The following is a 72,089-nucleotide window of genomic DNA, read 5'->3' on the forward strand; positions in this document are numbered from 1 at the left end:
CATAGTAGTAGGGATTAGAGTGGTCAAAGATTCCACCTTTTGGCGTTTCGAATCATGCCTAGACTCAGCATCTATGGTGGTCTTTTTTGCCCAATGGCCATAGTCTCCACACTCTTTCCTTGGGCCAATTCCTTATTAATAAAGTACTGTATCTAGGCCACAAAATTGTTTACATCAGTGCTGGTTGGGATGCTTGGAGTGAGAGTGGTTGCTTCACTAGTGGGCACTAAGAGGAGCGGGATGAGATGGATGGGAGCCTTGCCCTTGCCTTTGACGACCACAAGCGGTATGACTTCGGGTACATGAGTGCTTGAGCCAGGTCCCTCATCCCTGGGCAGACTTAAAGCCCCTAGGTCATCGAGTCAGCTTTGTTGTTGTATGGACCGCCGAGTTGCTTCGGCTGTTTCTTCCTCCTCCTTTCTCCTCAACTTTGCCTCCTTTTTTGCAACTCTTTTATCTCTCTCTTCCTCTATTTTCCTTGATTCTTCTGCCAACTTTTCAGCTTTTTCCTTCTCTTTCTTCTTCCTCTCTTCAACTTCTTTTTCCAACTCCTTCTTGGCTTTTTTGGCTTTCTCTTTCAACGTCTTTGCCTCTTTCTTTTTCTTCTTCTCCCTCTCTTCAGCCTCTCTTAGGATTCCCTTTTGGCTCTCTCTAGATCTTCTTTTTCCTTTTTCCTGCCCTCATCCTGTTTCTTCTTTTGAGCTATCTTTTTAATGGGCTTCTTTGGTTTTTTCCTTCTGGATTGAGCCTCCTGATCCTCCTCTATCTGTCTCAATTTCTATCTTGTCGCTTGATGGATCTTTCTCCTTGTGGATTGGTGACCTATTTGGAGTCTCATCCTCTCCTTCTTCTCCTTGTTGAGCTTCTTTTACAGCCTCATAGACGATGGCCGTTAGCATACTTCCATATCCGATGAAAGAGGCTTTCGAGGAAGGTTTCTTTCTCTCGGTACTTTTAGAGGCTGGGGACTCTCCGCCTGTCGATCTGCAGCTCAATGCTAATGCTTTGGCTGCTTGGTCTATAGTCTTGCACACATAGCCATTCCAGTCTACCTCATCCAAGGTGTGGGCTGCCACATTCTCCAGCACAGGCACACTGATTTGGTGCATGAGGGAGTTATAGCGCTGGTTGGAGAAAAGTGAGTGCACCATTTTTGCCTCCATGCGGGCCTCAGAATTAGGGATATCCTATATATTGATGTCTTTGTTTGTCAAAACATCCTCCCTCTTCATCTTTAGCATAGCATACACATCTCTCTTATGTTTCTTCTCTACCTTAGGTTCCAACCCTAGTGCCTTCTCCACCAAGGCGTGGTTCAATGGCACCTACACCTGTTTAGCCTTCTCCCCTCTTCCCACAATCACCATTTTGCATTCTTGATCGGGGTTGTACATTCTCAAAAATTCCATACACTTTGTGTGGTCAGGCTCCTACACAAACTTCTCTAGGTACTTTGAGAGGTTACAATGTTCCACCACTCTCCTTGCAGCCTCCTCCTTGGCTACCACCTTCTCGAGGTTGTGGATACTATGGAATTTTAGCTGATTATAAGCACAGTTTTCTAATTTGATGTCGTACTGTGTCCTCTCCTCCTTCGTGAAAGGGAGTCGGTGAGCATGATCTTGCTGCAATAACTTCCGTTCTTGTCATGAACCATGATTGCCATTAGTGCTTTCAAAACAATTATTTGCTGAAAAGAAAGACTTCATGTTTGTTGAATGAAAACATTTAAGCTCCAAAATAAACTTTCCTTTCATACTTTTCACCCTTTATTTCAAAACTTTTTGTGACATTTTTCCTCAATCACAAGTTAACATGTTTCTTTTCTTTCTACGTTGTTTAAGTGTAGACTGAGGTTTTCACGGTGGTGCATTTTTTCTTATGTGTTTATGCATTTTCTTGATTTTGATTGGTTCTAATTTGACTCACCTTACCCCCTCCCCTTTCGGATTTGAGAAGAATCATTCCTAGGATTGAAGGTTAGTGGGCCAAGGGCATTTAGCGTATGGGTCGAGCATTTACTTTCGCATGAGCCAAGCATAGAAGTTTGGATTGTACTCCAACTGAGCTTCGCGGTCCAGATCGAAGGATTGGCTGCCTACGTGTGTGACATAAGTAAGGACATCCTTTAGGAATTCGCCGAAATCGACATGGCTGGCAATATGTAACTCTTCCTCGATCAGGAGGCGATCAAGGTAAGGGTGTTTTTTTATGTGCTCTTCCATGGGTCGGCCACAAATAGTTGTTAACACCCTATATGAGGTTGGAGCAACATAAGTTGGGCCATCCTTTGATGTCTTGATTGAGTGTCGTTGCTCAACATTGGTCATTATTTGGCATCCTTTGAGTTCCCATTGCAATTGAAGAGTGTACTAGTCTTATAAGAACGGGGATTCAATTTTAGCAAGTTGTTTCAACACCTCGATTTCTTGGTCAGTGTGATAGCACAAGTAGCTTGCTTATCATATGATGTATTGAGAAGCTATTTGATGGCTTGCTCTCTAGATATCTCAGTGCTGAGAAACTCTGCAGCTGAGTGGGGTGCTTTAACGAATGTGAATTTGAATGTGTCCCATGAACAAGGCATCGTACGAACTTCGATTGTTGTTAAAGGCTCTTGCAACAGGTCCAAGTCCAAGTGGTCATAGCTCAGAGCCAGTGACATGAATGTGGCATCTAAGCATCTAAGCAAGCAATCGCGTCTTCGACTAGATCTGCGGGTCAGTGTCAAGAATGATTTTCGCTCATAGGAGGTTCTAAGGCCTGCGGCGGCGGGTGGTTAGGGTTTGACAGAACTAGAGATTTTGGCAGAGCAAATGGTTGCAGTTTTGGTTGTTCTTAAGATTGCGGTTGGGCCCCTTGCACAACGGGCTAGGACTGGACTTCTTGTGGATGCGGCTTCTTGAGTCTTGGTAGAGTTACGTGGTACTATTTTGGGAGTAGCAGGTTGAGATTTGGGCCGATAGACTTGGTCAATCTTCATGGGAATAATTAGTTGTGAGTTTATGGGCTTGGTGTCTTGAGGATTATACAAGTTTAGGCCTTGACACGTTCTATGGTTGGGTATGGCTAAGCATGAGAGCGGCGTTGTTGAGATATCGAGCTCCACTCGTGATATGCCAGGGTGACCGTTGTGCATTTATGTCACCGACTTGTTAGTTGCAGATGCGGTTGGTACACCGCCCATGAATAATAGTTAGATGATAGCTATCCTTATCTACTCTAGTTCGTGGCTCAGTTAGTATGCTACCTTAGTTAGTTGAGTTTGGTTTGAGACCCATATATAGGGTTCTTCTATTTCTTTGTATAAGAGTTCTTTTGGCTTACACAACTAAGAAGAGGAAAATTGTTTTCAACCTCCACCTCGGTGTGTATTCCCCCATTGTGCAAGCAAGAAAGCTACAAGTGAGACTCCTTCCTTCTCTCCCACAATCTTGACATGGTATCAGAGCCTTGTTCGTGGTAAGGAGCTCAAGAAAGCAAGCCAAGTTCGCGGTGTTCTGGTAAGAAGACCAATGTTGCTTTCATTTTTCTGGTGTGGGAGCAAGTCTCTGCAGGTAGCACAACTGGAAAGTGCAGGAGTGCATTGTCTCAGGTTGAGACACTCTTCGCGGTGAAGCAAGAGGGCAGTATATGCTGCGGGAGATGAGGCTTTAGCCCCGGTGACCCTGTTTTTTTGATTTGAGGCCATTTCGGGGCCTGTTTTGGAGGGGAAGTTTTTTGCACGCACTCAGGAAAAGGCTATGTTTTATGCTATGCGACCACTGTTCTACAGGTCGATGAAAAGTTACCACAGAAATTGCATCGTATGCTTGTGTGCAGAGACATTGGGAGTTACAAAATCATCCTTGGTTCCTGTTTATGCAAAATCGTCACTAGGAAGTGACTGTGTAGTCAAATACCACTTTCGCCAGTTTTGCAGATTTGTCCTTGTGAGGGTGAAGCTGTGTTTTTTGCAGTGACAGAATTTTTTTGCTGTGTTCTGTAATGGCGTCTGATTCTCTTTCACAGATTGTCACTGAAAAGCTTGAAAAGAACAACTTCCAAGCATGGAAGTTTAGAATGACGAATTTCCTTATGGAAAAAGGATATTGGAAATTTGTTGCAAGAAATGAAGAAGAACCAGTTCTTCCTGATGTTCCCAATCAACAGCAAATGCATGCATTTAAAACATGGCATGAGAGAGCCAGGAAAGTTATGTATTGGCTGTCTATCAGCATTTCAGACTCTATGATTGTGCATATTCAGGATGCAAGTACGCCAAAGGAGGCATGGGATACTTTGTCAAAAATGTATAGCACAAATACGCAAGCCAGGAAAATGCAGCTCAAGCAAGAGTTGCACAATGTGCAAAGAGAAAGTATGAGCATCAATGACTACCACATGAAGGTGAACAAGATTGCAGATGCACTTGCTTCCATTGGGTCGCCAGTGGAAGATGATGGTTTAGTCTCAGTGACCTTGAATGGTCTAGGAAAGATTATGCACAATTCCGAACATCCATTTCCGTCCGTGAAAGATTTCCTGATTTTGAGGAGTTGATTGCTCTTCTAATTTCTGAGGAGCAGAGAAATGGTGGTGCATCTTCTTCAGAAGGAACTTCAAAAGAAGATGTCTTCTACTCAAATGCTGGAAGAGGTAGAGGCAGAGGTAGAGGAGGCCGATTTGGAGGCCGTGGTAGAAATCAGAATATGCAGCAAACTGAAGAAAACCAGTCCTATGGAGGAGGACGTGGTAACTCTAGAGGCAGGGGAAGCCAAAGAGGTTGTGGTGGATGGAAAAGAGGCCAAAATGCAAACAGTAATGTTGAATGCTACTACTGTGGTAAAATGGGTCATATGGCTAAAGACTGCTATAAAAAGCAGAATGACATCATGAATGGAAAACTGCAACAAGGAAATTATGCATCTTCTAGTAGACAAGGTGATGACAGAAATGAGCATTTGTTTATGGTGCAACACATGAACAATTCTGTGACAAGTGCAGAAGAAAGCAACGAAGTGTGGTATGTTGACTCAGGTGCATCAAACCACATGACAGGTCATGCAGAATGGATGGAGGATGCAAGGAAAATGGAAAAACCAGGATTTGTGGAGACTGGTGATGATACTGCACATCTTATTGTGCAAATTGGAAAAAATCCTTTGTCTATGCAAGATGGGAAAAAGAAATACCTGTCCGATGTATTTCATGTCCCAAATATCACCAAGAATCTGGTTTCTGTTGGTCAAATGGTTGAGCAGGGCTTGCAGGTCAGATTTAATCCTCATGGATGCTTTGTTAAGGATATGAAAAATAAAGGTCGCTTGATAGCAAAAGGAAAGAAGAAGGGTAGAATGTTTACGTTGGATGCAGACATGCCTGAATTGAGTGTAGCAATGTTTGCACATGGGACCGGTGTTGTTGCAAATATTGATATCTGGCATAAACGCATTGGTCATGTTAATGTACAGCGACTTAAATCAATGCAGGCCCAAAATATTGTTGCAGGATTGCCTAAATTCAAGGTTGCAGAAATGCATAAGGTATGTGAAGCCTGCCAATTTGGAAAACAGGCAAGGAAACCATTTCCTAGACATGTTCAAGAGAGTAAGAAGCCATTGGAATTAATCCACTCTGATGTGTGGACTACTAAAGCTGCATCTCTTGGAGGCTGTCATTATTTTGTCACTTTTATTGATGACTATAGTAGAAAAGTTTGGGTGTATTTTATGAAAAAGAAAAGTGAAGTTTTTGGGCATTTCAAAACTCTTAAAGCTATGGTTGAAAAAGAAACAGGCCTGCAAATAAAATGCCTAAGGTCAGATGGAGGGGAAGAGTACCTCTCAAATGAGTTTGCAAGGTTCCTGCAGGAGCATGGCATAAAGCAGCAATATTCATGCAGACATACCCCACAACAAAATGGAATTGCAGAAAGGAAAAACATGCATATTGGAGAGGTATCTCGTGCCATGCTCAACGAAAAAGACTTGCCAGATTTTTACTGGGCTGAAGCAGTTGCTACAGCAGTCTACATAACGAACAGGACTCCCACTGCAGCAATACATGGGATGACTCCAGAGGAGAGGTATACTGGTAGGAAACCAGATATTTCTCATTTGAAAATTTTTGGTTGCATTGCCTATGTTCATGTGCCAGATGAGTTGAGATCCAAGTTGGATCCAAAAGCTGAGAAGTGCATCTTTATTGGTTACTCTTTGCAGCAGAAAGGGTATAGATGCTATAACCCTTCTACTTGTAAGTTTACAGTGAGCAGAGATGTTGTTTTTGATGAGATGAGTAGCTGGTATAAACCAATAAATGTGATTGATGATGTAGATGCACAAAATGGTAATGTTGCACAGAATTCACAGCAGCAGTCCCAAAATATTAGTGGACCTGGAGCGTCCTCTATCAGTGGTTCACATTCTTCGCCATGGACAGGCAGATTGAGATCAGGAGAATCTTCTCAAAGCAATGTAGATAGTGGTATGCACATATCACGAAAAGGAAAAGAGAATGTAGATCAGCCCATGTTTGATGTGAATGCAGGTCACTCTTATGTGGATGGTGAATCTAGTGGCTCAGAACAGAGCATTGATGATGAGTTGGGTATTCCTTCTATTGTTACACCTAGAGTAAGGAAGACCAGGGATGTTTTGAGAGCACCTGGGAGTGAATATACTTTGCGCAGGTCTACCAGAGCTAGGTATCCTGTGGATAGGCTGAAATATGATGGATTTACAGCCATTCACTATGCCTATATGGTCAAAGTGATATAGGAACCAGAATCCACTTCTTTTGAGCAAGCCATGGGAAAAGAAAAATGGGAGAAAGCCATGGATGAAGAAATGGATGCCTTGGAAGCAAATGCTACATGGGAATTGGTACCTTTGCCTAAAGGTAAGAATGCAATTGGCTGTAAGTGGGTTTATAAGGTGAAGCATAATGCAGATGGTTCTGTGAACAGATACAAGGCAAGAGTAGTAGTCAAGGGGTATGCACAAACATATGGCATTGATTATGAAGAAACATTCAGTCCGGTTGCAAGGATGGCAACCGTAAGAGCAGTCATTGCTATGGCTGCATCAAAGGGATGGTCTTTACATCAGATGGATGTAAAGAATGCCTTCTTGCATGGTGATTTGCAAGAAGAGGTCTATATGGAGCAGCTACCAGGTTATGTGCATGCTGTTCATCCTGAGTTTGTTTGCAGGTTGAAGAAAGCCTTGTATGGCTTGAAGCAAGCACCTAGAGCATGGTCTGGCAAGATAGGACACTATCTTGTCACTATTGGCTTTCAGATTTCCAAGGCAGATTTCTCAGTTTATGTGAGAAAAACAGAGAAAGGTATTATGCTACTTGTCATTTATGTTGATGATTTGATTATGACAGGTGACAGTGATGAAGATATCCTTCATGTGAAAATGCTATTGAAGCAAAAGTTTGAGATGAAGGATTTGGGAGAGCTGTGTTATTTCTTGGGCATTGAGGTGATTAGATCACCAAGTGGGATACAGCTCTTGCAGAGGCAGTATGGATTGGACATGTTGTCCAAATATGGGATGACAGGCTGTAAGCCTATTTCAATTCCTTTGGACCAGAATGTGAAGCTGAGCGCAGATGCAGGTGAGCTTCTGGAAGACCCTACTATGTACAGACACATAGTAGGAAGTTTGATTTATATGACTATTACCAGGCCAGATTTGAGCTATGTTGTTGGATTGGTAAGTCAGTTTATGAAGGCTCCAAGGAAACCACATTTGGATGCGGCTAGACGCATACTCATATATGTGAAGTCCACATTGCAGTATGGACTATTTTATGAGACTAGGGTTCAGATACAGTTGCATGGATACACTGATGCTGATTGGGCTAGTAGTATTTCTGATAGACGATCTACCAGTGGATATGTGTTCTCTTTTGGGAGTGCTGCAGTCACTTGGAGCAGCAAGAAATAGCCTACAGTTGCCTTGTCGAGCACAGAGGCTGAGTACAGGGGTGCAGCAATGGCTGCATGTGAGGTAGCTTGGTTGCATAAGCTACTTTATGATATGCATCAGCCTACAGATGGGCCAGTTGTCATTTATTGTGACAACATGAGTAGTATACACTTGGCAAATAACCCAGTCTATCATGCTAGAACAAAGCACATTGAGGTGCATTATCACTATGTGCGGGAGAGGGTTTTACTAGGTCTTATTGATCTAGTTTATGTCAGCACAGAGGATCAGGTAGCTAACATATTTATGAAGGCATTGGGTACAAAGAAGCTGCGCAAGTTCAGAGACCTGCTTGGTGTGCAGGAATTGGGATTGAGCTCGAGGGGGAGTGTTGAGATATCGAGCTCCACTCGTGATATGCCAGGGTGACCGTTGTGCATTTATGTCACCGACTTGTTAGTTGCAGATACGGTTGGTACACCGCCCATGAATAATAGCTAGATGACAGCTATCCTTATCTACTCTAGTTCGTGGCTCAGTTAGTATGCCACCTTAGCTAGTTGAGTTTGGTTTGAGACCCATATATAGGGTTCTTCTATTTCTTTGTATAAGAGTTCTTTTGGCTTACACAACTAAGAAGAGGAAAACTGTTTTCAGCCTCCACCTCTGTGTGTATTCCCCCATTGTGCAAGCAAGAAAGCTACAAGTGAGACTCATTCCTTCTCTCCCACAATCTTGACAGGCGTATGATCAGTGCCTTTGGTTGTTTTAGCTTTAGGGATCCATATCCAAACATTACCCTCATAATAGTCTTGCACTTGCAATAGGGTCTTAGGACCGTACATCGCTATATGTAGCTTTGTCTTGGCCTCCTAGGTTTTGAGGTTGTGTTCTTAGCCTTGCGAAGGCATGGCCTTAGCAGGTTGCTGGCATAGAGGCTTGGCAGGTTGTAACAAGTTACAACCCCCCTCCTTAGACTTGGCTACAGGTATTTCTACCGATGGCTTTGTGAATCTCGTAGGAGTCTTGCAACCCTTCCTGAAGGCTGCTACTATGTGGACATTGCCAATGGCTAGGTGGATACACTGTAACTCATAATCAACATTGTAATGAGCTTGCTTTTTAAAGGTTCAACCTAGCAGCGACTCCATGCATGCATCTTTAGTGTTTGGCAACACATAAAAGATCATTGGTATGCTCTCAGACTTGATAGAAATTGCGGCCATGTACTTCCCTAGGAGTGCATATGATCGGCCCCCATATGGGCTTAGTTTGGCAGTAGTGGGTTGTAATTGTGTTTTGCCAATGTGGGTCCAATGATCATGGCTTAAGACATTGAAGTCTGCTCCCTCATCTATCAAGGCATTGAAAGTGCATGCCTGCTTGGCAGTGACCGTGATGCGAAGGTAAGCAGGTTCTACGGCTTCCTCATTTTCATTGTCAATCTTCATGATTGTGGCTACTCGTACCTTGACAGGGGGTTCTAACATTGGTGGTTCATGCAGAGCATGCATGGGAGGGTAGTACTTTTTGATGCAACTACCATTGAAGAACCCTATTCCCTCGCCTTCTAGAGTCTCGCGTTCGACATTACCAGTTCGGCTGATGGCATGAACCTTGAAAGGCCCTAGACTTTTAAACTTCATTTTCTGTTTATGCCCCTTAACGGAGTACAAGAGAACTAGGTCTCCATGTTCAAAGTCGTGCTACTTGACATGCTTGTCAAACCAACCTTTGCCTCGTGATTTCTCGCATATGAGTGCATGGGTAGCTAGAAGTCCAGTTTTCAAGAGGTGTTCGAGTTCAACTAGACATTCTGTCCATGCTTCCTTCCCTTCTCATCATTCGTGAAGTGCGATCCTCAGGCTAGGAACAAAGAACTCTACAGGTAGAATTGCTTCAGCTCCATAGGTTAGCCTAAAAGGTGTCTGGCCTATAGCCGCTTTATAGGCTATGCGGTAATCCCACAAGGCTGCCATCAACTTGTTATCCCAGTCACTGTGCGAAGCAGAGACTACCTTGGTCAGGATGTTTACTAGAATTTTATTTGTGGATTCCGCTTGGCTGTTTTCCTAAGGGTAGTATGGCGAGGATTTTTTATGAATAATTAGAACTTCATTAATGAAGTGTGTGCCCTGGTCACTAACCAGTTCAATGGGGCAGCCGAATCGTAAGATTACCTACTCCCATAGAAACTTGGCAATCATTCTAGCATCATTCTTTCTTGTAGCTCTTGCTTCTGCCCATTTTGTTAGATAGTCAGTGCCTACAATGATGTACTTGGCTTGCGAGTATTGTGCCGCAGGACTAATGGGTTCTATTAAGTCAATTCTCCATTTTTCGGAGGGTTGTCATGCAATTATTGGGGTTAGCTCCATCTGATCCTTGCGAATTGGGACCTTTGTCTGCTGACACTCATCACAGTGCTTAAGGAATTGTGCTGCATTGCGAAAAAGTATGGGCCACCACAGTTGAGACTGCAGCACCTTGCGGGCCATCGTATCTCTACTAAAGTGTCCCCCAATGATTCTTTTGTGCACCTATGAGAGCGCATCGTGCATCTCATGCTTGCATACGCATCTACGCAACAATCCGTCTTGCCCTAGCCTATATAGCTAGCCTGATATCAACTGATAGGGTTGGATCTTGAGGGATAAGTTGCCTAAGTCGGGCTTTCTCTATCAGTCGTTCATGTAGTCCATGCTCAAGCACTTGGACTATGTTATCTGCCCAATATGGCATCAAGTTGGCTCAAAAGAAGTCTCTCACTGGATAGGCTAAACAAGTGCGTGTTTGGCAACTCATCGGCGATGCCTTGTCCAGCGACCTCTCCCGTGAGGATGCGTGACATGTGGCCGGCCATGTAGTGCTGCTTTCCTTTTCATACAACCACAGAGAAGTAAAACTCTAAAAGCAGAAGGAGCCATCAAGCTATGAGTCTTGTAGCACAAGGTTTGTTTACTAAATATAGCAAGGCTTGATGGTCCACAAAGAAAGTGAAAGGCGTGGCTAATAATTAATGCTGAAATTTCTTCACAGTAAATACCATGGCTAGATCTTCTCTTTTTGTCGTCGAGTAGTTTATCTCGGTCTCAATGATTTTTCTGCTACTAGCAAAGCTCATTGGATAGTCAAGATTGTGTTCGCTAGGTTGGCACAACATTGCCCCCACATCGAATTTTGAAGCATCAATATGCACGTGGAAGGTAATGGTCCAATCTGGGGGCTTGTAGAATCGGTGTTGTGGTCAGATACTTTTTTAATTCTTCATATGCACATTGGCATTCTTCAATCCATTCGAATATAATCAACAATTTGTACAAAGGTCTAGCAAACAATGCATAATTCAGCACAAATTGCCGACAATACCCCGTATGACCTAAGAAGCATTGAACTCCCTTATAGTTGGTTGGGGGTGGAAGATCAATAATGACCCTAACTTTCAAAAAGTTCATGGCAATGCCGTTCTTTGACACCACGTGCCCTAGTATGCATACGTACTTTACCCAGAACTGGCACTTTAAGGGATTCAGAGAGAGACGGTATATGCGACACCGTTCAAAAACTGCTCTGAGTTTGTCTATGTGTTCTCTCTAGGTCAAGTGAACACACAAGTCGTCTATGAAGACTTCTAACTCTTTCCTGAGCATGTCTTCAAATATAGTGCACATAAGGCATTGAAAGGTGGCTGGAGCATTAGTCAACCCGAAGGGCATGACTATGTAGGCAAAGACATCCCACTCAGTGGTGAATGCAGTCTTATGCCTATCGTCAGGATGCACCTGCGCCTGATTGTATCCAGAGAAGCCATCTAGAAAACTATAGGCCTCTTTGCCCGCCACTCTCTCGATCATGTGCTTGGTGTACGGCAACGGGTATTTGTCCCTCTTAGTGGCAACATTCACCTTCTTGTACGCACACTCTAATTTTTCTGTTTTTCTTCATTACAATGACTATGGGTGACACGCAGTCTGCATGCTCAATTTTGTAGATGAATCCCACTCTCATCAGCTTGTCAATCTCTTCCTTGACTGCATGAGCGTGTTTTGGATTCATAGGGTACGGTCACTGTGCTTAACTGGCGTTGCATCTGGTATCATGGGTATGTTATGAGTTACTACACTCGGATCTACCCCCTTAAGCTCTTCAAAAGGACCAAGTGAATACATCTATATACTCTCACAAGAGAGCAATGAGACTTGTCTCCTCTTCCTTCGTCGTCATTGGCAATAAAGATAGGTCAGGGTATCTCCCCTTCCTGGGCGGTTCACCCCCTTGACTTTGGCAGGTCCCTCAATGGGTTCACTTGCTTGCCCTTGATGTTTGGCACCCAGTAGGATCACTACCCTATCACCCTTCTTGAACTTCGTAAATGTCTTAGGAGGTCATGTGGTTTTCGTTGTTCGCTTTCTCGTGCATCCTTAGGCTATTTTTCCCTTTCTTCCTTTAACCATCTATGTCTCAGGTGGACGGGTAGGTCCCCCTTGGTACATCTAGTCTGGGAAGGCCTAGGTATTTCTGGGTCGCTCTCTGAACTCACTTCTGACTCGGAATCAAACTCCCCATCTTCGCTAGAAGAGGTAGTCTCTCCCGGTGGTCGCAGAGAGGGTGGCTCTGTTCTAAGCACTGGCATGGTACCTGGTTGGGTTAGGCCTACTTGTTCAGAGTCTATGGCTCCTATAGGTTCCAACCAAGTGCGGTCACAATCCACATGCATGACCCCTCACTCTATCCTGAAGGTCTTCTTTCTTTGTGGCTTGGAGTGTGCTCGTATCTGTTCTATCTCTCGTCCTTTAGTGTCATATGCTATGGTATCTATCACACCCTCACTCTCATCACTAAAGGAGCAGCAGTCTTCGTATTCGTCATTGGAAGCATCTTCGTTAAACTGCTCATCATCTCCTAGGTATTGGTATGTCTCGTGTCTTTGATTGGGGACTAGGGCCTAATTGTACATGAGGTTTAGGTCATGCACCCTGGTCCATTGCCACCTTGTTTCATCTAAGAGATCTTGGAGTGGCTTGAAATTTGATACTTGATTGCCAGCTAGCTTGCCGGTCAAATACTCTAAAATCTCCTGGAGTTCCCTCTTGTTGTTTGGAACTTGGAAAGTGACATTGTGGGTCTTCTACGAAGATTTCCTGCCATCATGCAGACCAATACCGAGGGTATACCCTTGGACTTGCCGATCATTTTAATGGCATGTTCGTACTCCTCATCGTCCGAGAACGGTAGGTCGATGGTAGCAAGGATATGCATCCAATTTCGCTCGTCTTCAAGACATGGCATATACTTAGACAGGGGCCCGTAGGATTTGTTGATTTGAGCATCACCCTTAAGCATTACAAAAATGGCATCGAGGTTGATTGGTGTAGTCTTCCGTGAGTCCATTTCTACCCTTACGGCTTCTATTGTATTTCCTAGGAAGATGAGACCATTCCCCCAATCTTCGATCACTCTAGCATTGCACATCCATGGTCGAACCAATAGGATATCGTAGTCCACTCCCTTCATGACTATAAAGTTAACTGAGAATTGGACGTCTGTGATTTTCACTGGCCAGCTTTTTAGCACCCCGAATGACTTCACCTTCTTTCCATTAGCTAATGTGACATTGAACCTAGCAGTCTCAACAGGTGGGCTGCCCCAAGTTTAGAGCACCGTGTGGCTCAGTATACTAACTCCTGGCCATGTGTCTACAATCCCTTTCCTTTTTGTGTCGCCTAGGGCTAAGACCGATAAGACCACATGCATAAGCATTAGCGTGCAAGGACTTAGGCACGGAGTGCAAAGTCAAACTTGGTATCTGGGTTTCTGCATCATGTTCTTGTAGATTTGCAACAGCTTACTCTCGTGATTCTTCAACCCACTGCTTCAAGTCTTGCCATAGAATCGGATCCTACCTAAGTGTATCTCCCTGGCCTAGCATCACAAGGGTGGTCACTATAGTGGTGAGGAGGTCATTGGCTACTCGTCTTTCTCTTATTTCGGATTGTCCTGGACAATGGCCGTATTTGAATTGCTAGCCCATAGCATTAAGGCTTTGCCTAAGCACTGCTTGTGGTGCAGTCGCATCTCTCGATTTTGGTCAAGGGGGTGAGACTAGTGTGCTTATGCTGGAGAGATCCTCGATCTCGTCCTCTAAGATGGGCTCAGCATCTTTTAGGTGTTCTTGGGCCTCCTTTACCCACTCCTTCACCTTCTTGATGGCCTCTACTTGGTGCTTCGGGTTAGTGGGATATCAACGAAGAGATAAGTGATTCAGCTCAGGGCACCTTAGGTCAGTCTTGTCTCTATTTAGTTGCTCCCTTTCAGGACAGCGTGAAGAGTGATCGCTCACTGGATGTTGAAGCTCTCTCCAAACCTCTAGAGTTGGTCTCTCTCTTGGTTCAAGTTCCTAGAGCTCCTCTCCTTCAGCTAGTCATCTACTCGAATGGCTTCTTCAAACACCCTAGCTAGTGTCTCGCTACAAGCTCGAGTTGCCTGACAAGGCTCTATAAAGCTCCTCATTTCATATTCCACTAATGAATACCGTCGACACTGCACTTTCAGTTGGTCATTCACCCATCGGGATTCTCTTGAAGAGACTCCTCACGTGGGTCACATAGTTGCGGATATCCTCTTTTTCTTTCTGCTTGACATTCATAAGCTATACTAGCAGGTTTTCAAAGTATCCGGGCTCGGAAAATCTCTTAATGAAGAGGTTTTTTAGGCCATTGAAGTTTACTCGCTCTATGGCATCTAGACTTGTGTACCAAGTTCGACCCTTATCGCCTAAGCAAAGCCCGAATGCTTGAGAGCGCTGAGTAAAGTCAGTGAGATCGTTGGCCTCGTAGACCTTCTCGAACTACTCTATGAAGTTGTATGGATCATCGTGGGACTGGTATTTATCGAGCTGCTTAGTGACAACTGGTATCTTAGACTGGCTCTTGGAGCACCCTGCTAGTAGTGAAATCGCTAACATTGTAGTGCTCTGCTCTGCTGATGTGTTGTCTAGCAATCGCTTCATGAGAATCTCACTCAACATAAAGTCTCCTTCTAGCGCTCTCTCATGGTCAGTTCGATTCCCGCCTGCTAGGTTTAGCACTCGATGTATCTCTTGCATCTCTATGTTCTGCCTCAAGCTCCTAGTCTATTGGTCTTGGTTGTATTCCACTATGCCTTCTAGTGCTTTGTTGGCTAGCTTCCTTTCCTCCTCTAGGTCAGCTATGATGGCTTCTCTCATTCTAGCACGATGCTCATATCGAGCGTGAGAATCATAGCTATTCACCAACTGTTGGATCTCTTCTAGAAAAACTCCTAAGTCGAGTACCTCGTTCTCTGCCTGCGATCTAAGCTTCCTTTTGACATGATTACGTTCTTATGCTCCACCAAGTTGTCGATAAGGTTAAGCAGGTCGGGTAGATCCACATCTCTATCACTGTTTGCTTGGTCCTACACTATGCTTCGATTGCCCGTTGGGATCTTCTCCTATTGGTGGGTTCCTTCAAGTTCTTTTATATGAATGAGTTGCTTAATTATTACATAAAATCCTCAAATTACCTCCACTCAGTGTATGCGTGTATGTATGTGTGTGTGTGTGTGTGTTCTTTTCCATGCACTTGTGCTCAATCAGGCTTTCGGCTGTTCTTAGGTGTACTTCAAGTGATGGAAATCAAGATGAGTGTGAAGAACAAGTGTCTAAGTGGCTTATGCACTCTCGTTTTGTCTTAGGCCGAATAGGTTTGTTCGATCAATTTCTAGTCGTCTTGATAGGTTTTAGGGTTTCTTGCTGCGTCGTCTTACTCGTTTTAGGTTCATTTCGGGGTCTATGTCTCCATTGGTTGTCGTTAAGTTGTTGACTCTCTCAACAACCTACTCAAGATGCTAAGCGGTTGTGTCTTGCGAATTCACCTATTCCTTGTGCCTGAATCGAGTTCTGGGCGTCGGGATGGCTCACAAAGGTTTGCGAGGTTGAAATCTAGTTGGTTTTGGTGAAATTTTCCAAAAAATTTAAAAAAATCTGAGTCGGCCCAACTCATCTGAATTGCAAGGGCCGAGTGGTGGATTCGGATGGCGGGCCGAGAGGGCCAAATAGAAACAGTGGCCGAATTTGCGGCTCAGAAGGCCGAATGGACGTGGCCAAGGGCCGAGTCAGGTTAGTGGACTGAGTCGATCGTTTGAACGGGCCGAGTCAAAAAGGGCCGAGTGGAAATGGCCGAGTTGGTTTGGGGCAAATTGAGTTGGCCGAGGGCCAAATCCAAACAAGACTGAATGGTATGTTCGAACGGGCCGAGGCGCAAGGGCCCAGGGCCAACTTTAAAGGTGTTGGCCGAGTTGTCCGTTCGAACGGGCCGAATTGGCCAAATGCAAGAGGGCCGAGGGCCGATTCTGGGACTCGGCCTGAAACCAAGCCACTCAGACTGGCCAAGTTGTGCGTGACGACGACAGGGCTGAGGATGATTTTGTTAAATCCAGCAATCTAAGAAATCACAAGGCACACAAACTTCCAGATCACAACAAGGACATAGGAGGAAGGATTTGATATACCTGACGCGTGCGAAGAACTCCCTGATGGCAAGATCAAATCAAATCACCAATAGAAGCTCTCTCTCTCTCTCTCTCTCTCTCTCTCTCTCTCTCTCTCTCTCTCTCTCTCTCTCTCTCTCTCTCTCTCTCTCTCTCTCTCTCTCTCTCTCTCTCTCTCTCTCTCTCTCTCTCTATGCTAGGGTGAAAAATGAGCTCTTCTATGGTCTCTTGGCCCTTAAACCCCTTCCCGAGCAAGGTCTTGCTATCCCCAATCACTCACTTGCCGACATTAATAATTTCAAACACTCTTTTTTCTCCGTTTAACATGATTTGTGCCCTATTTTGCCCTATTTTATAGCAATAAACCCTACGCTTTTCCAATCCAATTTCTTAATCCTAACCTACACTAGATGCAACAAGAATCGAAAGCAAATAATTGAAATGATTTCCCCTTCTTTTCTAATCATCAAACAACCAAAATGCTTACTTGTATCGAAGATCAAACAACCCAAACTTTCTACCTATCTCAAGCTCTATTTCGGAGATGAATCCCTTACTTCTTCGATGCTCGATATAAGGTGCACAAGTGCTCAAGCTTGAATCCCTGGCCTGGCAACGGAACCAAAATGTGGAGGGGCACTCACACTCAACCACCAAGACCCATGGACCGCTTATTGTTTCAAGTGTTTCAAGTGAGCTCTAATGCCTATCTCTCACCTAGCCGAGGCGCCTTCGAACCTACGAGTGTAGTGAGCTTACCTCAATGCTGAAATGAGTTGCCTTATCCCTCACACACACCAGTAGCTCCACGATCCTAGATGCTAGCTCAAGCATCCTCAAGCCTCCTCCATCGAGCTCCATCCACCAAAGCCACACGTGTGCGAGAAAAAAGAAGAGAAGAGAAGAGAAGAAGAGGAGAGGAGATGGTGATGGTGAAGAGCTTCAGCCTCTTGATTCCTCACTCCCACACCCTCACACTCTCACACTCCCTCTCTCAAGAGCACACACACAAGCAAGATGAAGAGAAGAAGAGAAGAAGAGAAGAAGAGAGGACTCTTGTTAGTCACACACCAAAGAATGAGCTTCCATTCACCTTTTGAACTTTATATACAAGCCCTAAAATCCCATGGGCACCCATCCCTTTTTACATTACCGACCATTGTGGCAAGGTCCTTTTTCCTATTTCCCTCTTCTTGCCTTATGCCTTAAGCCTACACCCATCTATTCTTTTACAAATGGCACAAGAGGGAGCCTGTCGCTCTTTTACAAGAGTTTTTAGAGGTTTTTTAGGCGCCTTCCATTTAAAATTACACTTTTTGCCTTAGCTTAGCTTTAGGACCCGCCTCTACGCCTTTGCTCTTTTTCTGTCCTTTTTTGGCTCATTGCTTCATATTTTCGCCATCTCGAATTGAGGTTAACATGTACATAAATGCAAACTATGCAATGAACATTTACAACAAAACTCAACCACATGATACCTTATATGGTGGTGCAATCTCATGGATGTTTTGTTTGCAAAAATGTGTGGCATTATCTACCCATATATTGCAACCACTAAGGCTTACAGACAAGCCATATGACCTACTTGTCTAGTGGGAGATGTGGGCCTTGATAGAAATGCCATTATTGCACAATGATAGTCACAATGCCATCATGCTAGCAAAGAATCATGTCTCATGCAAAAATCAAGCATAGAAGTGAGTTATCACTTCATTTGTCAGGTGCTCATTGTAGGAGTTTATGTGCATTGGGTGAGGATACCTTGCATGTCTTTATCTCACATATTCTTTATTTTTTCTCTCTTATAAAGACACATTGTCCTTTAAGTGGGAGGTTGTCAAGGTAAAGAACAATGTGACTAGCCACTCATCTTATTCACACTAACCTCAATTGTACATGTACACGCTCATTCTTTATTCTTTAAGTGATAAGACAATAAGGTGGTGCACACATCAAAGCAATTGGAGGCACCACAAACATGTTATCCTCTCTCTCTCTCTCTCTCTCTCTCTCTCTCTCTCTCTCTCTCTCTCTCTCTCTCTCTCTCTCTCTCTCTCTCTCTCTCTCTCTCTCTCTCTCTCTCTCTCTCTCTCTCTCTCTCTCTCTCTCTCTCTGCCCATGTTCCTTGTAGTTCCATCATATTTGTGTGAGCATATGTCTTAAAGCAAAACTACAATCAAGGCATATCAATAAATGCTCAACTAAGCCATTGCCTAAGGCAAGCTAAATCCAAGGCAATTCTTACAAATCATTTTACTAATTGGAATGCCTAGGTCTACGTCATCACTTGTAGTAACTACATTCCCATCGAATAGTTGAATTCCAATGTTATTCCAATGCTTAAAAATGATCACGTACTAAGCATGTGTGTGTATCCGCATGCATGTAGACATGTATAGCAAGAGAAAATGTAACATCACAAAGGAGCATATATCCACTATCTTTTACCTTAATTACCAAAGTCTCTCTTGATAAGCATACCTAATCCCCTTTTACATCTTCATCAATAGCTTCAAAGAGGGAACTTATATATCAATTGGAAGAAGATGCTCCATTATAGAAACTAGTTAGAGAGGTGAAAGCTTTGTATCACTTTTCACTAGCATTCTATAGGCCTATAGAGCATTCACTAACTCCAAAACCTAAAACATCTTGTTCTCCATGGTTATCTTCATTAGGATGATCATAATCTCTCCATTTAACCTCTTATTAATGCCTTTGCACTAAGGACAATATAGAGTATTGTATCTGTGACAAATCATCTTCACACAAAAAGTTTACAATATCTTCTTGAAAGCTAGGCCTCTTGTCAGATCATAATCTGTCCTCATAGATGAAGTTTTCAACATCTTTCTTTGGATGGAAAGAGGCTCTACCCTCTTTCCATCAAGAGTAGTAATCCCCTAAAGTGACCATGTGCATGTGTCATCTCTCTATCCCTACTCTTGTTCAAGCTCTCAAGAAAAAGCCTCACATAGTTGTATGAAATGGAGTTTGTGAATAGCAATCATGAGCCAATGGATCAAGATTTTCCAGTAGATATTCAAAATCCTCATGCTATTAGAGGTATTGCTAGAACATGAGCCCTTGATATTCCTAATGTGGGTCAAATATCTACATGTGTGAAATTAAGAGTAGACTTAGAAAATCAAGACTTGAGCAATCTACCAACTACACATTTCAATACAACAACAAAAAAGCCAATTTAAGGTCAATCACAAAGTTCTATAATCATTTCTACATCATAACTTTATTTACTAGCTATATGTTGTAGCTTTGTTTATTGTTTATGTTTATATATGGATATATAGGTGCTTGCAAGAAATAAATATTGTGCAAGGACATTCAATGCAAGCAAGTTCTCTTAATATTAGCACCGCTTATGCTTGAAAGAGGTGTTATCATTTGATCTATCTCATCCCTAAGGAATGCTATGAGCTACCATAGAGAGAGCCATAAACTTCCTTGTTGATGGTTTTAATATCCTCTAGGGGGTGTTTATGCTAGCTAGGTAAGAAAGCAAGTCCAGCATCATGTTTTTAAAAGGTACCTTTGAGGAAGTTACCTCAGTCAATCTAATCTGTTTGCTCTACAAGTGACCCAACGCTTACGAGTCAACTTCCATGTAAATACTTACAATTACTTAATACAATCGTGCATTATTATAAAAATTATTTTGCAATATAACAATGTCAATTGTGCACTATTGCAATTGCTCAATATTATTGTGCACTATTTTACAATTTATTTTGTTGATGTAACAATATCAAAGAAACCCATTTCTATTATTTTGCAATGTAACAATATCAATTGTTAACTATCACAATTGCTTAATATTATTGTGCACTATTTTACGATTTATTTTGCTAATGTAACAATATCATAGAAACCCATTTCTAGGTGTTCCAAGGCCCAATACCAATCAATTATTTTGAAGGTTCATCCCTTTTCTATATATGCTCTCCATTAAGGTAAAGAATAAACTACACCATTGTTTAAACATTGTAAAGCTTAAGCATATTGCAACATATTGCTATGAAAGAGAGAGAGAGAGAGAGAGAGAGAGAGAGAGAGAGAGAGCACACTTTACTAGACTTAAGTTAACTTAGAGTAATTCAATTACTAAAGTGCACATCGGCCATTAGAATAGCATGCCCTTGGGAAGAACGCCAACGACAGCAAACTTTTTAGTTGGAATGCTGTGAATTGGAGGGCTCTCTTGGCTAAGCTCCACAAGTTTATAACAAACTTTGGTGTCACACGAAGATACACGCAAATCTCATACACTAGACCTAGTGACGATCCACCAAAAAGCAATCCACACGATAAGATGACGATGGCAATGATGCACTACAAACTAAAGCAAACTACAAGCCCGTTTCAATAACAATTAGATAGATTAGTCTTACAACCATAAACTCTATGAATACGCTATATGTTAAACAGTCAGAGAAAATATGTTCCAGAGGATGCCATCAGATCCTGGAGCACGAATAATGGCTGATTGCAATGCGAGCAATTTGCTGATAAAAGTATTGCACCTTTGGGTAATTGTCAAAGCTGGTCTGAGAACCTGAAGCAACTCATGACGATGAGAGGATTGAGACTCATCAGTGCTGTCTGTTAATCATTTGGCAATGTTCGTAGGGGGGAGCAGCATTGTTTATGTGCTATTAATCGATCCAGTGGCAATTCTCATGGGGGAGCCACCAGAGCATTGCTCTCCCCCAGAGCATTGTTTCCAGCTTTCTAAGGGTAAGTGTACTCCAGCATTGTTTCTCAAACCCTGCCATGGTTCTCCACCAGCCTCCTGGCGATTCGTTCCAAGATCCACTGAATTATATCAGAGAAAATGATGCCGACATCCTGGTCGTACTCCCCGGCAAGCAAGGCATGCCACATGTCCTCATATATCTTTAGGGTTTTGTCAGAGCTCCTGGCTTTCTCAAACAGAGCCTTGCTGACCTCCGGATCTGTGACCACATCCCGGCTTCCGTGAAGCACCACAAAAGGGAGGCTCACATCCGCAAGCCGCTCCCCGAGGTATGTCGTAACCCTAATCATCTCTGCCGCAGTGCCGAGCCGAGGTTTCCCTGCATAGCGCCTAGGGTTACGCTTGGAGAGCTCGCACTTGGCCGGATCTTTGAAGGAGACATCGCGCAGCTCCTTTGTCGGGACAATTCCCCACGTCGGGGCGAGACGGCTGAAGAAGGCGAGCGTCTGCGGCAGCGGCCATGGCGGCTTGACAGAATCAGAGATTTTGCACATGGGGGAGAGGAGGATCATGCCATCAAAGCGAGCGTCAGGGTCGGCGAGGTGCATGAGGAGACCGACGCCGCCGCCAAGGGACTCACCAAATAGGAAGAAGGGGAGGTCGGCGAATCGAGGGTCGGACTTCTGGGCGTGGAAGAAGGCCAGAAAGTCCTGCGCCACCATGTCCAGGTTTGGGACATAGCCCTTGAGGCCGTCCGACTGGCCGTGGCCTTCCATGTCCATGGCGAAGGCCGCGAAGCCTGCGGATGCAAAGCGGATGGCGGTGTTTTGGAAGGTCCAGCTGATGTCGTTGGTGTAGCCGTGGACCATGCAGATGCAGGCCAAGGGCGCCTGGGAGGCAGGCACGAAGGTCCTGGTGAAAAGGCGAAGGCCTCGCGGGGAGTCGAAGAAGGAGGAGGAACCTGAGACCCCATGGCGCCTGTAGTGCTCGTCCTCGTCCTCGTTCCAAGGGTTCGAATGCTGCTGCTGCTCCTCCTCTTTCTCCTCTTTCTTCAGCATTGCCATCGTCTTTGGTTACAACAACAATAAGCAGCTTTATCGGTTCCAAGTTTTGGACAAAACATATGAAACGACCGGCTTTCACGATACATGAAACGATCATTTTTATAGTCTTTTTAGTTGTCAAAGTTTATTCTTCTTCTTCTTCTTTGCTAATGGGACCATTGCATAGTCGTTTGAGTTATGTAGGGTAGTGGTGTAGTGCTTTAAGTGTGGGTTGAGTTACATGGGTGCATGAGTTCAAAAACCCTGGTTGCTCACTCAAAGGACACCTAACTGATACAATATATATATATGTGTTACTTCTACATGAAAGCGAGCCATTGGCACTTCAAATTTTCCGAAGATAGTTAAAATATTGTCAACCATTCCTCAATCTTGGGAGCTTCACCGTATTGAAACCCTTACTATCACATGTGTTCAAGGCCTAATGTCAAAATCCTCTCTCTCTCTCTCTCTCTCTCTCTCTCTCTCTCTCTCTCTCTCTGTCATAACTCTATAGAAACAGAATTTGTATCCTTTTTCATTAATTTGTTTATATAATGATTTATTAAATTTATTTCCTTTGCACTAATTAAATATAAAGAAAAGTGCATTGGAGCTGGCCACTGATGAGTGGTCACAGGTTATGGTGGACCCACGCGGTGGGTTAGAGAAAAGATAGTTCACACTTCCACCTATATGGCCCGATTGGGCGCTTGTGACTAGAACTCACGCATATCAGGGTTAGACTCGCACACAGAAAGGATTGATGCCTTGAAGTGTGGGCTAGATCCACCAAAACAAACAGTTACAATCAACAAGATGGCATGATCATGAAATGCTTGTATAATGTGCATGTGTGGGCTGAAAGCTTGAAATGCACATTTCTTTGCATAGGAAAGTCACATGAAGATTCGGATACCATTTTTGCGATGTACACGGAAAAAACTTTCATATGACATCCATATTGAGGGGGTCCCTAAATTTTAGGAGATCCCTAAATTTTAGGAGGTCTCTAAATTTTAGGAGCCTCAAATTAGCTTAAAAATGCTAGTCCTAAAAAATAGGGATGTCATTCTAAAAATAGTAAGTTCTGTACTCTAACTGTGCTTACTAAATTTGATTGTTTCTATTCTTGACAGTATTCAACCCAAAAAGGAAGGCCATAGAGAAGAGACAAGTGTCAAGACACTTGTCACACAAGTTTCCAAGTGTCCCACCACTTGTCACATCTCATGACATGTGGCTAGACACTTGTCTTGTGCTACTCCACTTTCCCCTTTTGTACTAGCTCTTCCCTCTCCTATAAATAAGAGCTCGTTTTTCTTCATTCAGCATCATTTTTCTTTGCTATAAACTCATGTACAGCACCCACCACAGATAGCCAGAAATTGGCCCCATCCATCCCCATCATCATCCCCCACTTCTCCATTATCAAATTCCTCCATATTCCCTCGTCTATCACTGTTGTTTTACAGGACAGTAAGCCTGTAAATTCATTACAGCACCTCCTTTTCGAGCTCTTTCTTCCATTTTAGCAACAAGAAGCAAGCCCTATCCATGTACTGCTGATCAACTATGGAGAAAGGCTGATTTCCCCTCTTTCTTCTCTCATACAGTAAAGAATCAATTCTTATCATTGCATAATAGATAATGCATGTGTGTTTGTACATCTTTGCATGATCTTGTGAGAGTGAGAATTACTTCTCCTCACTCTCAGGTTGATTGTAACTGAGCTCTTCCCTAAGGGACTTGGGTTGAGTAGAAATACATTCCTTCGGGGGGGTTGCCCATCTTCAACCCTCAATCTTGTCTCCATTACTTTTACATTTTCATGGCTGTAATTTTGTGAGTAATTTTCATTTTCAGCTTTAAGTGTTCATTCTCTTTTATATTAAATCTTGAAAACAAGCGAATATCATAATTGTTAAGCATACTACGTTGTTCGGGGCGTTTACAGTGGTATTAGAGCTTTGGTTCGGTCCCCACCCCAACACTGGTAGTGCTTACAATTATAAGTTTTCTTGTTTTCAGCCTTTGCATTGAGTGCTTGAGCTTTTTTTTTTTCCTTAAGAGTCTCAATGGATCAGTGGAGTGCTATCCTTCAAGCCATTCAAAGTCTTAGAGAGGAGAATCAGCAAATTCGTGAGCAACTTCTCAAACTAGAAAAAGTTGAGAATCCCAAAGAATTCAAGGAAAGAAGCCCATCTACTTCAAGGAGACAAAGCCATACCAATGAAAGGAGCCGATCAAGAAGTCCAACTACTTCTAAGAGGTAGTCCCATTCTACTTCAAGACAAAGAAAGAGATTGCGTCGAAGCTCATCCTCTTCTTCAAAGTCATCTGGCGCCTATTCTGATGGATCCTCTTCTAGTAACAAAGAGTCACATCCTTCTCGTGGAAGACCTCATCATCATCAAAGGCATCGACATTCTTCACCCTCGTCTCCATCTTCATCCCCATCAAGCACTTCATCATCTTCAACCTCAAGATCCGAGCATGGACGAAGGCATAAGAAGAAGAAGACTAAGTCACTATCTCAACTTGAAAAGAAGATCAAGTTCAGTATGTATGATGGTTCCTGAAATCCTGATCTTCTTCTGAAGTTTATTCGTCAATTTCAAATTTTGTATGGTCGTGACAAGTATAAAGAAAAAGAAAAGATTAAGTTTGCAGCTTTATATTTAACCGACTTAGCCCATACTTGGTGGACGGGGTTGGAATATGATCATGCTGCCCCAAAATCATAGCGGTCCTTTGTTCGCATGATACAAAGCCAATTTCTTCCTGTTCATTTCAAAAGAGATGTAAAAATGGAATGGGATCGGCTTTGGCAAAGGAAAAATGAGTCACTTGGTGACTATACCATGAGATTTTGGGAGTTATTTTTGAAGGTCCAACATTTCAAGAAGATCAGCAGTTCGGAAAAGCTTAGGAAGTTTCAAGGAGGTTTGCATTTTAAACTTCGTACTGCTCTTAATCATTATCATTGTTCTAGTCTCAGGGAACTCATTGACCATGCTGAGACATGGGAAATGGAGCGCAATGGCAACAAATCATTCCAAAAGAATGATAACAAGAGAGTAGCTGACGATGAGGAGTATTTAGCCCCAAATGAAGGACAAAAACAGCGGCAAAAGTAGCCATCAAATCAAAAGAAGATGAAGCCCTATGCACCTCCTAATGCTCCTCAATTTCGCTCCAATCTATACCCACAAGCAAAGCAACTTTCCGAAGAAGAAAAGCAACGCTTCATGAAAGAAGGGAAGTGCTTTAAATGTGGACAAACAGGCCACATAGCGAAGCAATGTCCAAACAAGGGACAAAGCAAGGTTTCTGACAACAAGCCTAAGTCGCTAGTGAAAATCAATGCTATCAGTGATGTAGTTGCAAACACAAATCACACTCCAGAGACGCGCAAATTATTAAAAGCTTGGGGACAGTTGCAAGGTAATCAAGCACTATTCTTGATAGATCTTGGGGCGAATGAAAATATCATTTCCTTGCAATTAGCTAAAGAGCTTGGATTAAAGAATGAAGAGATGGACACTCCGGCAGAAGTTCGCCAAGCTTTAAATGCTGATGAAGGTGACACAGTGAAGACTGTGATACCCTACATTGGCAAGCTCAAGTTTCAAATTCAAGGCTACAGTGACGAAGATATCTTCTGTATTGGAGACCTTGATGGTTGCGATGTGATTCTTGGCATGCCCTGGAATCATAGAGTAGATTCAACCATTTTCTCTCAGAAAAAGAAGGTAGAACTCACCAACAAAGGCAAGAAGTACGAGATCCAAGCTGGAGTTTCTGGAGACACCATACCTATGGTAAGCCATATGCAAGTCTCTAGAGCAATTAAGGATTGTGTTCAATGTTGTCTGCTTTATGTCATTGATGTAAAAGATAATATGAATGCTGAAAACCAAGAGCAACTTTAGCTCTTGGAAAAGTATAAAGATTGTTTTTCGGAAGATCTTCCTTATCAGCTTCCCTCAGAAAGGCCAGAAGACCATCATATTGATATTATCCCGGGCAGTTCTCCTCCTAATATAGCACCATACCGTGTGAGCCGTCCTCAACAAGAAGAAATCAGAAAGCAAGTCGAAGACCTACTCAACCGTGGGCTAATTAGGCCAAGTAGCTCACCATTTTGTTCATCGGTTCTTCTTGTTCAAAAGAAAGATGGCACATTCAGGATGTGCATTGATTATCGAGCCCTCAACAAAATCACTGTGAAGAATCGGTTTCCTATTCCCAGAATTGATGACATTTTGGATCGTCTAGGAGGCTCAAAGGTTTTCAGTCGCATTGATCTAAAGAGTGGTTATCATCAAATTAGGGTAATACCACAAGATGTACACAAAACTGCTTTCCGCACTTCATACGGTCTTTATGAATTCTTGGTGGTTCCTTTCGGATTAACCAATGCACCAACCACCTTTAATCGAATGATGGAGCGCATCTTTAGAGAGCATCGACAATATGTTGGTACTTTCTTTGATGATATTCTTGTCTTTAGCAAGAATGAAGAGGAGCATCATCAACACTTGGATATTGTTCTACAATTACTTCAACAAAATCAACTCTTGGTAAATGGTAAAAAGAGTGAATTTTTCATGCATAAAATAAATTACCTTGGGCATGTCATCTCTTCTAAAGGGATTCAGATGGATCCTGGAAAGATCAGGATAATCCAAGAATGGTCTCATCTTCATGATGTACATGAGGTGCGATCGTTTCTTGGCTTATGCTCTTATTATCGCCGCTTCATCAAGCATTTTGCACATATGGCTTCTCCACTTCATGACCTTACAAAGAAGAAGATCCCTTTCCAATGGAAGGAAAAAGAGAAGGCAGCCTTCACAAGGCTGAAAACAGCTCTTACTTCTGGACCTGTTCTTATCATTCCAGATCTGGTAAAAGCATTTGTGGTGGAAGCATATGCTTGCGGTGATTGTATTGGTGCAGTGCTAAATCAAGAAGGCCATGCCATAGCCTTTGAAAGCCGCCGTCTAAATGATGTGGAGAAAATGTATGACATTTATGAAAAGGAGCTCTTAGCAGTGGTTCATGCTTTAAAGATATGGAAACACTATCTTTTAGGTAATGAATTCCTTATTAAAACTGATCATCAAAGCTTGAAGTATTTCAAGACTCAAAAGCATTTGCAGGAGAAACATTCAAGATGGGAAAATTTCTTGTCTATGTTTCATTTTCAAATTATGTACACTCCAGGGAAACAAAATGTAGTTGTTGATGCACTTTCTAGAGTGCCTCGCATTGCAACTATTACAGTAGCTCATCATGAAGATTTTCAGACGATGAAGAATACTTATGATGAAGATACTGATTTTGCAGCAATTTGGTCAAATTTACAGCAAGGAGGTTCTCATCCAGATTATTCCATCAAAGACGGTTACCTTCTCATGAACAATCGCCTTTGTGTCACTCTTCATGTTCGACAAAAGGTGCTTAAAGAAAGTCATGAACCCCCTTATGTAGGGCATAGAGGGAGGGCAACCACTCTAAGTGCAATTGAGCGCTACTTTTATTGGCCAACATTACGAAGAGATACACATAACTTCATTGAGGCTTGTCTGGTATGCCAAAAATTTAAATATGATAGGCAGAAGATTCCAGGATTGTTGCAACCTCTTCCAGTGCCCAAAGATCCATGGGAATCTATCACAATGGATTTCATCTCAGGTATTCCAAGAACACCTCAAGGTCATTATATGATTTGGGTCATAATTGATAGATTCAGCAAACAATCACATTTTATTCCATGTCATAAAACATTGAAATCCGCACAAGCTGCAAGACTTTTCATTCAACATATCTTCAGATTATATGGTATGCCTTCTGAGATCATTTCAGATAGAGACTCCAAATTCACAAGCAACTTTTGGCGTGCTTTATTTGAGAATTTGGGAACCACTTTAAAGTTCTCCTCAGCTTTTCATCCTCAAACTGACGGCCAGACAAAGGTGATGAATCTCATCCTTTTGGATATGTTGAAAGCTTATGTTAGTGAACATAAGTCACAATGGGAGAAATATCTTCCATTATTGGAGTTTGCTTACAACAATACAGTGCACTCATCCACAGGGAAAGCTCCAAATGAAATAGTACAGGGTAAAGTGATTCCTCCTCCAATTATTCGCACTAACGATAAGATTTTTGCTGCTGATGAGTTTGCTTCAGATTTAAAAACCACAATGGTTCAAGTTCGAGCCACTATCAAAGTTGCCCAAGAGCGACAAAAGAAGCAAGCAGATAAACGAAGAAGACCTTTGGATTTTGAAAAAGGTCAATATGTCTTGCTAAAGTTTGATAAAAGCTGGCTCAAACAAGGTTCTAGTCAAAATTCATCTTTTCCAAAGCTCTCCAGTAGATACTTTGGACCCTTCAAAGTGATTGAGAAAATAAATGAAGTTTCTTATCGACTTGAGCTTCCTACTCATTGAAAAATACACAATGCTTTTCATGTAAGTTTGCTAAAACCTTACATAGGACCAGAACCAAAGGAACCCATTACTAAAGATCCCCCAGAAGTTGAAGAAACAGAGCAACTCTTGGAACCTAAAAAGATTTTGTTTCTTACTAAAATTCAAGAATCTACCCACAACAGATGCACAGTGGGTAGATGAAAAATTCATGAAGGATTACCCAAATATTCTACAGTAATATCAAGAAGCTTTTCAGCTGAGGACAGCTGAATAAAAGCCAGAGGGCTGTCACAACTCTATAGAAATAGAATTTGTATCTTTTTTCATTAATTTGTCTATATAATGATTTATTAAATTTATTTCCTTTGCACTAATTAGATATAAAGAAAAGTGCATTGGAGCTGGCCACTGATGAGTGGTCACAGGTTATGGTGGACCCACGCGGTGGGTTAGAGAAAAGATAGTTCACACTTCCACCTATATGGCCCGATTGGGCGCTTGTGACTAGAACTCATGCATATCAGGGTTAGACTCGCACACAGAAAGGATTGATGCCTTGAAGTGTGGGCTAGATCCACCAAAACAAACAGTTACAATCAACAAGATGGCATGATCATGAAATGCTTGTATAATGTGCATGTGTGGGCTGAAAGCTTGAAATGCACATTTCTTTGCTTAGGAAAGTCACATGAAGATTCGGATACCATTTTTGCGATGTACACGGAAAAAGCTTTCATATGACATCCATATTGAGGGGGTCCCTAAATTTTAGGAGATCCCTAAATTTTAGGAGGTCCCTAAATTTTAGGAGCCTCGAATTAGCTTAAAAATGCTAGTCCTAAAAAATAGGAATGTCATTCTAAAAATAGTAAGTTCTGTACTCTAACTGTGCTTACTAAATTTGGTTGTTTCTATTCTTGACAGTATTCAACCCAAAAAGGAAGGCCATAAAGAAGAGACAAGTGTCAAGACACTTGTCACACAAGTTTCCAAGTGTCCCACCACTTGTCACATCTCATGACATGTGGCTAGACACTTGTCTTGTGCTACTCCACTTTCCCCTTTTGTACTAGCTCTTCCCTCTCCTATAAATAAGAGCTTGTTTTTCTTCATTCAGCATCATTTTTCTTTGCTATAAACTCATGTACAGCACCCACCACAGATAGCCAGAAATTGGCCCCATCCATCCCCATCATCATCCCCCACTTCTCCATTATCAAATTCCTCCATATTCCCTCTTCTATCACTGTTGTTTTACAGGACAGTAAGCCTGTAAATTCATTACAGCACCTCCTTGTCGAGCTCTTTCTTCCATTTTAGCAACAAGAAGCAAGCCCTATCCATGTACTGCTAATCAACGATGGAGAAAGGCTGATTTCCCCTCTTTCTTCTCTCATACTGTAAAGAATCAGTTCTTATCATTGCATAATAGATAATGCATGTGTGTTTGTACATCTTTGCATGATCTTGTGAGAGTGAGAATTACTTCTCCTCACTCTCAGGTTGATTGTAACTGAGCTCTTCCCTAAGGGACTTGGGTTGAGCAGAAATACATTTCTTCGGGGGGTGTTGCCCATCTTCAACCCTCAATCTTGTCTCCATTACTTTTACATTTTCATGGCTGTAATTTTGTGAGTAATTTTCATTTTCAGCTTTAAGTGTTCATTCTCTTTTATATTAAATCTCGAAAACAAGCGAATATCATAATTGTTAAGCATACTACGTTGTTCGGGGCGTTTACACACACACTCTCTCTCTCTCTAAAAAAAAAACAAACAAACAAACAAAACAAAAGCACACACAACCTAACAATAGTATGCAGGCAATCCAAAGGGCAATGGTTAGATGTATTTTGTCACTTTATACTTTGATATATATTAAATAATATATTCGTGTCCCTTTTCTTTTTGTCAATGTGGTTGTAGCCGCTAGCCCAAGTGCTCTGAGTGTGTACATATATACAAGGCTACATGAGTTCAAACCTTGGATATATCCCTTACAACATTTTTCAAATTTCATGTCTTCTAATTTGTTTAACTAGTTTCTTTTTCTCTTTTTGATCATATGAGTTCAAGTGATATTTCACATTGCTTTGGCGAGTGGGCGAGAGATGTTGTAAGGAAGAGAGTTAGGAGCAAAATATCAGTCATAGGGCTAGGTATAAAAGGTGTAAAGTGACTCAGTTAGGGATCATCCAAAAAAATAGCAAACTAATTCTATTTACCTTCCTCACAACTTTCATGTCTTCTCTTTCTTCTTTACCTCTCTTTTTGTCTTTCTCTCTCCTTCTCTAGTCTTTCGTTCTCCTTCCAACGGTCTTCTCTATCTTCCCTTCTCTCTTCTCAGTCCTCTTCTTTAGAATTGGTATCAAAGCTTTAGCTTTGGTTCCTTCTTCTTTCCCTTTCTTCATATCCAATCATATATTTCAATTAAAAACATTAGTTTAAATAAGCATAATAGGTATAGAAGCTCTCATGGAGTACTCACATCTGAAGGGAGTGAGCCCGAAGTGGAAGCGCGTGAGTGGAAGCAAGAGCTAAGGTGGGGGCAAGAGCAAGAGATAAGTACACACAAGATGTGGAAACTCCAACGGTCGAAATATGTGACCGGACTTCTCTTATTCAAATGTCATTGAAAGAATAAAGAATAAAGTGACAATGATGGGCCTTTGCCACCTATAGTGTACATGTATGAAGGTACTATTAGCATAATTAATACATGGGTAGTTATATGTCTTTACCCCCAACAACCTCCCACTTAAAGGTGAATGTGTGCCTACTAGTGAGGAGAGAACGAGAAAAAAGTGACAAAGTACAAATATACATAAGTATAACAGGATGAGAAAAGACACCATCTCATTCGATGCCCATCAACTTCCTAATAAAGGCAGAATGCTCTATTGAGAGTCTTTCATGAGCAGATCTGTAGGATTTTAGTCAGTGGAGATCTTGACAAGATCAATAAACTTATTCTCAATGACCCCTCTAATGAAGTGGTAACACACCTCAATGTGTTTTGTGTTCGCATAGAAGACCAAATTCTTTGCTAACTTAAATGCACTCATAGAATTCGAATGCAATGTAGGGACCACATCACTCGTACCAAGGTCTAGATGGCCTAATTAGAGAGCCTCCTTGCAAGCCTCAATAGTGGCTGCAATATACTCGGTCTCAGTAGTAGAGAGGGTTATGCATTTCTATACCCTAGACATCCAAAAAACAACATCTCCAACAAAGGTGAAGATATAGCCATAGGTAGACTTCCTACTATATGCATGTCTTGCATAATCAGAGTTAGTGTACTCCACGGTTCATGTATCCTAGCCACCATGACATATGCACATAGTTGTTGTGCCCCTTTAGGTACCTCATGATACCCTTTATGGCACCCCAATGCCGTCTATCACGTGTAGCCATATAGCGTGCCACAATGCCCAATGTAAATGTTATGTCAGGACAAGTGGCTATCATGGCATACATCAAACTGCCAATTAAGGATGCATCAAGGATCTTGGCCATCTTGACCTTCTGCTCATCAATCTGTAGACAATCAGCTTGACTAACCTTCACGTGAGAAGGAAGAGGACATCCAATAAGTATCTATGGAAGATGTAAAGCGCTTAGCTAACTCTAGTAAAGCATCTCAAAATAGGTGGATCCTGCATAACAGCAAGTGGATCTTGGACCATTGGAGCATCAATTGTATTGCAGGTTGTTTACTAGCTATACAAGAGTAGGAATCTCCTCCTAAAAGATCACCATGCGTGCCTTAACTACATGCTCAAGCTACTTATCCATCTTGTTCTCATGGCAAACTACATCATGGTTGTGGATAACCTAGTGAGCCTACGGATCCCATAGGTGATAGCCCATCTCACCTACATCCCCATAACCAAGAAAGATGCATTTCATGGACTTAGGATCTAGCTTATTATGCTTGTCCTTGGGAACATGGTAGAATGCCTCACAATCAAATATGAGAAAATGAGCATATGATGGAGATTTCCCAATCCATATCTCCTCTGCAACAACCTGGCACAATCAATAGTAGTGCAGGGGGAGCTATTAATCAAGTGGATGGCAATAGTAACTGCCTTAGTCCAAAAACGTTATGGTAAGCTTTCCTGGCTAAGCATACTGCAAACTCTCCTAAGAATCTCCGTGTTCATGTATTCAACAATACCATTCTAGGGAGGGGTGTAAGGGGCAGTCAACTAACACTTAATACCCCATTCATCACAAAATTGCTCTAAATTTTTTAAGACATACTCATTTTCATTATAGCATCCCATGCATTTTAGCCTATATCCAAAGTGGTTCTCAACAAGAGTAAGTCAATGCTAAAAGGTAGACAAGACATCTAATTTTGGCTTAATAGGGAAAGAGTGTTGACCTTATGTGATTAATCATCAATGAAGGCAACAAAGTACTTTGCACCACCTAGTGACTAACAAGGCATGGGACCATATACATCCAAATAAACAAGAGCCAAAGGCTTATCCATGAGCTTCATACCAAACTTCTTATGCATACTTTGTGTATTCCTACCATATAAACAATGATCATAAGACTCAAAACACTTATAGTCTAGAGGCGGAAGATACAGCAAATTGATAAGCATTTTCATTCCTTTCAAAGACATGTGTCCAAGCCAATGATGCCAAAGAGTAACATATGGAACTATAGCCACAACCAAAACATGGTCAACTGACCCAAATACAAGCAAGGGATAAAAGGTCCTAGACTTAGCACCACATACAATGACAAGATCTGCACATGTAATCTTCTATGAGGAATCACCAAACGAGGCAACATAACTTGCATCATCCAAGGTGCCAGCAGAGATAAGGCTCTTTGTTAGAGTCGATACATGATGTACATCATAAAGAGTAAATAGGTTGCCTAGTACCAAAACATAGTTGGATATTATCTCCAATGCTAGGTCATTACCCTAGGTCATTACCCAAACAGACAAATCCAATCATACTACATTAGGAGTGAAACCACTCTTTATGATAGATCACATGAAAGGAAGCCCCTGAATCTATCAACCAACACTGGGTATAACCTGATAAAGCATCAATCAGCTATGTGAAGCATCCAAGAAAAAGGCTACAAATATGAGATCATTAGACATGTCAAGCTACACCACATTAATCTCCTCAATCTTGACACTAGACTTACTAGGCAAAATGTTATGATCATCATTCTTGCTCTGCACTTTACCCTTGGCCTTTTCCTTACACTTGTCTTCGCACATTTTATGGCACTGCGGCCAAATATGACTTGCTTTTCCACAATAATGACAAGTAAGACTAGACTTACAATCATGGAACTTACTACGAGATTGTCCATAGATCTTAGACTGAGACATTTGAGAGTCTCTATCATAGCCATTTTCATCCTACCAGCCTCTCATAGTCAATGCATGTGACATATGGAAAGCATCTACATTCTTTCTATTCATCTCTTTTGTCAAGCGAGCACTTTCAACATCATGCAATTTCAACCCATCCTTGGCACATAAAGCTGTATGGAAAGTGTCCCATGACTCAGGTAGAGTACCAAGTAGAAATAAAGGAAGCAAAGGATCCTTGAACTTGGCTGATGATAGAGTGACACTCATTCAAATGTGCAAACATAGAAGTTCCTTCATGCGAAGGTCCATCAAAAGTTTCAGCCAATATATTTAAGATATAGGACTCTACTTGTCATAACGATTATTATTCTATGTCCAAAGCTTATATACAATTTGATTTTTAGCTACAACATTGTCGTAAACCTTCTTAGAGAGTGATAAAATGATTCTGGACTTACATAGCTCATCTAGTTCCTCCTAATCAAATCATTGTGAAGAATCGATATCCCATTTCACTTATTGATGACATGTTGGATGAGTTGAAAGGGATACACTTCTTTACTAAGATTGATTTGCGCTTTGGCTACCACCATCAGATCTGTATGAGGGAGGGTGATGAGATCAAAATAGCTTTCAAGAATAATTGTGGGCTTTATCATTTTCTAATGATGGCTTTTGGGTTGACTAATACCCCCAACACATTCAAAGCCTCACAAATAAGATTCTCCACCCCTTCTTGTTCAAGTTTGTTCTTGTTTTCTTTGATGGCATTCTCATTTATAGCAAGTCACAAGGGAAGCACTTGGTACATGTTAGAAGGGTGTTTGATATCTTGAGAGAGCATCAACTCTTTGCTAAGGAAAGTAAGTGTATCTTAATGTAGACATTAGTGGAGTACTTAGGACACATTGTTAGCAAAAATGGCATAAAGGCTAACCCCAAGAAGGTGCAATGTGTTAAGGATTGGCCCACTCCATCCACCACTACCTCATTGCATGGTTTCCTTGGCCTCTCTTCATTTTATAGATGCTTCATTCAACATTATGCCACCATTGCAACACCCTTGACTAATCCATTAAAAAAGGAATCATTCTTTTAGGATGGTGCTACTGTTTAAGCTATAAACAGTTAAAAGGAAATGCTTACTTCAGTCCCCATCCTCATATGCTTACTCCTAGTCCACTTGCTTTCCATTTTGTGTCGAATTGAGCTACATGGGCATCAGGGTCTTCCTTTTTGGACTCACCCTTGAAGTTTGCAAATTTGACTTTGAGATTTGTTGGATTAGGGGGTTGTGCCATTGATCCTGGCTGTTGTGTTGCTGCAACCTTTCTTCCTCTTCTATTGTCCAATTCTGAAACTCTTGTAACAGAGCATGTGCAAAGGATTCCCATTCCTCCTCTTCAGTAGTCCAATACTGAAACTCCTCAAGCCATGAATCCATTTCTGACTGTATCCTTTAACTCATGAATCTTCTGCACCTGTTCCATTTTTTGAACCATCCTACCTGATGCCCAAAGACTAATTTGTAGGATTGTCAAGTGTTAGGGGTTAAAAAGCCTCCCCTAAATTAACCCAAAATAGACATCTCTCTGGTATAAAACAAATTCAGATTGTGACTAATATTGGCCTTTCTATCTTTGTTAGAACACACCATTGAACATCACTTCAACGTACATACTAGCTTTCCACCAAACAAAAATCATTTCGGAATTCAAATACACTTTAAACCAAGACAGGAAACATTGTAAAAGATAGATTGAGACACACAAGGTTAATATGTTCTGCATATTCAACATCTTCTACTTAGAAACAATGATTACAAACTTCCCTGTTCTCCTGACTTGAACAGACACGAACAGATTTTTTACGAACACCCCTTCTAACTTCCCAAAAAGACTCATATTCTACTCATGACTTTTCACATTTGAACAATTACAAAGGCTCAAAACTACACTTAAAGACTACTTAATAGACCCCTAGGTTATGCCCTTACCCTGCCTTTAATAGTGGGCATGCAGAGTATCCTCCATTTTAGAGTTACGTAGTGTTTGGATTGAGGACCTTCAAGAAGCTTATTTGTTGGATGAGGACTTTAGCCACATATTCTAGAAATTATAGCATGGGGTAATGACTGAAAACTCCCAATATCAACTCAAACATGACCTTATTTGGTCCCATGGCAAGATTGTCATCCCCCATGTTTCTCCCTACACACAGGAAGATAATGGAAGAGATGCATTCTTACCCCATTGCTGGTCACTTGGGTGTTTTTGAAACATATGATGGGATTGACAAGAGCTTTCACTCGAAAGTCTTATGAAGGATGTCAAGGATTTTGTGACCAAATGTGTTCACTCTCTCAAATGTGGGCATGTAGAGTATCCTCCATTTTAAAGTTGCATAGTGTTTGGATTGAGGACCTTCAATAAGATTATTTTTTGGATGAGGAATTTAGCCCTATATTCCAGAAATTATAGCATGGGTTAATGGTTGAAAACTCCCAATATCAACTCAAAAATTGTCTTATTTGGTCCCATGGCAAGATTGTCATCCCCCGTGCTTCTCCCTTCACATAGAAGATAATGGAAGAGATGAATTCTTGCCCCTTTGCTAGTCACTTGGGTAGTTAATCACCTTATAAAGAAAATAGGGTACTTTTGGAACAACCTCCCCATTACAAAGAAATGATGGAATAGTATATATGTGGTAGTTAATCACCTTACCAAGGCTGGCCACTTTATCCCCACTAAGATGCAAAACACACTCTCTCAGGTGGCCATGGTTTATGGAGTATGTCTTCAAGTTCCATGGATTACCACAAGTCATAGTGTATGATCAGGATGCCAAGTTTATGAGCAACTTTTGGCAAGTAGTTTTTATGCCTATGGGCACCAAGCTTGCTCCATCCACTGCATACCACCCACAGACAGATGGCCCAACCAAAAGGATAAATAAATGGCTTGAGATGTACCTTTGGCACTTTTTCCATGATGTACAATACAGTTGGGATAAGTGGCTTCACTTGGCTGAATTTTCATATGACAACTCTACCCACTCTAGCATTGGAATTTCCCCTTTTGAGGCATTATACGGGTATAAGGTCCCCCTTCCTACAATCTTATTCAATGATAAGATCAACCCTCAAATTAAAGTAGAGTTGGATTGCATGCAGGTCCTACTTCAGTAATGCAAAGTGAATCTTCAAAAAGCACATACCCACATAAAGCTCTATGTTGATGAGAAAAGAAGACATTTTGAATTCCTAGAGAGAGAGCTAGTCCTCTTGAAAGTGCCCAAGTCCTGTTACTCCACTCTCAAAGAAGGCAGTGGTAACAAGCTCATCCACTATTTCTATGGCCCCTACTGAATCATTAAGAGAGTTGGTGACTTGGCCTATTGATTAGGCCTTCCCCCTACCATCATGATTTGCAATGTGTTTCATATCGGCCAGTTGAAGCCCTTCATGTGCATCTCAATGGACTATGTGGAAGAGCTTTCATCCATAGATGAAGAATGTATCATTTAGTACACCCTTGAGTCAATCACATTGGCCAATGAGATAAGCACTCAAGATCTTGATCCATCAAGGAATACTGCATCAAATGGCAAGGCCTACCCTTGGAAGAAGTCTCCTAGTGCCCAGCCACTATTATCAATTAATTTTCTCACCTCCAAGATGCCCAACGGGCTAAAGACTAGCAAGTTATGTTCCCTTTTAACCACACCTTACTTGCAGACTACACATTATTTTAGAACAATTTTGTACCTTCCCAAATCATAACCATGTGCTTCCTACATAGCTAAAAGTACACGTCATAAGCTCTGTTTCAACATGCAGCACACCCCATTTGGAGTAGCTTATCAAAATTTATGGTAAATTTAACCTTAGCAGGTATGTAGTGGACATCATGCTATCCATAGTCATCACCCACCCATTTTCATTGTAATGTGGACCAAAGTAGTACTCTCCACCCCACTCCTTAGCCCCACAATCAAGCCCACCCAATTGTCTTTTGTTTTTTATGGGAAAAACTTTCAAGGTGGGAATGGATTGTAACGAGCTAGATACATGAGAACTAGGGGTTAGACACCCAACCACACACTGATTGGGGTATAGAAGGTATAAAAGACCTAGTTTAGGGCATCCAGTTATTATCAAGAGCGTACTCTTCACCTTCATCTCTAGCTTCCATGGATTTCTCCTTCTTTTGTTCCTCTTTCCTATCTTTCTCTCTCCTCTTCGTCTTTCTTCTTCTTCCTCCTCTCTTTCTTTCTCTTTAGCTCATTCTCCTCTCTCCTCTCAGCTTCATTTATCACATTGTATGCCTACATACAAATGATTTTGTGGTTGGCCATAGAGTTATAAATATAGTGCGAGATGGTCTCTCATTTATTTGAATGGCATGAATAGTACTCTTATTTATATACTATGAATATGTCACAATAATATTTGAGTCCTAAATATCTTTAAACAATTTATTTTATGTTATGCATGAATTTTTACAAGGATTCTCATGATAGGCTATAGTACAAGGGTTATATCATATGTATGTGCTATTTGAATGCACATTTGTGAGTGCATTTGAATATGCACACATGTTAGGATGCCATGAAATCTATGTGTTGCATAAAAATATTTATATATGTTTGGAATCCATGTACCTTGAGAGAGAGAGAGAGAGAGAGAGAGAGAGAGAGAGAGAGAGAGAGAGAGAGAGAGAGAGATTGTGGGTAGAGAGGGTTCTATAGTAGTGGTTCTTTTGAGAAGTGGTTGCTCCATGATGCAAATTATCCATACCACTCCAAAAGTTCGCCAATCAGTCATCATGGTAAAAATTAAGAGACTTGGGATTCTCAATACTTTTTATTTGTAAATAAGTGGGCCAATATTTATTGATCAAAGATCAATATTTTAGAAAATTGGGCAAGTTTTCTTTAAAAATAGTATTTTAAAGTGTTGTTAGGAAAATTTTAGGCAAAAATATGTAACATTCTTATATATATGGGTTATCTTTTGAGTTTTCAAGTCCAAAATTTAGATTGTGACCCTTTGGGTCTTATAAAGAAGTAGGATATACACATAGCTCTAAATCAGCAAAAGTTATTAAGCTTAAGCTTGATTGAGAGGAAATTTGTTACGTGTTAGTGTTGGATTTGCTAAGATTTAATTAAAAATATTGTTTAAAATTGTTTGCTTCCCTCCTCTTGTGCTCTATTGAAACTTTTTAGAAGATGTTTCCATTTTGATATTTTTTTAAATCTAATTGTGCCTAGTAACATACTTTTCGGTTGTTTTTGGGGATATACATATGGCTTGTTTTACAAAAAAATTAAAGGAGAGTGAAGCTATACTAGTTTTTTTAATCTACCATATACCTAACAAAAGAGAAACTGGAGCCTACATGGCATACATCCCAAATTTCTGGTTATTTTCTCTTTTTTCTTTACTTTTCTCTACTTTTTTAATAGATTCATATATATATATATATATATATCATACATCTTGCATGCATTTAAAGCACCCCAAGCCTTTTTTTATTATCTCTCTTTTTTTTAATCTCTAATTTATTATATAACTTTTCAAGTTCGTATATATTAAATTGGAGCAATCTATACACATGATTTGCACTTTACAAGCATTAAGCAAGTGCAAATAGCGTAGAAAATGTAGACAAGAACCACATCCAATGAGTGCAAGTTGAATATATGTGGGCATTTCTCTTCATTATGGGATAGTTCAATTGGTGTAAATATGGTCATGGCCCTTTAAACCACTAAGTAGTTAATCAAAAAGTTACTTTTGTGTGTGTGTGTGTGTGTGCGCGCGCGCACGCGTGCTATCAAGTTAGGATGTAGAGGGGAAAGGGGAAGGGTTTAAACAACACTGCTTTACAAAAGTGCCCTATTGACCCGTGCTTGCACGGGTCCTAGGCATGCAACACCTAGTGATCATCTTTTGAGAGAGAGAGAGAGAGAGAGAGAGAGAGAGAGAGAGAGAGAGAGAGAGAGAGAGAGAGAGAGAGAGAGAGAGAGAGAGAGAGAGAGAGAGAGAGAGAGAGAGAGAGAGAGAGAGAGAGAGAGAGAGAGAGAGAGAGAGAGAGAGAGAGAGAGAGAGAGAGCATGAGACCTAGCTCCTTTGTGCATGCTCATCCTTTTGTGCTAGTGATCATCTTTTGAGAGAGAGAGAGAGAGAGAGAGAGAGAGAGAGAGAGAGAGAGAGAGAGAGAGAGAGAGAGAGAGAGAGAGAGAGAGAGAGAGAGAGAGAGCATGAGACCTAGCTCCTTTGTGCATGCTCATCCTTTTGTGCTTATTGATTCCATTGTATCTGGCTCATATATGATGGCCTAGAGCCACCCTGCATTTTTTAATGTTGTTAACTTATACTTTTTTTGTAATGAATATAACTAGCATTCCTTGTGCACTTCATGTATGTAGAATGCTATGCTGAAAACCGGCTTTGGGAGCGAAGCAAAGTTGTTGTGATAGCATAGCAACTTTGCTTCCCTTCAGCCAACAACTTTGTTTTTCTCTCTCCCTCTTTTTTCCTTCTCTGTCCCTCCCTTCTCCGCTTTTTCCTTCTCTCTCTCTCTCTCTCCTCATTTTCTTTTTTCTATTTTCTATTTTCTATTTTCTATTTTTTCCTTCTCTCTCTCTCTTTGTTTCTTATTTTCTCTATCCTCTTCTTTTCTCTCTCTATGCTTGTTTCTTTTCTCTCATTTTTTTACATTTTCTCTCCTCCTCTCTCTAACTACCCTCTTTTTCTCTCTCCTATTTTTCTTGGATTTTCTCTCTCCTCTTTTCCTTCTATCTTTCTCTTTTTTCTTTTTTCTTTTCTCTCTCCTATTTTTTCCTTCTCCCTTTTGTATTCTTCTCTCTATTTCTTTTTTGTTCTCTTTCCTCTTTTTTCCCTCTCTTTCTCTCTTTCTTCTCTCCCCTTCCTCCTCTCTCTCTCTCTCTCTCTCTTCTCCCCCACCCCCTCTCTCTCTTCTCCCTCATTTTCTTTTCTCTTCTCCCTCCCTCTCTCTCTCTCTCTCTCTCTCTCTCCCTATATTTTTTCATCTTTCTCTCTCTCTTTGCTTTTTATCTCTCTTTTCTTCTTCTTCTTCTTCTTCTTCTCTCTCTCTCTCATTATTTTTCCCTCATCCCCACCAAATTATTTTTCCCTCTCTCTCTATTTCCTCAAACTATTTTCCTCTCTCTTCAAAAAAATCAATCTCTATGTCTCTCTCCCCCCAAATTTATCTCCTCTCTCTCTAAAATCTGCCCCTCCCCTCAATCCAAATCTCTCTCTCTCTCTCTCTCTCTCTCTCTCTCTCTCTCTCTCTCTCTCTCTCTCTCTCTCTCTCTCTCTCTCTCTCTCTCTCTCTCTCTCTCTCTCTCTCTCAGGGGATGCAATGGCAATGGAGAAGGAGAAGAGGAAGATGCGAGAGAGAAGAGCACACACAATGTAGGTGCTGTCAAGAATGATATGACAGCCTTATTGCACTATCTCATATATATGAATAAAGAATATGGGCGATCACTATACACAAGCAGGCCTAAGGGCCTTTTACCCCAATAACCTCCCACTAAAAGGCCAATGGGCCAGGGAGTGAAAAAACAAAGAAAAAGGAAAAGAGCCAAGGTGAGAAATCATGACATCTCACCCAACGCCCAATCGAAAAGCGAGCTGTGCAATAAGCAGGAACCTCTGTGAAAGAAGAGTCAAGCATCCCCGAGTCCATGTCATCTAGGAAACAAACGATCCCGCAGCTTCATATAGTGGAGCAATCCAAGAATGCTTCTCATGAAGCAAGCACAACTCATGAATGCAAGGCTATGATGCATAAGCATCAGAGTAGCGCATAGTATCAGTGTGGCGCATAGGAGACATCACTGAGAGCACATAGAATCTCGAAAGTCAATCATAGAAGAAGGACCATGGGATCTCAAGATAGTATGCGGCCTCAACAAAGCAGAAGACTGATATACGATTGAAGCCTCAACCATAAAGTGCACTAAATGCACATCAAGAGGCTTGAGCGATGTCTACGTCTCATAAAAGACAACATGATGGCTGCATATAACCTACTGGGCATCCAAATCCCATAACCTGTAAGCCTGAAAGTCACCATCTCCATAACCAAGGAGGATACATCTGCGTGACATAGGCATATTTGGCATACATACAAATGCCTAGCAGCCAAACATCCTCAAGTAATCATAGGAGGGTCTCATACCACTCCATGCCTCGTGTAGTGTAATACCATCCAAAGTTAGACATGGCGTCCTATTAAGCAAGTAGACTGCCGCCATAAGGGCCTTAGTCCAAAAGCCATAAGATAACCTAATTGTGGTAAGCATAGAAGCAACCTTTGCATGTAAAGTCACGCACATGCCATGAGCAATCCCATAACACCGTGGGCATAAGAAATCAATGCTAGATTGCTGACAATAGGATTGAAAGCTTGGAGAGATAGCACGACTCTCGTAATCCATCTGTAAGCACCTAGGCTTGCAACCAACAGCATCCATAAACCTATCAAGCATAATGCAGCATCCTCAATCCATACTAAGGAAAAAGCCCAAACACAGCGGGTAGCATGATGATCCACAAGGGTCATAAAGTACGACACTCCACCAAGTGACTGGGAAGGCATAGGTCCATATACTACACAATGGACAAAATCTAGAGGATCATGCCTCTCACGATCGCCATGAGCCAAAGGGGTTTTGCAAGGACCATAAGTACAATCAAAGCAAGCATCAAGATCTGCATGTGACAAAGGAGGTAGCAATGAGTCTAAACAAGACAAGATCTCCATCTCTCTGTGGTGCATATGGCCTAGGCGATAATGTCATAATAATGCATGTGGTATCCGGATAACTGCAACCATAGAATATCCCACATAAGAGACATGCACTGGGTAATGAGAACCAACTCTAGAACCTTTGGCCAAAACCAAGCAACCATAACAAGTTTTCCATGACCTATCCTAAAGAGAAACAAAGTAACATGCATCACGTAACTGCTCTTACTAAGCATGGGAACATGTAGAACATCCCTGAGCATAAGAGAAGTCCCATTAGGCAAAGCTAGGTGTATGTCCCTTGTACCAATAATAGCATAAGTCTGCTTAAGGCCCAAATCAATACATCCATCAACCTCCCTGTAAGAAGAGAACCATGCTCTATGAGGGGTAACATGACAAGATGCCATAGATTCCAAAAGCCAATAAAAAACATAGGCCCGATCACTAAGCAAGTAAGTTGTAGGGAAACAAGATGACAAGAGTACATGCTCAACTACATCATCATGGGTAATTGCATGTATCTCACCACTAGTAAGAGTGGTAACACCTGCTACATCTATTGTATCTCTGACTCTCTACTCATGTTGACCGTCTCTGTCTCTGCTGCTCTCTAATCCGTCTAAAGCATTTTCTTTGAACATGCCCAAGCTTCACACAATGGAAGAAAACAACATCTGAAGTAGAAGAACCTATAGAAGACGACAAGGAATCCAGAATAGGGCTATCTACATCCAAGGAACTCAAAGAGTCTAGGGCTATCCCAACATAGGAAACCTGCTCATCAAGACAGCTGTCATTAGAAGAACAAGTAGTAGAAGCATGATGCTGCAAGTACTCTTCCATTCTCATTGGAGAGGGAAGCACAGAAGCATCAACAAGGGATGCAAAAGCTCCCACATGAAAAAGACTCGTAGCTAAGTGCATGACATAACCAACCACAATATTGTAAAATCTAAGACATCTGTCAAAAGAGCATATGGTATTCAACCATGAAATCAGCCCATAACCATAATGGCAAACATGACTCTGCAATACATCAGACCACATAGTAGCACCCAAGTCAATGAAAGACCAGTAAGTGGCATAAGATTCTGCAATGGTCAAGCTCTAGGAGAAGCCCAAGTATCTGTACAACAACATCCAAATAAGTGGCTCTGTAAAGTACATGACAGTAGACAAAGTGCATAGCCGAGTAACGGGTAAGCATCAAGAGCAACTACTCTTCTCTGACCTGTATGGGCAAAAGCAACCCAACTAGCATACAAGCTAGGCAACACAGAAGCAACAAATCCATAACCACTAAACCCAAGCACTGCTAAGAAGTCCACTGATCAAGGAGTAAACCACAAAGAACCAAGCATCAATCTGCAATGAACTCTCAATAACCAACTGCCAAGACAATGGAGCAAGCACTGGTCAAACATGTAGCTGCATCCAAGTAAATCTAAGATCCATAATCGAGGCATTAAGGGCCAAATAGCATCCAAGCTGTATAAGTGATAAGCCTCCGACCAAATGCAAACTACTTGTAATATTTCCACACAATAAAAGTTAGTTGGTTCGTTCAAAAGTTAGTTAGTTAATTAATAAGTTAGTAAGATTACTAATTAAAGACTAACTAAGGTAAAAACTAACTAACATTAATTATTAATAATTTTTATTTAATTTAAAATATTTTATTTAGAAAAATCAAGAGTCGTAAATTCGATATTTTTTTCGAATTAGCAAGGAGCGTAGCCACCCTTCACGTAAATTACAACGTGAACGAAACTTATGAGTTATATTAATCACTATGATAATGTGTATAGTTTGGATGGTCTAAAAATATTAGACTTTTGGACAAGACTAGAATAATTTAGATATTCTAGAGATTATCTTAATTTTTTTTTAAAAAAGAGAGATATGGAGATTTCTAGAACTAGATGTCATTTAAAAGAAAAAAACAAGTGATGTGTTAGTTAGTTTGAAGATTTTATAAAAAGAAAAATAAAGAAAAGTGACTGGCGAAATCGCGTGCGCCGCGATTGCAGTTCACAGGCAGTAGACAACACTTCGAACAGAGAAAAGAAGAAGGAGTGAACTGAGAGCTTTCTAAACAAGTGTCTTGGGGTTTTACCCCCCTTTCGGAGCCAATGGAACCATCAGATTTATGATCTGAGCATCAGATCACTGATCTTTCCAAGATCCCCCTCCACAAAGAGCTCCACTTCTCAACCACAAGCCCTCTTCTCCAATTCACTATAAATATGAGACATGGGAGAGGCATAAGGGACATAAGGAGACCCCGAGAGGCTGTGAGAGAGAAGAAGAGAGAAGGAGAATACTCCTTCAAGAGGCTGCAAGAAGCTAGAGAGAGAGAGAGAGAGAGAGAGAGAGAGAGAGAGAGAGAAAGAAAGAGAAAGAGGAAGAGAGTTAGCTCAAATCCCTTATCTCGATCTTTAACTAAGACATTTTATCTTACCCTCTCTCATCTAAAATCTATCCCACCTTCCCTATCTCTCAAACTCCTCGTGGATGATGGCTCCAAAGCGACGAAGTGGAAAAACCATGGAAATCAACGCAACCGGTCAAGCAACAGGTATTGCCAATGATACGGGAGTGCCCGAGGTTGCGGGAGTTGCCACTACAAATGGAATATCGGGTGTGGCTAATGCGAGCATGAGTAAAGATGAAGTTCCTAATGTCGCCATGCTACCAAACCAGGTTATTCATTACTAGATTATCATTTTTCAATATAAGATAATTACATAAGATATTAGCTTTCATATTCTTCATTAAACTGATAACTCATCTAGAAAGACATATTAGTTCAAGCATAAAACGATTAATCACTATGATTTGTAGCTAGAATAGTTGGGATACTAAGGCATAGAATCATGATAGAATTAATTGCCAAAGGTTATTATACATATGTCTTTATGTGCATTCAATATAGTTATGATCAAATGCGACGAGGTTAAGAATTGATTAGTGAAGGTTATAGAAACTGATTATCTATTTAGGAATCCTATAGATCATCTCGTTGAGTTATTGACACAATATATTTCCTTAAGGGATTTTGCTTATGTTGGATAAGTGAATCCAAATGGAAAACTCATGCCTTGCTTAACATGTTATAAGAGGTGTACTCAACACTTCTTTATGGGGAGAAGAATCCTCATTAGAATGAAAGGTTACCTTCGGATAAGGTCTACCTTGGCTATGGAAACTGTGATTTACATGTTGGGATGATTGTCATTGCACTATTTGATACATATTTGAAAGGACTGTTTGTGTTTGCTAGAATCTAGATTTTTGATTGAAATTATTGCCAAACAGAATAAAAGGAAGGATCGTGCTAGGCTACCCCCAAGCTAGCGGTGAGACCCTACTCCAAGGGGGTCATGATTATCGTTACGAGAGGCTTGGACCGGCTCCGTAGGCGAAAGGTCTGTCAGTAGGGATAGTCTCGGGCAGTAGGAATTGTAGGTGCCAGAGGGGGCCCTGGCTGTAAATCCTGCATTGTTCCAAGAATCTGACGAGCCCCTTCGTGACCCAGGATGGGATCCTGGAACCCTAAATACTAGTTATGAGGGTGCAATCTTGGTGGACAGAATGTCCTTATGGAATTCTGTGTATCTTCCGTTGGGACGGAATGATGGAAATTGTAATAAACTTCCAATATAATAAAGAAGTTTGCTTTACTGTTCGAATTGTATGCGTGTTAGTGAGATAAATTATGTGAAGGAACGTGTGACTTAATGGACTAATTAAGGAAGCTGGTTGTATATGTTCCAATAAATGTGTTGTAGGTAATTAAAAAACTAAAGATGACCCATCATCAGAGGAAAGCGGGTGGGCGTAACACCCGACGGGTCCGTCCAATGGTAGGGTGGTCCCGGTTAGCTGGGAGCTTTTCTACATCGAATATAGAAATAGGAAGACGATAAATTGACCAAGTAGTCATTAGGTAGAACCGACTTGCATTGTTTTAGGGGACCGGAATGGGATTTTGCCTTATGGGCAGGAGGGTTGACGTACCACACTCCCCTCCGTCTCCCATTCTCTTTGAACCAAGTGCAATGGCAAGTCCGCTTCAGATCGAGTAATCCTCTAAAAAGTGGAACTCGAAATTACTGACGCTAGTTGGCTGCTAGGAGACCCATCCGATTTTAGGAACCCAAGACTTCAGGTCGATCCTAGTGGGTTCGGCTAGAACTCTCCCGTTGCGAAGTAGACTCGGTAGGACCTAAGTGACAACCCCGTGATGTTCCAAGGGAGCACCGGGCGGCATCATTTATGGGAAAACCTACTGATGGACTACTAAAAGGTGTGCCGTGGATTGGGACTAGCGGACACCTTATAGTTGGTATCAAAGCCCATGTTAGTATAGATTACGACGTAAGCTTAAGAAAAATATTATTTTTTCTAAGCATAGCCTAGGACATGTTTTGTTCTCTTTATTAACGTATGTTTTTTGAATTATGGCAGAGTAATGAATCTTGGAAGCAATTCTTGATCTTTCAAGTAATGTTTATGTCAGCTATGCATTCATCCAGTTTTTCCTGGAGAATTGAGATGATGCAAGTAGTAGATCAGTTGTACAACCCGTCGCCTCTATATCGTGAAAGACGGTGGATGATTAGTGGAGGATATTGCTATATTGATGCAAGCCGTCTAGCTTATCTTCAAAATAATCTGAAAAGGGTAAAATGGATGGAAGATCTTAAAGTTGTTAAGATCTATCTATTTCATGAGGCCACTGTAAACTCAACCATGTATACTAGAGGCAAGAAGATCAAACTAAACCAATATATCTATGGGGAAGTTACGAAGATCCTTCCGGCTGATAGAATAAAAGTCATAGGTCGCTCTAGCCGCCGCAACTGCAAAAAAGACGGATTTCCTGAACTCCCTCAAAAATATAGATTCCTAGATATGTACTCTCCGAATCCAAGTTACTTCATAAAGGATGTATCAGAGTGTCGTACTTAGATTGTAGTAGGGAATCCTTTCCTGAGAGAAAATAAGATGAGCCTGCGAGCCATCTGAATAATGTATTTCCTTCCATCTAATTACCTTGTACATCCGTTGTAATAAAAGATTGATTGATACTTTATCAATCAAAGAAATAATGCAATCCTATTTCATTATTTTTGTCTTGAAACCTCTGAAATTGCAATTTAACTTTATGGGAAGAAAGTTGATTTGAGAGTTGTTTCAGTAAACTAAGCGATAGATATTTTGAGTACTGAACTCTATTATTGACGCTACATAGAGTTGTAAAATTTAACTTACGAATTGCTAAAAATTTCCCAGAATGTCGCACCTACAACAATTTCCAATGAAGCTCAAGGGAAAAGGAATCTTTTGAAGCAAGTCAAACCTCCAGAGTTTAATGGGAAAGGCGAAAATGTGGAAGCTGATGCAGAAATTTGGATCGAATCGATGGAAGATTATTTTATTGCTATTGGAACTATCCCAGCCAAGCAAGCCATGATAGCTAAGCTAAAATTAATTGGCGAAGCTCGACTTTGGTGGAAGCAGTGGTGCTGAGATCAAGGTGTCCCTGAAAATACCATTACCTGGGACTTGCTGAAAGAAGCTGTAAGAGGAAGGTATTTACCTCCAGCTTATCGCACCCAAAAGATGAACGAGTTCTTCAATTTGAAGCAAATGGGACTGACCTTGGAAGCATACTACTCCATGTTTGTTTCTCTTCTTAAATATGCACCCCCCATGGATACTGTTCAACAAGTGTCCAAGTTTTGCAATGGGCTAAATTATCCTCTGAACACTCGTTTAGAATCAATGCGCCCAATAGACCTCCAGGATGCTTTGATTCGAGCTGCTCCTATTGTGTGGGAAGTACAATCAAAGCCTAATAACAATAAGTTATGGAGCTACAATAACCAGAACAAAGGAGGATTCAAAGGTCAAGCAAAAAGAACCCAAGTACAATTTTTCCAAGGACAAAAGAAGAAGGCAAAATCCAATGCAGTTGGAAATTTTGTTCCTACCCAGGGAAACAGGGATGGTCTTAGGTGCTTCCACTGTAATGAGACAGGACATTTCAAAAGAGATTGTCCAAAGCTTGGTAGAAACCATCACCAAGGCCAATTTCGAGGTCAAGGCAGAGCTGCCCAAGGTCGTGGTCATGTAGCTTTGGCAAGAGGAAGAATGTCAAATATTACCCTAAGAGAGACTAATAAGGAGGAAGACCCTACTATGGAAGAAGACATTGAAAGAGCAAGTGTTCATGCTGCATTCCACAGGAAAGGACCAAATCGTCAATATTCGGTAATACAGACACCGGCTAGTTACCAAGGTAAATCATTTAAATTTTTGATTGACTGTGGAAGTACACACTCATTTATTTCACCCAAGTGTGCTAAGAAGATAGGTATAGATACTGTAAATGCATCAAAGCTGCTTGTGGAATTAGCAAATGGAAAGGAAGTACTTTCTACACAGCAAACTGCCAAGGTAGAGTTTAACCTAGGGGAAAACCTTTCAAGTATGAGGTTCAGAGTAATGAACCTAGGAGCCATGAATGTTTACTAGGAATGGATTGGCTGATTCCCAATGATGCTCATATCCATTGTGGAAAAGGTCAAGTCACATTTCAAGATTTGAATGGGGAAATAGCAACTACACAAGGTGAAACAGGGAAACCTAAAGTTCAATTGGCAAAAGCTTCTCGAATTGTGAAAGGCTTGAAGAAAGGATTACATGTTTACTTGATCAAGCTTAACAAGATAAATCAAGATGATCATGCAGAAGAAGAACCATCCTGGTTAAAAGAGTATGCTGACATATTTCCTGAAGAGCTAACTGAGTTACCTCCGGAAAGAGAAGTTGATCATGAGATCAAACTTGTTCCAGGAGCCGCTCCAGTGGCAAAAAGACCTTACAAAATATCTATTCCTAAAGCCATCGAACTAAAAGAGCAACTCAAGCAACTGCTAGAACAAGGGTATATCCGGCCAAGTAGTTCACCATGGGGAGCCCCAGTATTATTCCAAAAGAAGAAAGATGGAACTCTCCGTCTTTGTATCGACTATCGAGGGCTAAACCAGGTGACAATAAAGAATAAGTACCCAATCCCAAGGATTGATGAGCTTCTTGATTGTCTACAAGGAGCAAAGATCTTTTCTAAGATTGATCTTCGGTCAGGATATTACCAGATTAGAGTCAAGAATGAAGATATTCCAAAGACCGCCTTCAACACAAGATACGGCCATTTCGAATTTATCGTGATGTCATTTGGATTGACAAATGCTCCAGCTACCTTCAACAGGTTAATGCAGGACATTTTTAGACCCCACCTTGATGACTTTGTCCTTGTATTCTTTGATGACGTCCTAACTTATTCTAAGGAGGAAGAGGATCATGAACCACATCTTTGCATTGTCCTAGAGACAATGAGAACACACAAGTTGTATGCCAAGAAGAAGAAGTGTGCATTCTTCAAAAGAAAGATTGAATACTTGGGATTCATAGTGTCTATTGAGGGTATATCAGTAGAACCTACCAAGGTCAAGGATGTTCAAGATTGGCCACCTCCAACCACTATCAAGGAAGTGAGAAGTTTCCTTGGCCTAACAGGATGGTATAGGGTATTCATCAGAAACTATGCTCAAATTGCAGCACCTCTTACAAATTTACTTAAGAAGCAAGTTGCCATTAATTGGACGCCAATCGAACAGTCTAGCTTTGAGCAACTAAAGCATAGTCTGGTAACTGCTCCTATCTTAAGGCTACCTGACTTAAGCAAGGAATTTGAAGTTGTCACAGATGCCAGCTCTCTTGCTTTGGGATGTGTACTAATGCATGAAGGACATCCTATAGCTTACTCTTCAAGAAAATTGAAAATCCATGAGCAAAAATATGCTACTCACGACCTGGAGTTATTAGCTGTGATTCATGCTCTCAAATTATGGAGACATTACTTGCTTGGAAATAAGTTTTCCTTAGTCACAGATCATAAAAGTCTTAAGTGGATTTTTACTCAGCTTGATCTTAATATGAGGCAGCGACGTTGGATCGAGGTTCTACAGGAATATGACTTTGAAATTAAGTTCAGACCCGGTAAAGAAAATGTAGTAGCAGATGCCCTTAGCCGTAAAGCCTTCCTTAATACTGAAGAACCATCTAGGTCAGAAACTCTGGCTACAATGGTATCGATGCCGACTAATCCTATCATCGAGTTGACCAAGGATGAAGCAAATAAGGACCCAGACTATCAACAATTGTTTTGGGAAGTTCAGAATAAGGAACAAGATCCCAAACTCAAGACTAAGTATCAGGAATTCTCTATAGATGAAGATGAAGGACTTGTTTATTTCAGAATGAGACTATGCATTCCTTCAAGTCAGACTCTCAAGAGAAGGATACTTTGGGAAGCACATGATCCTCCTTTTTCAGGACACCCAGGATATGCAAAAACTCTTTATGCTGTCAGGAAAAGTTATTACTGGCAAAAACTCAAGGGTGATGTACTTAAGCATGTTACTGAATGTCTAAATTGCCAAAGGGTAAAATCTAAACGTGTCAAGTTACCAGGAAAACTCCAGTCACTTGACATTCCCCAGATGAAATGGGAATTTATTAGCATGGACTTTGTAGTTGGGTTACCTTCTGTACAAGGAGGATATAACTCAATAATGGTGATAGGAGACATGCTAACAAAGATCGCTCATCTTCTCCCAACAAAAACCAATTACAAAGCTTCAGATATTGCTAGAATTTTTGTAAAATAGATTTTTAGGTTACATGGGTTACCTAAAAGGATCATCAGTGATCGTGATTCTCTTTTCACATCACACTTCTGGAAGAGTTTATTTGAAGCCATTGGAACCCAACTTTGTTTCAGTACTGCTTATCATCCACAAACTGATGGGCAGACAGAACGAGTTAATCAAGTTATTGAGGATATTCTGCGTGCATATTGCAGCAAGGAACCTAAAAGGTGGATTCAGTATCTATCCTTAGTGGAATTTGCCTATAATGCCTCCTATCATCGAAGTATTCAGATGACTCCATTTCAGGCACTATATGGTCAAGATTGTCGTATGCCACTTAATTTTTTCGATCCTACTCTAAGGGTAGAATCCTCGAGAAAAATGTTAGAAGAAATGGATGATCAAATCAAGATCATCAGACAGGATATTCAAGCTGCCAAGGATCGACAAAAGGCGTATGTTGATCTAAAAAGGCAAGAACGAATCTTCAAAGAGGGAGACATGGTCTTCATCCGCATCCATCCAAAGAAGAGTTCTTTGTCTTTAGGAGAGTTTAAGAAGCTAAGTCCAAGATATTGTGGACCCTATAAGATTCTCAAGTGCCTAGGATCAAGCACTTACAAGATACAACTCCGTGAGAATATAAAAATCCACAATGTATTTCATGTTAGCTTATTGAAAGCATACGTAGCTAACCCTAACCATATCCTTGATGGTGAACAAGTTGTAATACCTAGCCAAAGAGTCCTTGAGCTACAACCTGACAGAGTAATTGATGTAAGGGAGAGAAAATTGAGGAGTAGAACCCTTAGAGAATACCTTGTCCAATGGAAGGATTACCCTGAAGAAGATGCTTCATGGATAGATGAGGATGCTCTTCATCAACAATACCCATAGTTTCTCTCGAGATGAGGACATCTCGATTTCTCTAAGGGGAGAAGGATGTAATATTTCCACACAATAAAAGTTAGTTGGTTCGTTCAAAAGTTAGTTAGTTAATTAATAAGTTAGTAAGATTACTAATTAAAGACTAACTAAGGTAAAAACTAACTAATATTAATTATTAATAATTTTATTTAATTTAAAATATTTTATTTAAAAAAATCAAGAGTCATAAATTCGATATTTTTTTCGAATTAGCAAGGACCGTAGCCACCCTTCACGTAAATTACAACGTGAACGAAACTTATGAGTTATATTAATCACTATGATAATATGTATAGTTTGGATGGTCTAAAAATATTAGACTTTTGGACAAGACTAGAATAATTTAGATATTTTAGAGATTATCTTAATTTTTTTTAAAAAAAGAGAGATATGGAGATTTCTAGAACTAGATGTCATTTAAAAGAAAAAAACAAGTGATGTGTTAGTTAGTTTGAAGATTTTATAAAAAGAAAAATAAAGAAAAGTGACTGGCGAAATCGCGCGCGCCGCGATCGCAGTTTACAGGCAGTAGACAACACTTCGAGCAGAGAAAAGAAGGAGTGAACTGAGAGCTTTCTAAGCAAGTCTCTTGGAGTTTTACCCCCCTTTCAGAGCCAATGGAACCATCAGATTTATGATCTGAGCATCAGATCACTGATCTTTCCAAGATCCCCCTCCACAAAGAGCTCCACTTCTCAACCACAAGCCCTCTTCTCCAATTCACTATAAATATGAGGCATGGGAGAGGCATAAGGGACATAAGGAGACCCCGAGAGGCTGCGAGAGAGAAGAAGAGAGAAGGAGAATACTCCTTCAAGAGGCTGCAAGAAGCTATAGAGAGAGAGAGAGAGAGAGAGAGAGAGAGAGAGAAAGAGAAAGAGGAAGAGAGTTAGCTCAAATCCCTTATCTCGATCTTTAACTAAGACATATTCTCTTACCCTCTCTCATCTAAAATCTATCCCACCTTCCCTATCTCTCAAACTCGTCGTGGACGATGGCTCCAAAGCGACGAAGTGGAAAAACCATGGAAATCAACGCAACCGGTCAAGCAACAGGTATTGCCAATGATACGGGAGTGCCCGAGGTTGCGGGAGTTGCCACTACAAATGGAATATCGGGTGTGGCTAATGCGAGCGTGAGTAAAGATGAAGTTCCTAATGTCGCCATGCTACCAAACCAGGTTATTCATTACTAGATTATCATTTTTCAATATAAGATAATTACATAAGATATTAGCTTTCATATTCTTCATTAAACTGATAACTCATCTAGAAAGACATATTAGTTCAAGCATAAAACGATTAATCACTATGATTTGTAGCTAGAATAGTTGGGATACTAAGGCATAGAATCATGATAGAATTAATTGCCAAAGGTTATTATACATATGTCTTTATGCGCATTCAATATAGTTATGATCAAATGCGACGAGGTTAAGAATTGATTAGTGAAGGTTATAGAAACTGATTATCTATTTAGGAATCCTATAGATCATCTCGTTGAGTTATTGACACAATATATTTCCTTAAGGGATTTTGCTTATGTTGGATAAGTGAATCCAAATGGAAAACTCATGCCTTGCTTAACATGTTATAAGAGGTGTACTCAACACTTCTTTATGGGGAGAAGAATCCTCATTAGAATGAAAGGTTACCTTAGGATAAGGTCTACCTTGGCTATGGAAACTGTGATTTACATGTTGGGATGATTGTCATTGTACTATTTGATACATATTTGAAAGGACTGTTTGTGTTTGCTAGAATCTAGATTTTTGATTGAAATTATTGCCAAACAGAATAAAAGGAAGGATCGCGCTAGGCTACCCCCAAGCTAGCGGCGAGACCCTACTCCAAGGGGGTCATGATTATCGCTACGAGAGGCTTGGACCGGCTCCGTAGGCGAAAGGTCTGTCAGTAGGGATAGTCTCGGGCAGTAGGAATTGTAGGTGTCAGAGGGGGCCCTGGCTGTAAATCCTGCATTGTTCCAAGAATCTGACGAGCCCCTTCGTGACCCAGGATGGGATCCTGGAACCCTAAATACTAGTTATGAGGGTGGAATCTTGGTGGATAGAATGTCCTTATGGAATTCTGTGTATCTTCCGCTAGGACGGAATGATGGAAATTGTAATAAACTTCCAATATAATAAAGAAGTTTGCTTTACTGTTCGAATTGTATGCGTGTTACTGAGATAAATTATGTGAAGGAACGTGTGACTTAATGGACTAATTAAGGAAGCTGGTTGTATATGTTCCAATAAATGTGTTGTAGGTAATTAAAAAACTAAAGATGACCCATCATCAGAGGAAAGCGGGTGGGCGTAACCCCCGACAGGTCCTTCCAATGATAGGGTGGTCCCGGTTAGTTGGGAGCTTTTCTACATCGAATATAGAAATAGGAAGACGATAAATTGACCAAGTAGTCATTAGGTAGAACCGACTTGCATTGTTTTAGGGGACCGGAATGGGATTTTGCCTTATGGGCAGGAGGGTTGACGTACCACACTCCCTTCCGTCTCCCATTCTCTTTGAACCAAGTGCAATGGCAAGTCCGCTTCAGATCGAGTAATCCTCTAAAAAGTGGAACTCGAAATTACTGACGCTAGTTGGCTGCTAGGAGACCCATCCGATTTTAGGAACCCAAGACTTCAGGTCGATCCTAGTGGGTTTGGCCAGAACTCTCCCGTTGCGAAGTAGACTCGGTAGGACCTAAGTGACAACCCCGTGATGTTCCAAGGGAGCACCGGGCGGCATCATTTATGGGAAAACCTACTGATGGACTACTAAAAGGTGTGCCGTGGATTGGGACTAGCGGACACCTTACACTACTCCACAAAATTCTCAAATGCAAGTCGATTCAAGCCCAAACATCTGTCATACTACAACCGAATCCAAAAGCATCCACATCAGACATCAATCCCATAATGGGTAGCACATGGCATAAACCTAGTCAAGTGAAATGCCAGCTGCAAAGAAAATGACAGTGAACCAAGAATTGAGCTCTACTCTTTGCTCAAGAAGCGTCTCGAAGCATAAACATCAAAGTGGCATCATCCAAATACATCAGCATATCATCCTTAGTAGTCAAGAGAACTCGTAGACCATAGGCATAACCAAACTGGGTAAAATAACTTGTCAACCAAGGTAGCATAAATCCCAACCAACAATGAAGTGTCTACATCCAAATCAAGGCTCAATAGCTCTCAAATAGCATACCCAGGCATAAACCATGATGACCAAGCATCAATGCATCCAACAAGACACCAGAATGTTAACAAAGAGCATTATGCATAAGCTATCCCTGATAAAACCTTGCTGCCCAAACAATATACAGCAGTAAATCCCTACTTAAATCGATCTATGGAAGCTCAAACCAAGTCCCAAAGCATCTCAAAACATTGGGCAAACATTCCCAAAGCATCTAGGCTTCAAATACAAGCCTTGGGAGCATCACATAAGCTAAGAGCATGACATTTTCCTATAGTAAATCAAACTTAGATCTGTTTCAAAACATTATGTGATCAGAATTTGGCAGATGCATGCCAAAACCTCAACTTAGACTCTTATCTTGCCGAAATCAGGTTTCGGACAGGAGATATGAGAAAAATTGGGATTTTTGAGCCAGATTTTGAAACAAGAGTAAAAAAACATGAGTTGCTTCTGTGGGGCCCTTATCCTAAGGATAAAGGGGCAAATGGGGATATACAAGGTGCCCAATGAAGCCAAGGAACACCTGCAAAGAGCCTATGAGGGCTGGGGAGACGTGGAAGATGAAATCTTACCTCGGGGGGAAGAAGCCATGGCTGGTATTGAAGCTTTAAGCTCTAGGTCTTCAATCCGAGCTGAAGTAGTGAGGGTTGTGGAGAGGTGGAAGATGAAATATTACCTCGAGGTGAAGAAGCAATGGCTGGTATTGAAGCTTTAAGCTCTAGGTCTTCAATCCAGGCTAAAGTAATGGGGCCAAGCTCACGATCAAGCTCTGATTCAAAGCTCTGGTACCAGTTGAAGGGGATGCAATGGCAGTGGAGAAGGAGAAGAGAAAGATGCGGGAGAGAAGAGCACACACAATGTAGGTGCTATCAAGAATGATATGACAACCTTATTACACTAGCTCATATATATGAATAAAGAATATGGGCAATCACTGTACACGGGCAAGCCCAACATCTCTCTCTCTCTCTCTCTCTCTCTCTCTCTCTCTCTCTCTCTCTCTCTCTCTCTCTCTCTCTCTCTCTCTCTCTCTCTCTCTCTCTCTCTCTCTCTCTCTCTCTCTCTCTCTCTCTCTCTCTCTCTCTCTCTCTCTCTCTCTCATGCTTGGTTGCATTACAAGAGAATTGTATGATGTATAAGGATAGACACCCATATAGCCAAATGTAGGCTTGTAGGCCAAAACAATGGCCTTTTTTCAAAAGTAAGATAGTCGAAGAGGGAATTTATAGACTATAGAATGGAAAGGCACAAGATGAGGATGGTCTAGTAACATAACACTTCGCACATGCATGTGACATTCTAGCACCCATACTAACACAAATGTTCAATAATGATATTTATGAGTTATGCCATGAGATTTGGTTAGACCATACTATAGTTTCACTATTTAAAAGTGTTGATCTTTTGATCCCTAGTAACTATAGGATCATTGTAGTTGGCCACACACTAGCCAAGATATGTGGCTCCATATAGGAACACGAGCTTAGGACCTTAGCTGAGAGGGAGAATAGAAGAGCACAAGGATATGTTGGTTTCAAACATGGATACATCATGTTGGATCACATCCTCACACTAGAGCGATCATTGAGGAAGGATGGGCCAATAAAATTTATTGTTTCTTTGTAGACATCCATAAGGAATTTGACATATTAGCTTAAGCACATTTCATGCAAAGACTATAGGAAATTGGTGTGCCAAAAGGTATGCTGTGGAGAATTTGTGCATTGTATGAGAAAATAATAGACCGTATATGCACATCTGGAGGGATGTCTGAAATAATTAATGGCACCATAGGAGTAAAACAAGGATGTCTGCTCTCACCCACATTATTTGGATTATACATAGATGAGGTGTCCAAATACATTGATAAGGAGAAGGGATTGGAGTAACTTATTGATACCAATACTATAAACGATAGTGTGCTTATCTCTGATTCACGAGGAGGGCTTGCAACACCACTTGGATGCATTGCACTCTTTTTGCAGGTATAGAGACCTCATAGCAAACCTTGGAAAAATCAGTGATGATATTCAATATATTAGCAACATGGGTGACCCAATCTATATATCAGTTCACATTTGGAGGGGATGCAATGGAGCATGTATACTTGGGAGTCACCTTTTTTGGACCGAGATTATCATTGAGGGGGGCAATTGAAGCGTGATTAGTGAGAGGATACGTAGCACTTATAGGCCTCAAGAGTCCATGTGCTCATGTACAATTTCAAGAACCCTGCACCAAATTATGGCTATTTGACACCTTAGTTACTCGTATCCTCTTGTATGGATCTAAAATGTGGGGTTGCAACCTATACCATATGACAATGAACCTTGATCTTAGATCACACTGACCTAGAGAGAGTACACTATGACCATTGGGATTGCATACAAAGGCCACTGATAATGATGATATCACGTATAATCAAGAGTAAGGCCTCTACATCACACCCTATCATCAGAGTGAAGCTAGGGACAACACCCATACTTGTAGATGATTGATATTCCTACATAGGGTATGTGAGCTTCCAAGTCATAGGTACTCTAGATTGGCATTGGTCTCTTCCAAATAGTTTGTAGAGGAAGGAGAGACAGATTGTTGATACTCACAAATCACATGGACATGTTAAGAATGTAGATCTAGAGCATGGCAAGAGTTATGGAGGATGGAAGATGAAGGCTAGATTTATGTTAACATAAACAATGTATAGCAATTGTTACACAAGTGAACTAGGTTCCAAGATAGACTAGCTTGGACTCATAAACACAATCTTGTGGACACTGACAATGACAAAGATACTAAGTGAAAGTACCAAGTATCATGATATTGTATTCACCATTGTTAAAGTGATAGTCAAGTACAATGCTTTATAGAAGTTGAGTTGTTCCACTCTCCTCACTGTGCATATGGGATTCAGGACAGCTCTTCTTGGAGCATACATCATTTGTCATTTCTCAACACCTCCCCTCAAATGATGAGTCCTTGCACTTTTTGGCTTTTGCCCCCCTACATGATAACATGGCCCAGGAGACTAGCTCATAGGTACCCTAGTCAAGTTAAAGCTTGAGAATTTACATATTTGGCAAGGGTTTTTACAAATCAAATCCACTAAGGGAAACATAGAGATCCAATCCACTATGGGAAAAAAATTCCTTAGAACAATCTGTCAGAGTTGTTGATGGTAATGAAAGCATATTCTTCTTCTTCTTCATTCATGAATTGACTTTGGTGGTGGTCATTCTACATCTATTGTGCTCTTTTCTTGTGAAAGCATTCATTGGCAATATGGCCAGTCTTACCACAATAATGACATGGCATTCGACTTTTGTTGTCAGTGTTGAATTCTCCACCTCTTCCTTTGGGTCCAGTAGCTCCTTCGGTATATAGGAGATTTTCCCTTGAGCTGGTCTCTTTTACGTCTTTGCTTTTAAATTTTCTTTCTCCATCAAATAGTGAGTGATCAGTGTCTTTGAGTGAGAGACTGGGAACATTACTTGTCAAGAATCACGTGGTGGGGGCACTTGCTTGAGATGCGGCGCCAAACACACACTGTATACACAAGAGGAAGCTCGCTCAAGAACACAAGAAAAGAGATGGAGACCAAAACGTTTTCTTGCTGGTTTCTTCTTCTTCTTCCACACACTACACAAAGTACACAAAGTATAGATAAGATACAACATAAAGGAAAGTGGTCTACTAGTTCAAACAATGCAAAACCGACTACACTAAATCGACTGGCGCTATGTCTTTGCCAACTGTAGGTAGGTGTAACAAACTAAATATAATAAGTGATAAGTCAGTGGCCATGTGAGTATCATAATGACCACCAATGTCCTAAGTGTAGATGTGCGGACCCATCTAGCCAGGCGGCCTATCATCAATGTCCGCACGTGCCATCTCAACACTCCCCCTCAAGCTCAACTCTATCTCTGCAACTCCAAGTAAGCTTCGGAACTTTTGAAGCTTCTCTGCAACCAATGCCTTTGTGAAAATGTCAGCTATCTGATCATGTGTGCTGACATATACCAAGTCAATCTCTCCTGCAAGTACCTTCTCTCTCATAAAGTGGTAGTGCACCTCAATGTGTTTTGTCCTAGCATGAAACACTGGATTCCTAGCTAGCTGTATGCTGCTCATGTTGTCAGAATGAATGACAACTGGACCATCTCCCTGCACGTCCAATCACCTAATAACTTTTGTAGCCATACCACCTCACATGCTGCCATAGCAGCACATCTATACTCAACCTCTGTACTCGATAAAGCAACTGTAGGTTGCTTTTTGCTACTCCATGTAACTGCTGCACTACCAAGGGAAAACATGAATCCACTTGTAGATCTTCTGTCTGACATGCTACCAGTCCAATCTGCATCTATGTATCCAAAGACCTGTATGTCCTTACCTGCCTCATAAAAAATTCCATAATGTAAAGTGGACTTCACATACCTCAATATACGTCTAACTGCATCCAAATGAGGCTTTCTAGGCATCTGCATAAACTGACTGACAAGGCCAACAGCATAGCTCAAGTTTGGCCTTGTGATAGTCATGTAAATCAAACTCCCTACTATCCTCTTGAACATAGCAGGGTCTTCTATCTCATCTCCAACATCAGCATTCAACTTCACATTTTGCTCCAATGGTACTAAAAGAGGCTTACATGCTGTCATACCATACTTGGATAACATATCCAAGCCATACTGCCTTTGGGATAGCCATATACCATCATCACATCTGATCACCTCAATACCAAGAAAGTATCTCAGCTCACCCAAATCTTTCATCTCAAACCTCTTCTTCAAGAAGTCCTTAACTTCAACAATCCCATTGTCACTGTCACCTGTAATAATCAAGTCATCCACATAGATGACTATGATGACCAACCCTGCATCTCCCTTTCTCACATAAAGTGTGTGATCAGCATCAAAAATACAAAATCCAATATTAAAAAGATACTCTCCAATCTTGTCAGACCATTTTCTAGGTGCTTGCTTCAGCCCATAGAGCGCCTTCTTTAACCTGCATACATATATGGGATGCTCTAAATCCTCATAACCTGCTGGCTGCTCCATATACACTTCTTCTTGCAATTCACCATGCAAGAAGGCATTCTTAACATCCATTTGCTACAAAATCCAACCTTTGGCTACTGCCAAGGCAATCACATACCTAACAGTTGCCATCCTAGCAACTGGACTGAATGTCTCTTCATAATCTATGCCATATGTTTGAGCATAGCCTTTTGCAACTAGTCTAGCCTTATACCTGCTAGCTGAACCATTTGCATTATGCTTGAATTTGTAAAGCCACTTACAACCAATATCTTTCTTACCCTTAGGCAAGGGTACCAAATCTCAAGTCTTATTGGCTTCTAATGCAGCCATCTCCTCATCCATTGCTGCATCCCAATGAGCATGACCAACAACATCCTCAAAACAAGTGGGATCAACATCCTCAACTAGTTTCACCATAGCAGCAAAATGGTGAGCTGTGTAACCTTCAAAACCAAATCTTTTAATAGGGTATCTGACCCTGCTAGATCTACGTACCACCGGATCACTCAATGGAGCCTTTACATTACTATGAGCTCTCTGTACACCTAGTGTCATGACTGAAGGAATACCAAGCTCATCATCCAAGCTCTCCGAACCACTAGAATCTCCATCCAATCCCAAATGACTTGTAGATGCATCATTACCATCCAGCACTTTCTTCTTTCCTTTGTCCTTCCTTGCGACACTTATAGACCCACCTGAAGATGTGGGGCTATTCCTTAGTCTCCCAGACCAAGGGCTCACTGTAGGTGTAGTACTAGATGATGTTTCTAGTCCATTAAGACTCCGTGATTCTTGTTTATCTTTCTGCACATAGCTGTCCTGATCATTATCATCATCCAAGTAGGTGTATACCAACTTCCCATCTCATCAAAGATAGCATCCCTGCTCACTCTGAACTCACCTGTGAGACAGGGTTATAACAACGATGCCCTTTTTTCTCTAAAGAGTATCCAATAAAAACACATTTTTCTGCCTTTGGATCAAGCTTCTTCCGTAGCTCATCTGGTACATGAACGTATGCAACACAGCCAAATACCTTCAAGTGTGATACATCAAGCTTCTTGCCATTAATGCCCGTGCAACTTATGCAATATGCCTATTTTTTCTTTCTACAACACCATTTTGCTGTGGGGTATACCTGCAAGTAAATTGCCTCTTTATCCCATGAGTCCTCAAGAAGCCATTCCTTGAACAGTCATCAATAAATGTGACAAAGTATTTGCTGCCACCAAGAGATACATTCTGTGTAGGCCCCCAAACATCTTGAAGGGTTGTCTTGCATGCTTACTAAACTGGCATGCTTCACAGACTTTATGCAATTCTACAACTCTAAATGAAGGCAACCCTGTAACCAATCCTCTGGATTGCATTAATTTTAGCCTTTGCGCATTTGCATGTCCAATACGTTTATGCCATATTTCAATATCTGGAACTACTCCTTTTCCTTTAGCATATATAGCAGCATCCATTGCAAGAATTCCAGCATCTAAAGTAAACATTCGGCCAACTCTACTTCCTTTTGCGACCAACATGCACTTATCATTAAAGTCTTCTACAAAACAACCTTTTGCATTGAATCGGACCTGCAATCCCTACTCTACCATTTGGCCAACAGATACTAGATTCTTTGTAATTGATGGCACATGTAATACATCTGTCAAACTCTTTGTATGGCCATCATACAAGGACAAGGGAACCTTTCCAATGTGTGAAATTGGGTGGCATGAATCATCACCCATCTGCACATAACCTGGATTTTGTAAGCCTTGCATCTCTCCAAACCATTCAACATGACTGGTCATATGATTAGATGCACCTAAATTGACATACCATACATATCATGTGTCCCCTTTCCTATAACTGCATTCATCATATGCTGCATAACAAACAAATGCTCATTTTTGTCTTCATTCTGTCGTGAAGACGATGCATAGTTTCCTTGCTGCAAATTGCCACTGCGAATATCATCCTTCTTTGCATAGCAATGGGATGCAATATGGCCTATTTTGCCACAATAATAGCAAACAATAGCAGAATTTGCAAACCCTCTATTCTGCCATCCACCTCTTCCTCTAGAGCTCCCCTTGCCTCTAAAGTTTCCTCTGCCTCCAGAAACCTGCATTTCACCAAATTGTTAATTGAACCTGTTTTGCTAGTTATCGCCAGCGCGTCCCATACCACGGCCTCTCGAAGAGGATCTACCACGTCCCCTTCCTGAACTTCAGTAAAATGCTTGGACCTGTTCACCATTTCTTTCAGACGAATCACCCTACATATTGATCTCTTCAGTAATCATGAGAGAGATTAGCTCATCAAAATCTGGAAATGGCTTTTGTACATATACTAAAGAAACAAATTATTTCCATGCCTTCTCATTGTTAAGGCCACTCAGAGTGGATGAAACCAAATCATCATCATCCGGCATTGCATCAATCGCTGCTAAAGCATCTGCAATGCTCCTCACCTTTAACACATACTCATTGATAGACATTTTCCCTTTCTTCAAGGGATTCAACTCTTGCTTGAGTTGAATCTTTCGTGCCTTTGTATTTACTGAAAACATGCTCTTAAAACTTGTCCAAGCTGCATGTGAAGTTTTTGCATTCCTGATATGTCCCAGCATAGTATTATTAATTACTGCAAATAGCCATTACATCACCTTTTTGTCTTTCACATTCCACTCTTTCCATGCTTTTAACTCATCTGTAGTCGGAGGGATACCCAGCTCTGGCTCCTTTTCTTCACCTGAGACAAACTCATAAAGGCATTTTCCAATGAGGAAGTTCATCACACGAAACTTCCATGAAGAGTAGTTGTTCTTTCGAGCTTCTCAATACTGGGATTTCACTATTCTCTGCCATTATCACAAACAAGGATATAACACAGCAAGCTAGTCTTCTGCAATCTTCCACAACACGTGCACAGTAATACACCAAGCAATCTTTTTCACTGATTGCTCAACAGTACATGTAATCTGCAACCTATTTGCAGATAAACCTTATGTTTGCTTCCTGCAAACACCTCAAAAATTACAGATTCGCAATCTGTAACCTGTGCACCCACTTTCAGTCAATACAGTTGAAATCACAATGTACCATGAAACTGTTGTCTGCAACCTTACGGCTCTAAAACGGGGCCTGAAACGGCTTCAGATGCCCAAAATAACTGCGGGCAAGTCCTAAAGGGCTTATCTGCAGAATATATAGTGATCTGCTTGCACACCAAATCTCACAGAATTCTGAGATTTTTGCTCGACCCTGCTTCCGATGCCTCCACAAGCACTATCCAAGAGAGAGAGTGGAAGAATGGGAGAGCTTCTTACCTATGGCTTGCTTGCTCGAACCTTGCTTCTTCTCCTTCACTTCAGCCTTCGAAATCATCCTCTCTCAGTGGCACGGCTCTGATACCATGTCAAGAATCGCATGGTGGGGGGACTTGCTTGAGCTGCGGTGCCAAACACACACTATATACACAAGAGGAAGCTCACTCAAGAACACAAGAAGAGAGATGGAGGCCAAAACGTTTTCTTGCTGGTTTCTTCTTCTTCTTCCACACACTATACAATGTACACAAAGTATAGATAAGATACAACATAAAGAAAAGTGGCCTACTAAGTCAAACAGTGCATAACCGACTACACTAATCTACTGGCGCTATGTCTTTGCCAACTGTAGGTAGGTGTAATAAACTAAATATAATAAGTGATAAGTCAGTGGCCATGTGAGTATCATAATGACTACCAACGTCCTAAGTGTAGACGTGCGGACCCATCTAGCCAGGCGGTCCATCATCAATGTCTGCACGTGTTGAGCTTGCCATCTCAACATTACTTAGGGTGGACACAAGATTCTCATATGGATCCTTATTTACACTTGCAAGCAGTACGGCTATTGCTTCATCTTCATCAATATTATTCTTATTACAAGCTGGAATTTTAGGCTCTTGAACTTGTTAATGTGTGTGGTCATAGAAGCATTGTCTTTGATATCTAGTTTATAAAATGTCATGAGTAATTTTACCTTTGAATTCTTTGTTTTAGTAACAAACATCCGGTCAAGTTCCTCCCAAGCAATTCTAGCATCTCTAATGCCAGAGATATGATGTAGCACATCATTGCTTAGTCCCCATGCAATAATGCCTAGTGCCTTGTTATTCATCTTCTTCCATTCTTTGGTTTTGATCTAGTCTTCTTCAACAAACCCGTCTTCATCATCATCCTTCTTGCTATCTGCATCATCTTCAAACAGGTCCCACAAGTCCTTTTGCATAAGGTGATACATGGTATTCTCCTTCCAGGAATGAAAACCTTCACCATTGAATTTAGCTATTTGATCAAGCTCTGCCATGTTGATAAGCTTCAATTAACCAGCAAAAAGGTTGTATTTTAATGTGTCAAGAGATACAAGAAGATCAGTATCAAATTGACACTAGTTGAGTAATAATGGATACTAGTTGATACTTGATCTGCTTTCTCTCATGAATTTTGTGGATGACTTCTGCGCTTCCTCGAGCACTTCCAAAACTGTAATGAAATTCAAAGAGTGTTTCTCAGTTATTAAAATCACTATTGATAGCTTCAATGAGAAGAAACACTGAAAAATGTCAAACTTTAAAGCTTTGGCTATGGCTGCCCACAAAGATAACAGTTAGGGTTTCACAGATTGTGACAGATAGAGAGAGAATTCTAAGGAGCCCTTTCAGCCTGATATTTCCCACTTAGAGGGCTTCAAATGCCCCACAAAGATTTGGAGAATTGCGCATTGTGCTGAGTACTGGATCAAATGGAATCTCTACCTACGAATTTTGTGCCAGTTTCACAATTTCTTGTAATGCTAGGTCTTGCAGGGCACAATGTCACCCTTTGACATGACGAGGAGAAGCACCTTACGTCAAGAACAACTCTCTTGAAGAGAGTAAGAGCTGAGATGCCTTAGTTTGCTCACGCTACTTCCTCCAATGTCAATAAGTATGACAGTCTGTAGACACAATCAGGATAGCAAGCAGTAGTTTGTGCAATGTTGAAGCTATACTTTCCCAATGTAAATGTTTGATGTGCCAAGGAGTAGCTCTGGAAGTAGACAACATAAGGAAGTTTAGAGAGATTTGGCTTGTGGAGAGAGATATGAGAGCTTCAAGCTAATAGGGTGCTGCTGACTATGGCTACCATAGAAGCTTCATTGAAGGTAGAGATGCAAATGAGGTTGGAGATGGGGTCCAACACTCAAACTGAGTTGAGAAGAGATGGAGAGCAACTAAACCATGCTTCATTGGACTCTGATACCATGTTAAGAATGAAAATCTAGAGCACGGCAGGAGTTATGGAGGATGGAAGATGAAGGCTAGATTTATGTTAACATAAATAATGTAGAGCAACCGTTACACAAGTGAATTAGGTTCCAAGATAGATTAGCTTGGACTCATAAACACAATCTTGTGTAGGACACTAACAATGACAAATATACTAAGTGAAAGTACCAAGTATCATGATATTATATTCACCATTGTGAAAGTGATAGTCAAGTACAATGCTTTATAAAAGTTGAGTTGTTCCACTCTCCTCACTGTGCATATGGGATTCAAGACAGCTCTTCATGGAGCATACATCATTTGTCATTTCTCAATAGGATAGGCCTACATGGACTAGACATCACCCGACTCCCCCCATTTGACTATAGTCTCGATTGCCCTTAAACTCCCCCTTACCAAACCTAATCCAAATTCTCTCATTAGCGTTAGCATTTTGAGAGTGGAAACAAGGAGAACTTGGATCTAGCCATGTCTCCCTCCAAGATCGAGGGTGGAGTATCACCAAGATCATTTCTATATTTCTTTGAGGATGGATTCATTATTCGACCACAATACATGGAGACACACCTCTCCTATGGTATGGGAGTTGCTATTGGAAAGATGAGCATCTCCTCCCACTAACTGAGGTTAGAGATAAGTAGATGGATAGATATTATAATAGAGGATATGATATATTAGCTCTATGAGATCAAGAGCCCAAGACAGAAGAACAATACACATGTAGATGCATAGTTTGCTATGATATGTGAGGGAGGTATCACTATCTCTTCCATGAAGGATCTGGTCCTCTTCTATGAGTCATGGAGCATGAGGACTAGAGATGGTTAGGACTTTTTCTCCTAGAGCTCCAAAGGTGTCACACAACATTGCTATGAGATAGGAGACCATCCCACCCAAAGGGACTTGTAAAAATTACGCTGCATAGTGAATAGAATTTGAGCAAAAGATAGAGAAAGAGAGTACACATCAAATAAGAGGAGAACAAAAATGATCTTTAACTCCAAAAAATTTGATACAAAAATGGCTCTGTCCACTCATGCACTTCCAGTGTGAAGCTCAAATGATGGCGATCTAGATAGAAGATAGGTGAAGAGCTTAAGGCTAGTTGGAATAACTCTGATTGGGTGAAAGGATGGACCATGAAAATTGTGAAGGGGTCTACATTTTATAGCCTATGAAGGGGGTCATGATGGATGACCTTCCATATACACCTATGCCTATTGACCTTCCATGTGTACATGTGTCTATTGACCTTTCATATGCACCTCCACTAGTTGGCTAGGAAATATTCCAAGGAATATTCTCTACCCCTAGCCAAGGGCTACTTCCATGGCCCTCAGACCCAAAATAGGGGACCTTGATAAATTTATTACCCCCCAAAACTCAATGCGGTGTGCCTCGAGTTGCTACTAGCTTTAACTACTCTGTCTAATCCAAAGGCTAGACCCGTAACAATCACCTTTTGGCCATCTAGTCACATAGACCTTATCTGACATACAAGTCAGGATCCACCAATGTCCATGCTCACACATGGCTTCTCCTCATAATGGGGACCTTACAGCTTTGAGCGCCCTGGATCCACACCCTCAGTGTCCACCCTCAATGTCCACCGCAAGTGAACTAACTCCTTGGCTCAATGACGAGTCTCTAAAGATGATGAACTTGAAGCAGATCCTTTGAGAGTGGTTTGGTGAAGATATCTACTCCATTCTCCTCTATTGGAGAGTATACTAGCTCCACTATCCCATCCTTAATCAAATGACACACATAGTGATACCAAATCTCCATATGTTTTGTGTGTGCATGAGACATTGGATTCTTGGCAATTGTGATACAACTCTAATTCTCACACCTTAGCATAGTCGAGTTTTCATCCTGCACTTCCCATATGCCGTAAGATCCTCCTTAACCATGCTACTTCACATGTAGCAAAAAAAGCCGCCTTGTACTCTTCTTTGGTAGAAGACAATACAATCGTTGGTTGCTTCTGACTGATCCAAGAGAAAATTCTTGAATCTAAAGAAAAACAATAACCAAAAACTAACTTTCTAGAATTACTGTTTCCTACCCAGTCTGAGTCACAGTATCCCACAAGAGAAGTACCCGAACTGTATGTGATACCATAGTCAAGAGTTCCCTTCAAGTATCTATGTAGACATACAAGTTAGAATTTGAGGCACATCTTTTGAAGTTTAAGCTTAAAAAGAACTTATCTATCTGTTGGCACCATGCTCTAGGGCTTGTTTCAGCCCATACAATGCCTTCTTTAGCTTACACACTTTGTTCTTAGAATGGGGGGCCTCAAACCCTAGTGGTTGAAACATGTACACCTCCTCCTTGAGGTCACCATTAAAGAATGTTGATTTAATATCCATTTGATAAACTAGCCACTTATCATGGGTGGCCACTACAAGTACTATGCGAATAGTAATCATTTTGGTAGTTGGAGCAAATGAATCTTGAAAATCAAGCCCTTCAACCTATGAAAATCCCTATGCAACTAGTCTGGTTTTGTAATTTTCTAAGGTTCCATCAACCTTGTACTTGGCCATCTAGACCCACTTGGTGCCAACAATCTTTCTCTTTCATAGCTGATCCACTAGATCCCAAAGGTCATTCTTCATTATGCTGACATACTGATCTTGCATAGTTGCCTTCCATGCTGGATCTATAAGTGCTTCTTCCAAGTCAGCTCGCTCCTTTACTTCTCTCATTACCTCAACCATTAAGGCCATATTGACTATGTGAGCAAAATCCCTTCTTTGCTTCTCTTTTCTCTAATACCCTTGGTCCATCTACCTTCTCCTCAATAGATGTGGGCATAGGATCATTTTGGTCATAGAGTTGCTTCACCCATCATGGCAATGGATTTTCTAGTGGTGTGATGTCAGGATAGTGAACTTTCTCTTCATCATCCAAAGATGATTCTTCCTCCTCCTAAAGGATTAGGGGTAGCTCTTGGGATAGAATCATAGTGGACTACTTCTTTGCTTGATGATAAAGTGGAAGAACTTTCCTTCTCCTCCTCCATTATATGCGGCTACTCCTTGAACACCACATCATGGCTCACTATGATCTTATTTGCCTCTTAGTCATACAATTTGTAAGCCTTTTGCTCATCACTATAACCCAAGAGGATACATTTTTAGCTTTTTGGTTTTAACTTGTTTATTTTCTCATCAGGAACATGTGCATAACATTCACATCCAAAAATTGTGAAATGTGAGATAGATGGTTTCTAGGCCTCATGTGGTGTTTTTCCCTTGAGAGCCTTTGTATAGCTTTGATTGAGAATGTAGGCTGTAGTATTTAGAGCTTGGTCTAAAAATGGTTTGGTAATCCCTTTCCTTTTAGCATACACCTTGCCATCTCCACAATGGTGCGATTTTTGCATTCCACAGCACCCTTCTATTGAGGTGTATGAGGCATCATCAATTGATACTTGATACCTTTGCTCTTGCAAAAGTCTTCAAACTTCTTTGATTGAACTCACCACCACCATCTATTCTAAATTTCTTCACACTTTTCCTTGTTTCATTCTCAACGAGTTTTAACCATTTTTTAAACTTACCAAAAGCTTGAGCCTTATCACAAAGAAAGTATACCCACATCTTTCTATTGTAGTCATCAATGATCAACATGAAATAAGAAGATCCTCCCAAGGCTTGTGTAGGCATCTTACTACACAAATCAACATGTATCAACTCTAGACGAGCGCTTGCTCTATTCTTGCTTTATTGTGTAAATGCCTTTCTCTATTGCTTTCCCATCATACAACCTTCACATGAATCCTTCAATTCTATAATAACTGTAGGTAGGTGAGCAACTATACCTTACTTATGCATCTCCTTCAAAACTACAAATCCAATGTGTCCAAACCTTTCATGCCAAAGCTTACTTATGCCCACTCTAGCGGTGGCTATAAGAGCACTTAGCTCATATAGGTTGTTCCTCCTTTCTTCTTTGCCAACAACTTTTCCAACATTATCAAGAATTTTTGCACCTGTCTTGTTGAATCTCACTTCATGGCCAAGATTAGTTATGGCAGTAAACTGATAATATATTTCTCCTAATTTCTGGAACATACAACACATTTGAAAGATTTTTTACTTCACCATTTGTAGCAACAAAGGAAATATTGCATGTGCCGGTAGTAGGGCATTTTGCATTGTTTCTAACTGTCACAGTGATGGATTATTGTAGAGGCTATATAGAACTATATAGACCTTTCTTGTTGGTCATGTGACGGGATGCACCACTACCCAACACCCATGAGTCATTGGTAGATTCTTTTTATGCTCGAGGAACACACTTCCTCGATGGTTGCCATGAATAACTCTGGCTTTGCTTCAGTCGTGTTGACTATCCCCTTCCCCTTACTTTTAAGGGTATCATTCTTTTCATTTGCTTTCTCGACATGACAATCTATTTGTATGTCCTTTCTTCTTATAGTAGAAACACTCTCCTTGAAATTTCTTCTTATCACCCTTCGTCTTTTTGTCACCATCATTTTTGGTAGAGGATCCACCTTTGCCTTTTGTGTTGGAGGAGAATGCAACATCTCCACTGTTGCTTCCCTCTCGGGATTTCAACCTCAAATCCTCCTCCATTAACAATGCATAAAACTCCTCCAAAGTCAAAGCTTGAGGTCTCACACGAGTTTTCAAGGCAATTACCAATCCATCAAACTTTGGTGGACAGATCTGAAGACCGAGCTAGCTCCTCACTAGTCTTTTGTATCCCATTGCCAAACATTTGGTCATGCAAATTCTTAATCTGAGTGATGAATGTTTCATCTCTCCTTCAAAAAACTTCTCCACTGCTAGTTGATTCCCTAGGTTTTGAATCCTTGTTTGATTTGATGTTTTGTACTGACTTCTCAGTACAATCCACACTTCAATGCTTGGGTTTTATGTTAAATCAAAGTCAAAGCACTATTAGAACGACTTGTAACTAAGGCACACAATACATTTGCATTCCTTCATTCCAAGCTCATAGAAGATCTACATTTAGAGGAATCATCACACTTGAATTTGATGGGTTGAGGGTCAGTTGTGGTTTTGGTCAGTCCCTAGCATTGTCTCTAGGAGCTCATAAGAATCAAGGATTTTAGTGATTTTAAACTTCCACAAAGTATAGTTTGTACAATCTAACTTGCCTTCACAAAAGGTTGGTGGATAAATCCTTAGTGTTTGAATAGCCAGTATAGCAGCACTGCTTCTTGATGCACCAAAACTGCTTGTGGAAGTCGATATCCCTCTTCCTTGGTATTGAATCCTTTGTCTCTCATGTACTCGTTGATCCCTAGAGCCCCCTAGGCTCTAATACCATGTAAACATTACATGGCATAGTGAATAGAATTTGAGCAAGAGATAGAGAAAGGGAGTACATTGTAGAGAGGAGAACAAAAAAAATCTTTAACTCCTAACAAACCGATACAAAGATGGCTCTGTCCAATCATGCACTTCCAATGTGAAGCTTAGATAGTGATCTACACAGAAGATAGGCAACGAGCTTAAGGCTAGCTAGAATAACTCTGATTGGGTGGAAGGATGGATCATAAAAGCTATGAAGGGATCTACCTTTTATAGCTTGTGAAGGGGGTCATGATGGATGACCTTCCATATGCACATGTGTTTGTTGACCTTCCATGTGCACATGTGTCTATTGACCTTCCATATACACCGCCACTAGTTGGCCAGGGAATATTCCCTACCCCTAGCCAAGGCTACTTCTACAGCCCTCGGACCCAAAATAGGGGTCCCTGATAACTTCCTTACCTCACAACTCAATGCGGTGTGCCTCAAGTTACTACTAGCTTTAACTACTTTGTCTAACCTAAAGGCTAGATCTACAATGATCACCTTTTGGCCATTTGGTCACATAGACCTCATCTGACATACAAGTTAGGACCCACCAATGTCTAGGCTCACACATGGCTTCTCCTCACAATGGGGGCCTTACAACTTTGAGCACCATGGATCATTGGTGGCACCTTATGAGGGTAGGGCATTGAGCATATCTAATAGATTTAAGGCAAATGGCAGTGGTTGGCAAACTTCTTTCATATATCAAACTCCATAAGT

At 41.1% G+C, this 72,089-nt stretch overlaps 1 pseudogene; it reads right to left on the reverse strand.

Annotated features, from left to right (window-relative positions):
• Positions 1-20,788: 20,788 nt before the first annotated feature.
• LOC148028878 (caffeoylshikimate esterase pseudogene) lies at positions 20,789-22,275 on the reverse strand (annotated as a pseudogene).
• Between the last annotated feature and the right edge of the window lie 49,814 nt (positions 22,276-72,089).

This window comes from Lygodium microphyllum, chromosome 11 (assembly GCF_053477565.2).
Source record: "Lygodium microphyllum isolate KBCC chromosome 11, Lygodium_microphyllum_v1.1.10, whole genome shotgun sequence".
Taxonomy (NCBI): domain Eukaryota; kingdom Viridiplantae; phylum Streptophyta; class Polypodiopsida; order Schizaeales; family Lygodiaceae; genus Lygodium; species Lygodium microphyllum.